This window comes from Myxine glutinosa, chromosome 1, assembly GCF_964187855.1.
Source record: "Myxine glutinosa chromosome 1, kmMyxGlut1.1, whole genome shotgun sequence".
Taxonomy (NCBI): domain Eukaryota; kingdom Metazoa; phylum Chordata; class Myxini; order Myxiniformes; family Myxinidae; genus Myxine; species Myxine glutinosa.
Genome location: NC_136261.1, coordinates 99,854,275 through 99,916,632, shown reverse-complemented (window position 1 = coordinate 99,916,632; position 62,358 = coordinate 99,854,275). Strand labels below are relative to the sequence as shown.

Sequence of the window (62,358 nt, the reverse complement as noted above, 5' to 3'; positions counted from 1 at the left end):
CTGCAGGAGAAAAAAAAAGCCAACAACACTCCACCTGCAGGAGAAAAAAATGCCGACAACACTCCCCCTGCAGGAGAAAAAAAAGCCAACAACACTCCCTCCCCCTGTAGGAGAAAAAAAAGCCTACAAGACTGCAGGGTTGTATGGTGTCCAAGAGGAGGAAAAAAAGCCTACAAGAGTGCAGGGTGGTATGGTGTCCAAGAGGAGGAAAAACAAGCCTACAAGAGTGCAGGGTGGTATGGTGTCCAAGAGGAGGAAAAAAAGCCTACAAGACTGCAGGGTGGTATGGTGTCCAGGAGGAGGAAAAAAGCCGACAAGACTGCAGGGTGGTATGGTGTCCAGGAGGAAGAAAAAAAGCCCACAAGACTGCAGGGTGGTATGGTGTCCAGGAGGGGGAAAAAAGCCTTCAAGACTGCAGGGTGGTATGGTGTCCAGGAGGAGGAAAAAAGCCCACAAGACTGCAGGGTGGTTTGGTGTCCAGGAGGAGGAAAAAAAGCGTACAAGACTGCAGGGTGGTATGGTGTCCAGGAGGAGGAAAAAAAGCCCACAAGACTGCAGGGTGGTATGGTGTCCAGGAGGAGGACAAAAAGCCAACAAGAGTGCAGGGTGCTATCGTCTCCAGGAGGAGGAAAAATAGCTGACAAGAGAGCAGGGTGGTATGGTGCCCAGGAGGAGGAAAAAAAGCCTTCAAGACTGCATGGTGGCATGGGGTCCAGGAGATGGAAAAAAAAGCCTACAAGACTGCAGGGTGGTATGGTGTGCAGGAGGAGGAAAAAAAGCCTACAAGACTGCAGGGTGGTATGGTGTCCAGGAGGAGGAAAAAAACGCCCACAAGACTGCTGGGGGGTATGGTGTCCAGGAGGAGGAAAGAAAGCCCACAAGACTGTAGGGTGGCATGGAGTCCAGGAGGAGGAAAAAAAGCCGACAAGACTGCAGGGTGGAGAGGTGTCCAGTAGGAGGGAAAAAAGCCCACAAGACTGCAGGGTGGTATGGTGTCCAGTCGGAGGAAAAAAAGCCTACAAGACTGCAGAGTGGCATGGTGTCCAGGAGGAGGAAAAAAAGCCTCCAAGACTGCAGGGTGGTATGGTGTCCAGGAGGAGGAAAAAAAGCCTACAAGACTGCAGAGTGGCATGGTGTCCAGGAGGAGGAAAAAAAGCCTCCAAGACTGCAGGGTGGCATGGTGTCCAGGAGGAGGAAAAAAAGCCTACAAGACTGCAGGGTGGTATGGTGTCCAGGAGTAGGAAAAAAAAGCCCACAAGACTGCAGGGTGGTATGGTGTCCAGGAGGAGGAAAAAAAGCCAACAAGCCTGCAGGGTGGTATGGTGTCCAGTCGGAGGAAAAAAAGCCGACAAGACTGCAGGGTGGCATGGTGTCGAGGAGGAGGAAAAAAAGCCTCCAAGACAGCAGGGTGGCATGGTGTCCAGGAGGAGGGAAAAAAGCCCACAAGACTGCAGGATGGTATGGTGTCCAGACGGAGGAAAAAAAGCCTACAAGACTGCAGAGTGGCATGGTGTCCAGGAGGAGGAAAAAAAGCCTCCAAGACTGCAGGGTGGCATGGTGTCCAGGAGGAGGAAAAAAAGCCTCCAAGACTGCAGGGTGGCATGGTGTCCAGGAGGAGGAAAAAAAGCCTACAAGACTGCAGGGTGGTATGGTGTCCAGGAGTAGGAAAAAAAAGCCCACAAGACTGCAGGGTGGTATGGTTTCCAGGAGGAGGAAAAAAAGCCAACAAGCCTGCAGGGTGGTATGGTGTCCAGTCGGAGGAAAAAAAGCCGACAAGACAGCAGGGTGGCATGGTGTCGAGGAGGAGGAAAAAAAGCTTCCAAGACAGCAGGGTGGCATGGTGTCCAGGAGGAGGGAAAAAAGCCCACAAGACTGCAGGATGGTATGGTGTCCAGTCGGAGGAAAAAAAGCCTACAAGACTGCAGAGTGGCATGGTGTCCAGGAGGAGGAAAAAAAGCCTCCAAGACTGCAGGGTGGCATGGTGTCCAGGAGGAGGACAAAAAGCCAACAAGAGTGCAGGGTGGTATCGTCTCCAGGAGGAGGAAAAATAGCTGACAAGAGTGCAGGGTGGTATGGTGCCCAGGAGGAGGAAAAAAAGCCCACAAGACTGCAGGGTGGCATGGTGTCCAGGAGGAGGAAAAAAAGCCTATAAGACTGCAGGGTGGCATGGTGTCCAGGAGATGGAAAAAAGCCTACAAGACTGCAGGGTGGTATGGTGTCCAGGAGTAGGAAAAAAAAGCCCACAAGACTGCAGGGTGGTATGGTGTCCAGGAGGAGGAAAAAAAGCCGACCCAGGCTCCCCCTGCAGGAGAAAAAAAAGCCTACAACACCCGGGGTTCCCAGGCGGTCTCCCATCCAGGTACTAACCGGGATCCAGGTACTAACCGGGCCCGAACCTGCTTAGCTTCCGAGATCGGACGAGATCGGGCGTATTCAGGGTGGTATGGTCGTAGGCAATAACTGATTCTCTTTGGAAATACTTGAAGGACTGAAAATGTTTCCCAAGTGAGAGTTTCGTATTTTCTGCCACCAACGGTGGATGGAGGTTATGTTTTTTACCCCTGTCTGTTTGTCTGTCTGTCCGTTTGTGAACAGGATATCTCAAAAGGTTGTAGACGGATTCGGACTAAATTCGGCAGAGATGTGGCGTGTGTGACAAAGACGAAATGATTCGATTTTGGTGAAGATCTGGAATCGGATCCGGCTCCGACAATTCTTTAAAATGATTCTTCACCATTGGGAGACAGGGCCAAAAACGATACATCCAGCAGGATATCTCAAAACGTTATGGACGGATTTGGACGAAGCTTGGTGGAGAGGTTGTGTGTGTGACAAGGAAGAATCGATTCAATTTTGGTGAAGATCTGGATCCGGACCCATCTCGTAGAATTTTAAAGTGATTCTTCACCATCGGGCCAAACAATATAGCCTCTGGCAGGATATCTCAAAAAGTTATGGTAGTTAAGGGGAACTCTGGAATACAAAACGTGACCAGCGCACCTGGTGGAGGTATGCTCTCTTCTGAGTGCCGTTCGAGTTTACTTTTAATTTCCATTTGAAACTTTTCTTTCCATCACGATCTTCTTTTTCAATGGAGAACCCTCACATTCTTTCCAATTCCTTATCGGTAATGGTAGTGGTGGCAGTAGTACGAGTGGTTTTTATTCGGCTTGTGGGAGTGGTAGTAGTCAGCTAGTAGTCGTAGTCGTAGTCGCAGTGGCGGTACTGATAAAAGTGGGCTCGTTGTAATCGTAGTAGGCCAATAGGGGTGGTGGAAGTACTCGTGGTCGTTGGGAGTAGTTGAAGGCTCGTAGTAGTGGTAGTTGTAGTTGAAGGCGAGGAGTAGTGCGGCAAAAACGAACATACCAGCGAGCGTGTCAGACAGCACAAATCGCAGACAATCAAAACAACCCTCCCCCTGCAGGAGAAAAAAAAGCCAACATCACTCTCCCTGCAGGAGAAAAAATAAACTTACAACACTCCCCCTGCAGGAGAAAAAAAACCCTACAACACTCCCTCCCCCTGCAGGAGAAAAAAAGCCTCCAAGACTCCCCCTGCAGGAGAAAAAAATCTTACAACAGTCCCCCTGCAGGAGAAAAAAAAACCCTGCAACACTCCCTCCCCCTGCAGGAGAAAAAAAGCCTGCAAGACTCCCCCTGCAGGAGAAAAAAAAAGCCAACAGCACTCCCCCTGGAGGAGGAAAAAAAGCCAACAACACTCTGCCTGCAGGAGAAAAAAAGCCTACAACCCTCCCCCTGCAGGAGAAAAAAATAGCCAACAACACCCTGCCTGCAGGAGAAAAAAAGCCTACAACACTCCCCCTGCAGGAGAAAAAAAAAGCCAACAGGACTCCCCCTGCAGGAGAAAAAAAAGTCGACAACACTCCACCTGCAGGAGAAAAAAATGCCGACAACACTCCCCCTGCAGGAGAAAAAAAAGCCAACAACACTCCCTCCCCCTGTAGGAGAAAAAAAAGCCTACAAGACTGCAGGGTGGTATGGTGTCCAAGAGGAGGAAAAAAAGCCTACAAGAGTGCAGGGTGGTATGGTGTCCAAGAGGAGGAAAAACAAGCCTACAAGAGTGCAGGGTGGTATGGTGTCCAAGAGGAGGAAAAAAAGCCTACAAGACTGCAGGGTGGTATGGTGTCCAGGAGGAGGAAAAAAGCCGACAAGACTGCAGGGTGGTATGGTGTCCAGGAGGAAGAAAAAAAGCCCACAAGACTGCAGGGTGGTATGGTGTCCAGGAGGGGGAAAAAAGCCTTCAAGACTGCAGGGTGGTATGGTGTCCAGGAGGAGGAAAAAAGCCCACAAGACTGCAGGGTGGTTTGGTGTCCAGGAGGAGGAAAAAAAGCGTACAAGACTGCAGGGTGGTATGGTGTCCAGGAGGAGGAAAAAAAGCCCACAAGACTGCAGGGTGGTATGGTGTCCAGGAGGAGGACAAAAAGCCAACAAGAGTGCAGGGTGCTATCGTCTCCAGGAGGAGGAAAAATAGCTGACAAGAGAGCAGGGTGGTATGGTGCCCAGGAGGAGGAAAAAAAGCCTTCAAGACTGCATGGTGGCATGGGGTCCAGGAGATGGAAAAAAAAGCCTACAAGACTGCAGGGTGGTATGGTGTGCAGGAGGAGGAAAAAAAGCCTACAAGACTGCAGGGTGGTATGGTGTCCAGGAGGAGGAAAAAAAGCTGACAAGACTGCAGGGTGGAGAGGTGTCCAGTAGGAGGGAAAAAAGCCCACAAGACTGCAGGGTGGTATGGTGTCCAGTCGGAGGAAAAAAAGCCTACAAGACTGCAGAGTGGCATGGTGTCCAGGAGGAGGAAAAAAAGCCTTCAAGACTGCAGGGTGGTATGGTGTCCAGGAGGAGGAAAAAAGCCCACAAGACTGCAGGGTGGTTTGGTGTCCAGGAGGAGGAAAAAAAGCGTACAAGACTGCAGGGTGGTATGGTGTCCAGGAGGAGGAAAAAAAGCCCACAAGACTGCAGGGTGGTATGGTGTCCAGGAGGAGGACAAAAAGCCAACAAGAGTGCAGGGTGCTATCGTCTCCAGGAGGAGGAAAAATAGCTGACAAGAGAGCAGGGTGGTATGGTGCCCAGGAGGAGGAAAAAAAGCCTTCAAGACTGCATGGTGGCATGGGGTCCAGGAGATGGAAAAAAAAGCCTACAAGACTGCAGGGTGGTATGGTGTGCAGGAGGAGGAAAAAAAGCCTACAAGACTGCAGGGTGGTATGGTGTCCAGGAGGAGGAAAAAAACGCCCACAAGACTGCTGGGGGGTATGGTGTCCAGGAGGAGGAAAGAAAGCCCACAAGACTGTAGGGTGGCATGGAGTCCAGGAGGAGGAAAAAAAGCTGACAAGACTGCAGGGTGGAGAGGTGTCCAGTAGGAGGGAAAAAAGCCCACAAGACTGCAGGGTGGTATGGTGTCCAGTCGGAGGAAAAAAAGCCTACAAGACTGCAGAGTGGCATGGTGTCCAGGAGGAGGAAAAAAAGCCTCCAAGACTGCAGGGTGGTATGGTGTCCAGGAGGAGGAAAAAAAGCCTACAAGACTGCAGAGTGGCATGGTGTCCAGGAGGAGGAAAAAAAGCCTCCAAGACTGCAGGGTGGCATGGTGTCCAGGAGGAGGAAAAAAAGCCTACAAGACTGCAGGGTGGTATGGTGTCCAGGAGTAGGAAAAAAAAGCCCACAAGACTGCAGGGTGGTATGGTGTCCAGGAGGAGGAAAAAAAGCCAACAAGCCTGCAGGGTGGTATGGTGTCCAGTCGGAGGAAAAAAAGCCGACAAGACTGCAGGGTGGCATGGTGTCGAGGAGGAGGAAAAAAAGCCTCCAAGACAGCAGGGTGGCATGGTGTCCAGGAGGAGGGAAAAAAGCCCACAAGACTGCAGGATGGTATGGTGTCCAGTCGGAGGAAAAAAAGCCTACAAGACTGCAGAGTGGCATGGTGTCCAGGAGGAGGAAAAAAAGCCTCCAAGACTGCAGGGTGGCATGGTGTCCAGGAGGAGGAAAAAAAGCCTCCAAGACTGCAGGGTGGCATGGTGTCCAGGAGGAGGAAAAAAAGCCTACAAGACTGCAGGGTGGTATGGTGTCCAGGAGTAGGAAAAAAAAGCCCACAAGACTGCAGGGTGGTATGGTTTCCAGGAGGAGGAAAAAAAGCCAACAAGCCTGCAGGGTGGTATGGTGTCCAGTCGGAGGAAAAAAAGCCGACAAGACTGCAGGGTGGCATGGTGTCGAGGAGGAGGAAAAAAAGCTTCCAAGACAGCAGGGTGGCATGGTGTCCAGGAGGAGGGAAAAAAGCCCACAAGACTGCAGGATGGTATGGTGTCCAGTCGGAGGAAAAAAAGCCTACAAGACTGCAGAGTGGCATGGTGTCCAGGAGGAGGAAAAAAAGCCTCCAAGACTGCAGGGTGGCATGGTGTCCAGGAGGAGGACAAAAAGCCAACAAGAGTGCAGGGTGGTATCGTCTCCAGGAGGAGGAAAAATAGCTGACAAGAGTGCAGGGTGGTATGGTGCCCAGGAGGAGGAAAAAAAGCCCACAAGACTGCAGGGTGGCATGGTGTCCAGGAGGAGGAAAAAAAGCCTATAAGACTGCAGGGTGGCATGGTGTCCAGGAGATGGAAAAAAGCCTACAAGACTGCAGGGTGGTATGGTGTCCAGGAGTAGGAAAAAAAAGCCCACAAGACTGCAGGGTGGTATGGTGTCCAGGAGGAGGAAAAAAAGCCCACAAGCCTGCAGGGTGGTATGGTGTCCAGTCGGAGGAAAAAAAGCCGACAAGACTGCAGGGTGGCATGGTGTCGAGGAGGAGGAAAAAAAGCCTCCAAGACAGCAGGGTGGCATGGTGTCCAGGAGGAGGGAAAAAAGCCCACAAGACTGCAGGATGGTATGGTGTCCAGTCGGAGGAAAAAAAGCCTACAAGACTGCAGAGTGGCATGGTGTCCAGGAGGAGGAAAAAAAGCCTCCAAGACTGCAGGGTGGCGTGGTGTCCAGGAGGAGGAAAAAAAGCCTACAAGACTGCAGGGTGGTATGGTGTCCAGGAGGAGGAAAAAAAAGCCAACAAGGCTGCAGGGTGGTATGGTGTCAAGGAGGAGGAAAAAAAGCCTCCAAGACAGCAGGGTGGCATTGTGTCCAGGAGGAGGAAAAAAAAGCCTACAAGACAGCAGGGTGGCATGGTGTCCAGGAGGGGGAAAAAAGCCTACAAGACTGCAGGGTGGCATGGTGTCGAGGAGGAGGAAAAAAAGCCTCCAAGACTGCAGGGTGGTATGGTGTCCAGGAGGAGGAAAAAAAGCCCACAAGACTGCAGGGTGGTATGGTGTCCAGGAGGAGGGAAAAAAGCGCACAAGACTGCAGGGTGGTATGGTGTCCAGTCGGAGGAAGAAAAGCCTACAAGACTGCAGAGTGGCATGGTGTCCAGGAGGAGGAAAAAAAGCCTCCAAGACTGCAGGGTGGCATGGTGTCCAGGAGGAGGAAAAATAGCTGACAAGAGTGAAGGGTGGAATGGTGCCCAGGAGGAGGAAAAAAAGCCCACAAGACTGCAGGGTGGTATGGTGTCAAGGAGGAAAAAACGCCTCCAAGACTGCAGGGTGGCATGGTGTCCAGGAGGAGGAAAAAAAGTCGATAAGACTGCAGGGTGGCATGGGGTCCAGGAGATGGAAAAAAAGCCTACAAGACTGCAGGGTGGTATGGTGTCCAGGAGGAGGAAAAAAAGCCTACAAGACTGCAGGGTGGCATGGTGTCCAGGAGGAGGAAAAAAAGCCTCCAAGACTGCAGGGTGGTATGGTGTCCAGGAGGAGGAAAAAAAAGCCAACAAGGCTGCAGGGTGGTATGGTGTCAAGGAGGAGGAAAAAAAGCCTCCTAGACAGCAGGGTGGCATGGTGTCGAGGAGGAGGAAAAAAAGCCTACAAGACTGCAGGGTGGTATGGTGTCCAGGAGGAGGAAAAAAAAGCCAACAAGGCTGCAGGGTGGTATGGTGTCAAGGAGGAGGAAAAAAAGCCTACAAGACTGCAGGGTGGCATGGTGTCGAGGAGGAGGAAAAAAAGCCTCCAAGACTGCAGGGTGGCATGGTGTCGAGGAGGAGGAAAAAAAGCCTCCAAGACTGCAGGGTGGCATGGTGTCGAGGAGGAGGAAAAAAAGCCTCCAAGACTGCAGGGTGGTATGGTGTCCAGGAGAGGAAAAAAAGCCCACAAGACTGCAGTGTGGTATGGTGTCCAGGAGGAGGGAAAAAAAGCCTACAAGCCTGCAGGGTGGTATGGTGTCCAATCGGAGGAAAAAAAGCCGACCCAGGCTCCCCCTGCAGGAGAAAAAAAAGCCTACAACACCCGGGGTTCCCAGGCGGTCTCCCATCCAGGTACTAACCGGGCCCGAACCTGCTTAGCTTCCGAGATCGGACGAGATCGGGCGTATTCAGGGTGGTATGGTCGTAGGCAATAACTGATTCTCTTTGGAAATACTTGAAGGACTGAAAATGTTTCCCAAGTGAGAGTTTCGTATTTTCTGCCACCAACGGTGGATGGAGGTTATGTTTTTTACCCCTGTCTGTTTGTCTGTCTGTCCGTTTGTGAACAGGATATCTCAAAAGGTTGTAGACGGATTCGGACTAAATTCGGCAGAGATGTGGCGTGTGTGACAAAGACGAAATGATTCGATTTTGGTGAAGATCTGGAATCGGATCCGGCTCCGACAATTCTTTAAAATGATTCTTCACCATTGGGAGACAGGGCCAAAAACGATACATCCAGCAGGATATCTCAAAACGTTATGGACGGATTTGGACGAAGCTTGGTGGAGAGGTTGTGTGTGTGACAAGGAAGAATCGATTCAATTTTGGTGAAGATCTGGATCCGGACCCATCTCGTAGAATTTTAAAGTGATTCTTCACCATCGGGCCAAACAATATAGCCTCTGGCAGGATATCTCAAAAAGTTATGGTAGTTAAGGGGAACTCTGGAATACAAAACGTGACCAGCGCACCTGGTGGAGGTATGCTCTCTTCTGAGTGCCGTTCGAGTTTACTTTTAATTTCCATTTGAAACTTTTCTTTCCATCACGATCTTCTTTTTCAATGGAGAACCCTCACATTCTTTCCAATTCCTTATCGGTAATGGTAGTGGTGGCAGTAGTACGAGTGGTTTTTATTCGGCTTGTGGGAGTGGTAGTAGTCAGCTAGTAGTCGTAGTCGTAGTCGCAGTGGCGGTACTGATAAAAGTGGGCTCGTTGTAATCGTAGTAGGCCAATAGGGGTGGTGGAAGTACTCGTGGTCGTTGGGAGTAGTTGAAGGCTCGTAGTAGTGGTAGTTGTAGTTGAAGGCGAGGAGTAGTGCGGCAAAAACGAACATACCAGCGAGCGTGTCAGACAGCACAAATCGCAGACAATCAAAACAACCCTCCCCCTGCAGGAGAAAAAAAAGCCAACATCACTCTCCCTGCAGGAGAAAAAAAAACTTACAACACTCCCCCTGCAGGAGAAAAAAAACCCTACAACACTCCCTCCCCCTGCAGGAGAAAAAAAGCCTCCAAGACTCCCCCTGCAGGAGAAAAAAATCTTACAACAGTCCCCCTGCAGGAGAAAAAAAAACCCTGCAACACTCCCTCCCCCTGCAGGAGAAAAAAAGCCTGCAAGACTCCCCCTGCAGGAGAAAAAAAAAGCCAACAGCACTCCCCCTGGAGGAGGAAAAAAAGCCAACAACACTCTGCCTGCAGGAGAAAAAAAGCCTACAACACTCCCCCTGCAGGAGAAAAAAATAGCCAACAACACCCTGCCTGCAGGAGAAAAAAAGCCTACAACACTCCCCCTGCAGGAGAAAAAAAAAGCCAACAGGACTCCCCCTGCAGGAGAAAAAAAAGTCGACAACACTCCCCCTGCAGGAGAAAAAAAAAGCCAACAACACTCCACCTGCAGGAGAAAAAAATGCCGACAACACTCCCCCTGCAGGAGAAAAAAAAGCCAACAACACTCCCTCCCCCTGTAGGAGAAAAAAAAGCCTACAAGACTGCAGGGTGGTATGGTGTCCAAGAGGAGGAAAAAAAGCCTACAAGAGTGCAGGGTGGTATGGTGTCCAAGAGGAGGAAAAACAAGCCTACAAGAGTGCAGGGTGGTATGGTGTCCAAGAGGAGGAAAAAAAGCCTACAAGACTGCAGGGTGGTATGGTGTCCAGGAGGAGGAAAAAAGCCGACAAGACTGCAGGGTGGTATGGTGTCCAGGAGGAAGAAAAAAAGCCCACAAGACTGCAGGGTGGTATGGTGTCCAGGAGGGGGAAAAAAGCCTTCAAGACTGCAGGGTGGTATGGTGTCCAGGAGGAGGAAAAAAGCCCACAAGACTGCAGGGTGGTTTGGTGTCCAGGAGGAGGAAAAAAAGCGTACAAGACTGCAGGGTGGTATGGTGTCCAGGAGGAGGAAAAAAAGCCCACAAGACTGCAGGGTGGTATGGTGTCCAGGAGGAGGACAAAAAGCCAACAAGAGTGCAGGGTGCTATCGTCTCCAGGAGGAGGAAAAATAGCTGACAAGAGAGCAGGGTGGTATGGTGCCCAGGAGGAGGAAAAAAAGCCTTCAAGACTGCATGGTGGCATGGGGTCCAGGAGATGGAAAAAAAAGCCTACAAGACTGCAGGGTGGTATGGTGTGCAGGAGGAGGAAAAAAAGCCTACAAGACTGCAGGGTGGTATGGTGTCCAGGAGGAGGAAAAAAACGCCCACAAGACTGCTGGGGGGTATGGTGTCCAGGAGGAGGAAAGAAAGCCCACAAGACTGTAGGGTGGCATGGAGTCCAGGAGGAGGAAAAAAAGCCGACAAGACTGCAGGGTGGAGAGGTGTCCAGTAGGAGGGAAAAAAGCCCACAAGACTGCAGGGTGGTATGGTGTCCAGTCGGAGGAAAAAAAGCCTACAAGACTGCAGAGTGGCATGGTGTCCAGGAGGAGGAAAAAAAGCCTCCAAGACTGCAGGGTGGTATGGTGTCCAGGAGGAGGAAAAAAAGCCTACAAGACTGCAGAGTGGCATGGTGTCCAGGAGGAGGAAAAAAAGCCTCCAAGACTGCAGGGTGGCATGGTGTCCAGGAGGAGGAAAAAAAGCCTACAAGACTGCAGGGTGGTATGGTGTCCAGGAGTAGGAAAAAAAAGCCCACAAGACTGCAGGGTGGTATGGTGTCCAGGAGGAGGAAAAAAAGCCAACAAGCCTGCAGGGTGGTATGGTGTCCAGTCGGAGGAAAAAAAGCCGACAAGACTGCAGGGTGGCATGGTGTCGAGGAGGAGGAAAAAAAGCCTCCAAGACAGCAGGGTGGCATGGTGTCCAGGAGGAGGGAAAAAAGCCCACAAGACTGCAGGATGGTATGGTGTCCAGTCGGAGGAAAAAAAGCCTACAAGACTGCAGAGTGGCATGGTGTCCAGGAGGAGGAAAAAAAGCCTCCAAGACTGCAGGGTGGCATGGTGTCCAGGAGGAGGAAAAAAAGCCTCCAAGACTGCAGGGTGGCATGGTGTCCAGGAGGAGGAAAAAAAGCCTACAAGACTGCAGGGTGGTATGGTGTCCAGGAGTAGGAAAAAAAAGCCCACAAGACTGCAGGGTGGTATGGTTTCCAGGAGGAGGAAAAAAAGCCAACAAGCCTGCAGGGTGGTATGGTGTCCAGTCGGAGGAAAAAAAGCCGACAAGACTGCAGGGTGGCATGGTGTCGAGGAGGAGGAAAAAAAGCTTCCAAGACAGCAGGGTGGCATGGTGTCCAGGAGGAGGGAAAAAAGCCCACAAGACTGCAGGATGGTATGGTGTCCAGTCGGAGGAAAAAAAGCCTACAAGACTGCAGAGTGGCATGGTGTCCAGGAGGAGGAAAAAAAGCCTCCAAGACTGCAGGGTGGCATGGTGTCCAGGAGGAGGACAAAAAGCCAACAAGAGTGCAGGGTGGTATCGTCTCCAGGAGGAGGAAAAATAGCTGACAAGAGTGCAGGGTGGTATGGTGCCCAGGAGGAGGAAAAAAAGCCCACAAGACTGCAGGGTGGCATGGTGTCCAGGAGGAGGAAAAAAAGCCTATAAGACTGCAGGGTGGCATGGTGTCCAGGAGATGGAAAAAAGCCTACAAGACTGCAGGGTGGTATGGTGTCCAGGAGTAGGAAAAAAAAGCCCACAAGACTGCAGGGTGGTATGGTGTCCAGGAGGAGGAAAAAAAGCCCACAAGCCTGCAGGGTGGTATGGTGTCCAAGAGGAGGAAAAAAAGCCTACAAGACTGCAGGGTGGTATGGTGTCCAGGAGGAGGAAAAAAGCCGACAAGACTGCAGGGTGGTATGGTGTCCAGGAGGAAGAAAAAAAGCCCACAAGACTGCAGGGTGGTATGGTGTCCAGGAGGGGGAAAAAAGCCTTCAAGACTGCAGGGTGGTATGGTGTCCAGGAGGAGGAAAAAAGCCCACAAGACTGCAGGGTGGTTTGGTGTCCAGGAGGAGGAAAAAAGGCGTACAAGACTGCAGGGTGGTATGGTGTCCAGGAGGAGGAAAAAAAGCCCACAAGACTGCAGGGTGGTATGGTGTCCAGGAGGAGGACAAAAAGCCAACAAGAGTGCAGGGTGCTATCGTCTCCAGGAGGAGGAAAAATAGCTGACAAGAGAGCAGGGTGGTATGGTGCCCAGGAGGAGGAAAAAAAGCCTTCAAGACTGCATGGTGGCATGGGGTCCAGGAGATGGAAAAAAAAGCCGACAAGACTGCAGGGTGGTATGGTGTGCAGGAGGAGGAAAAAAAGCCTACAAGACTGCAGGGTGGTATGGTGTCCAGGAGGAGGAAAAAAACGCCCACAAGACTGCTGGGGGGTATGGTGTCCAGGAGGAGGAAAGAAAGCCCACAAGACTGTAGGGTGGCATGGAGTCCAGGAGGAGGAAAAAAAGCCGACAAGACTGCAGGGTGGAGAGGTGTCCAGTAGGAGGGAAAAAAGCCCACAAGACTGCAGGGTGGTATGGTGTCCAGTCGGAGGAAAAAAAGCCTACAAGACTGCAGAGTGGCATGGTGTCCAGGAGGAGGAAAAAAAGCCTCCAAGACTGCAGGGTGGTATGGTGTCCAGGAGGAGGAAAAAAAGCCTACAAGACTGCAGAGTGGCATGGTGTCCAGGAGGAGGAAAAAAAGCCTCCAAGACTGCAGGGTGGCATGGTGTCCAGGAGGAGGAAAAAAAGCCTACAAGACTGCAGGGTGGTATGGTGTCCAGGAGTAGGAAAAAAAAGCCCACAAGACTGCAGGGTGGTATGGTGTCCAGGAGGAGGAAAAAAAGCCAACAAGCCTGCAGGGTGGTATGGTGTCCAGTCGGAGGAAAAAAAGCCGACAAGACTGCAGGGTGGCATGGTGTCGAGGAGGAGGAAAAAAAGCCTCCAAGACAGCAGGGTGGCATGGTGTCCAGGAGGAGGGAAAAAAGCCCACAAGACTGCAGGATGGTATGGTGTCCAGTCGGAGGAAAAAAAGCCTACAAGACTGCAGAGTGGCATGGTGTCCAGGAGGAGGAAAAAAAGCCTCCAAGACTGCAGGGTGGCATGGTGTCCAGGAGGAGGAAAAAAAGCCTACAAGACTGCAGGGTGGTATGGTGTCCAGGAGTAGGAAAAAAAAGCCCACAAGACTGCAGGGTGGTATGGTTTCCAGGAGGAGGAAAAAAAGCCAACAAGCCTGCAGGGTGGTATGGTGTCCAGTCGGAGGAAAAAAAGCCGACAAGACTGCAGGGTGGCATGGTGTCGAGGAGGAGGAAAAAAAGCTTCCAAGACAGCAGGGTGGCATGGTGTCCAGGAGGAGGGAAAAAAGCCCACAAGACTGCAGGATGGTATGGTGTCCAGTCGGAGGAAAAAAAGCCTACAAGACTGCAGAGTGGCATGGTGTCCAGGAGGAGGAAAAAAAGCCTCCAAGACTGCAGGGTGGCATGGTGTCCAGGAGCAGGACAAAAAGCCAACAAGAGTGCAGGGTGGTATCGTCTCCAGGAGGAGGAAAAATAGCTGACAAGAGTGCAGGGTGGTATGGTGCCCAGGAGGAGGAAAAAAAGCCCACAAGACTGCAGGGTGGCATGGTGTCCAGGAGGAGGAAAAAAAGCCTATAAGACTGCAGGGTGGCATGGTGTCCAGGAGATGGAAAAAAGCCTACAAGACTGCAGGGTGGTATGGTGTCCAGGAGTAGGAAAAAAAAGCCCACAAGACTGCAGGGTGGTATGGTGTCCAGGAGGAGGAAAAAAAGCCCACAAGCCTGCAGGGTGGTATGGTGTCCAGTCGGAGGAAAAAAAGCCGACAAGACTGCAGGGTGGCATGGTGTCGAGGAGGAGGAAAAAAAGCCTCCAAGACAGCAGGGTGGCATGGTGTCCAGGAGGAGGGAAAAAAGCCCACAAGACTGCAGGATGGTATGGTGTCCAGTCGGAGGAAAAAAAGCCTACAAGACTGCAGAGTGGCATGGTGTCCAGGAGGAGGAAAAAAAGCCTCCAAGACTGCAGGGTGGCGTGGTGTCCAGGAGGAGGAAAAAAAGCCTACAAGACTGCAGGGTGGTATGGTGTCCAGGAGGAGGAAAAAAAAGCCAACAAGGCTGCAGGGTGGTATGGTGTCAAGGAGGAGGAAAAAAAGCCTCCAAGACAGCAGGGTGGCATTGTGTCCAGGAGGAGGAAAAAAAAGCCTACAAGACAGCAGGGTGGCATGGTGTCCAGGAGGGGGAAAAAAAGCCTACAAGACTGCAGGGTGGCATGGTGTCGAGGAGGAGGAAAAAAAGCCTCCAAGACTGCAGGGTGGTATGGTGTCCAGGAGGAGGAAAAAAAGCCCACAAGACTGCAGGGTGGTATGGTGTCCAGGAGGAGGGAAAAAAGCGCACAAGACTGCAGGGTGGTATGGTGTCCAGTCGGAGGAAGAAAAGCCTACAAGACTGCAGAGTGGCATGGTGTCCAGGAGGAGGAAAAAAAGCCTCCAAGACTGCAGGGTGGCATGGTGTCCAGGAGGAGGAAAAATAGCTGACAAGAGTGCAGGGTGGAATGGTGCCCAGGAGGAGGAAAAAAAGCCCACAAGACTGCAGGGTGGTATGGTGTCAAGGAGGAAAAAACGCCTCCAAGACTGCAGGGTGGCATGGTGTCCAGGAGGAGGAAAAAAAGTCTATAAGACTGCAGGGTGGCATGGGGTCCAGGAGATGGAAAAAAAGCCTACAAGACTGCAGGGTGGTATGGTGTCCAGGAGGAGGAAAAAAAGCCTACAAGACTGCAGGGTGGCATGGTGTCCAGGAGGAAGAAAAAAAGCCTCCAAGACTGCAGGGTGGTATGGTGTCCAGGAGGAGGAAAAAAAAGCCAACAAGGCTGCAGGGTGGTATGGTGTCAAGGAGGAGGAAAAAAAGCCTCCTAGACAGCAGGGTGGCATGGTGTCCAGGAGGAGGAAAAAAAGCCTACAAGGCTGCAGGGTGGTATGGTGTCCAGGAGGAGGAAAAAAAAGCCAACAAGGCTGCAGGGTGGTATGGTGTCAAGGAGGAGGAAAAAAAGCCTACAAGACTGCAGGGTGGCATGGTGTCGAGGAGGAGGAAAAAAAGCCTCCAAGACTGCAGGGTGGCATGGTGTCGAGGAGGAGGAAAAAAAGCCTCCAAGACTGCAGGGTGGCATGGTGTCGAGGAGGAGGAAAAAAAGCCTCCAAGACTGCAGGGTGGTATGGTGTCCAGGAGAGGAAAAAAAGCCCACAAGACTGCAGTGTGGTATGGTGTCCAGGAGGAGGGAAAAAAGCCTACAAGCCTGCAGGGTGGTATGGTGTCCAATCGGAGGAAAAAAAGCCGACCCAGACTCCACCTGCAGGAGAAAAAAAAGCCTACAACACCCGGGGTTCCCAGGCGGTCTCCCATCCAGGTACTAACCGGGCCCGAACCTGCTTAGCTTCCGAGATCGGACGAGATCGGGCGTATTCAGGGTGGTATGGTCGTAGGCGATAACTGATTCTCTTTGGAAATACTTGAAGGACCGAAAATGTTTCCCAAGTGAGAGTTTCGTATTTTCTGCCACCAACGGTGGATGGAGGTTATGTTTTTTACCCCTGTCTGTTTGTCTGTCTGTCCGTTTGTGAACAGGATATCTCAAAAGGTTGTAGACGGATTCGGACTAAATTCGGCAGAGATGTGGCGAGTGTGACAAAGACGAAATGATTCGATTTTGGTGAAGATCTGGAATCGGATCCGGCTCCGACAATTCTTTAAAATGATTCTTCACCATTGGGAGACAGGGCCAAAAACGATACATCCAGCAGGATATCTCAAAACGTTATGGACGGATTTGGACGAAGCTTGGTGGAGAGGTTGTGTGTGTGACAAGGAAGAATCGATTCAATTTTGGTGAAGATCTGGATCCGGACCCATCTCGTAGAATTTTAAAGTGATTCTTCACCATCGGGCCAAACAATATAGCCTCTGGCAGGATATCTCAAAAAGTTATGGTAGTTAAGGGGAACTCTGGAATACAAAACGTGACCAGCGCACCTGGTGGAGGTATGCTCTCTTCTGAGTGCCGTTCGAGTTTACTTTTAATTTCCATTTGAAACTTTTCTTTCCATCACGATCTTCTTTTTCAATGGAGAACCCTCGCATTCTTTCCAATTCCTTATCGGTAATGGTAGTGGTGGCAGTAGTACGAGTGGTTTTTATTCGGCTTGTGGGAGTGGTAGTAGTCAGCTAGTAGTCGTAGTCGTAGTCGCAGTGGCGGTACTGATAAAAGTGGGCTCGTTGTAATCGTAGTAGGCCAATAGGGGTGGTGGAAGTACTCGTGGTCGTTGGGAGTAGTTGAAGGCTCGTAGTAGTGGTAGTTGTAGTTGAAGGCGAGGAGTAGTGCGGCAAAAACGAACATACCAGCGAGCGTGTCAGACAGCACAAATCGCAGACAATCAAAACAACCCTCCCCCTGCAGGAGAAAAAAAAGCCAACATCACTCTCCCTGCAGGAGAAAAAAAAACTTACAACACTCCCCCTGCAGGAGAAAAAAAACCCTACAACACTCCCTCCCCCTGCAGGAGAAAAAAAGCCTCCAAGACTCCCCCTGCAGGAGAAAAAAATCTTACAACAGTCCCCCTGCAGGAGAAAAAAAAACCCTGCAACACTCCCTCCCCCTGCAGGAGAAAAAAAGCCTGCAAGACTCCCCCTGCAGGAGAAAAAAAAAGCCAACAGCACTCCCCCTGGAGGAGGAAAAAAAGCCAACAACACTCTGCTTGCAGGAGAAAAAAAGCCTACAACACTCCCCCTGCAGGAGAAAAAAATAGCCAACAACACCCTGCCTGCAGGAGAAAAAAAGCCTACAACACTCCCCCTGCAGGAGAAAAAAAAAGCCAACAGGACTCCCCCTGCAGGAGAAAAAAAAGTCGACAACACTCCCCCTGCAGGAGAAAAAAAAAGCCAACAACACTCCACCTGCAGGAGAATAAAATGCCGACAACACTCCCCCTGCAGGAGAAAAAAAAGCCAACAACACTCCCTCCCCCTGTAGGAGAAAAAAAAGCCCACAAGACTGCAGGGTGGTATGGTGTCCAGGAGGAGGGAAAAAAGCGCACAAGACTGCAGGGTGGTATGGTGTCCAGTCGGAGGAAGAAAAGCCTACAAGACTGCAGAGTGGCATGGTGTCCAGGAGGGGGAAAAAAAGCCTCCAAGACTGCAGGGTGGCATGGTGTCCAGGAGGAGGAAAAATAGCTGACAAGAGTGCAGGGTGGAATGGTGCCCAGGAGGAGGAAAAAAAGCCCACAAGACTGCAGGGTGGTATGGTGTCAAGGAGGAAAAAACGCCTCCAAGACTGCAGGGTGGCATGGTGTCCAGGAGGAGGAAAAAAAGTCTATAAGACTGCAGGGTGGCATGGGGTCCAGGAGATGGAAAAAAAGCCTACAAGACTGCAGGGTGGTATGGTGTCCAGGAGGAGGAAAAAAAGCCTACAAGACTGCAGGGTGGCATGGTGTCCAGGAGGAAGAAAAAAAGCCTCCAAGACTGCAGGGTGGTATGGTGTCCAGGAGGAGGAAAAAAAAGCCAACAAGGCTGCAGGGTGGTATGGTGTCAAGGAGGAGGAAAAAAAGCCTCCTAGACAGCAGGGTGGCATGGTGTCCAGGAGGAGGAAAAAAAGCCTACAAGACTGCAGGGTGGTATGGTGTCCAGGAGGAGGAAAAAAAAGCCAACAAGGCTGCAGGGTGGTATGGTGTCAAGGAGGAGGAAAAAAAGCCTACAAGACTGCAGGGTGGCATGGTGTCGAGGAGGAGGAAAAAAAGCCTCCAAGACTGCAGGGTGGCATGGTGTCGAGGAGGAGGAAAAAAAGCCTCCAAGACTGCAGGGTGGCATGGTGTCGAGGAGGAGGAAAAAAAGCCTCCAAGACTGCAGGGTGGTATGGTGTCCAGGAGGAGGGAAAAAAGCCTACAAGCCTGCAGGGTGGTATGGTGTCCAGGAGGAGGGAAAAAAGCCTACAAGCCTGCAGGGTGGTATGGTGTCCAATCGGAGGAAAAAAAGCCGACCCAGACTCCCCCTGCAGGAGAAAAAAAAGCCTACAACACCCGGGGTTCCCAGGCGGTCTCCCATCCAGGTACTAACCGGGCCCGAACCTGCTTAGCTTCCGAGATCGGACGAGATCGGGCGTATTCAGGGTGGTATGGTCGTAGGCGATAACTGATTCTCTTTGGAAATACTTGAAGGACCGAAAATGTTTCCCAAGTGAGAGTTTCGTATTTTCTGCCACCAACGGTGGATGGAGGTTATGTTTTTTACCCCTGTCTGTTTGTCTGTCTGTCCGTTTGTGAACAGGATATCTCAAAAGGTTGTAGACGGATTCGGACTAAATTCGGCAGAGATGTGGCGTGTGTGACAAAGACGAAATGATTCGATTTTGGTGAAGATCTGGAATCGGATCCGGCTCCGACAATTCTTTAAAATGATTCTTCACCATTGGGAGACAGGGCCAAAAACGATACATCCAGCAGGATATCTCAAAACGTTATGGACGGATTTGGACGAAGCTTGGTGGAGAGGTTGTGTGTGTGACAAGGAAGAATCGATTCAATTTTGGTGAAGATCTGGATCCGGACCCATCTCGTAGAATTTTAAAGTGATTCTTCACCATCGGGCCAAACAATATAGCCTCTGGCAGGATATCTCAAAAAGTTATGGTAGTTAAGGGGAACTCTGGAATACAAAACGTGACCAGCGCACCTGGTGGAGGTATGCTCTCTTCTGAGTGCCGTTCGAGTTTACTTTTAATTTCCATTTGAAACTTTTCTTTCCATCACGATCTTCTTTTTCAATGGAGAACCCTCGCATTCTTTCCAATTCCTTATCGGTAATGGTAGTGGTGGCAGTAGTACGAGTGGTTTTTATTCGGCTTGTGGGAGTGGTAGTAGTCAGCTAGTAGTCGTAGTCGTAGTCGCAGTGGCGGTACTGATAAAAGTGGGCTCGTTGTAATCGTAGTAGGCCAATAGGGGTGGTGGAAGTACTCGTGGTCGTTGGGAGTAGTTGAAGGCTCGTAGTAGTGGTAGTTGTAGTTGAAGGCGAGGAGTAGTGCGGCAAAAACGAACATACCAGCGAGCGTGTCAGACAGCACAAATCGCAGACAATCAAAACAACCCTCCCCCTGCAGGAGAAAAAAAAGCCAACATCACTCTCCCTGCAGGAGAAAAAAAAACTTACAACACTCCCCCTGCAGGAGAAAAAAAACCCTACAACACTCCCTCCCCCTGCAGGAGAAAAAAAGCCTCCAAGACTCCCCCTGCAGGAGAAAAAAATCTTACAACAGTCCCCCTGCAGGAGAAAAAAAAACCCTGCAACACTCCCTCCCCCTGCAGGAGAAAAAAAGCCTGCAAGACTCCCCCTGCAGGAGAAAAAAAAAGCCAACAGCACTCCCCCTGGAGGAGGAAAAAAAGCCAACAACACTCTGCTTGCAGGAGAAAAAAAGCCTACAACACTCCCCCTGCAGGAGAAAAAAATAGCCAACAACACCCTGCCTGCAGGAGAAAAAAAGCCTACAACACTCCCCCTGCAGGAGAAAAAAAAAGCCAACAGGACTCCCCCTGCAGGAGAAAAAAAAGTCGACAACACTCCCCCTGCAGGAGAAAAAAAAAGCCAACAACACTCCACCTGCAGGAGAATAAAATGCCGACAACACTCCCCCTGCAGGAGAAAAAAAAGCCAACAACACTCCCTCCCCCTGTAGGAGAAAAAAAAGCCTACAAGACTGCAGGGTGGTATGGTGTCCAAGAGGAGGAAAAAAAGCCTACAAGAGTGCAGGGTGGTATGGTGTCCAAGAGGAGGAAAAAGAAGCCTACAAGAGTGCAGGGTGGTATGGTGTCCAAGAGGAGGAAAAAAAGCCTACAAGACTGCAGGGTGGTATGGTGTCCAGGAGGAGGAAAAAAGCCGACAAGACTGCAGGGTGGTATGGTGTCCAGGAGGAAGAAAAAAAGCCCACAAGACTGCAGGGTGGTATGGTGTCCAGGAGGGGGAAAAAAGCCTTCAAGACTGCAGGGTGGTATGGTGTCCAGGAGGAGGAAAAAAGCCCACAAGACTGCAGGGTGGTTTGGTGTCCAGGAGGAGGAAAAAAAGCGTACAAGACTGCAGGGTGGTATGGTGTCCAGGAGGAGGAAAAAAAGCCCACAAGACTGCAGGGTGGTATGGTGTCCAGGAGGAGGACAAAAAGCCAACAAGAGTGCAGGGTGCTATCGTCTCCAGGAGGAGGAAAAATAGCTGACAAGAGAGCAGGGTGGTATGGTGCCCAGGAGGAGGAAAAAAAGCCTTCAAGACTGCATGGTGGCATGGGGTCCAGGAGATGGAAAAAAAAGCCTACAAGACTGCAGGGTGGTATGGTGTGCAGGAGGAGGAAAAAAAGCCTACAAGACTGCAGGGTGGTATGGTGTCCAGGAGGAGGAAAAAAACGCCCACAAGACTGCTGGGGGGTATGGTGTCCAGGAGGAGGAAAGAAAGCCCACAAGACTGTAGGGTGGCATGGAGTCCAGGAGGAGGAAAAAAAGCCGACAAGACTGCAGGGTGGAGAGGTGTCCAGTAGGAGGGAAAAAAGCCCACAAGACTGCAGGGTGGTATGGTGTCCAGTCGGAGGAAAAAAAGCCTACAAGACTGCAGAGTGGCATGGTGTCCAGGAGGAGGAAAAAAAGCCTCCAAGACTGCAGGGTGGTATGGTGTCCAGGAGGAGGAAAAAAAGCCTACAAGACTGCAGAGTGGCATGGTGTCCAGGAGGAGGGAAAAAAGCCTCCAAGACTGCAGGGTGGCATGGTGTCCAGGAGGAGGAAAAAAAGCCTACAAGACTGCAGGGTGGTATGGTGTCCAGGAGTAGGAAAAAAAAGCCCACAAGACTGCAGGGTGGTATGGTGTCCAGGAGGAGGAAAAAAAGCCAACAAGCCTGCAGGGTGGTATGGTGTCCAGTCGGAGGAAAAAAAGCCGACAAGACTGCAGGGTGGCATGGTGTCGAGGAGGAGGAAAAAAAGCCTCCAAGACAGCAGGGTGGCATGGTGTCCAGGAGGAGGGAAAAAAGCCCACAAGACTGCAGGATGGTATGGTGTCCAGTCGGAGGAAAAAAAGCCTACAAGACTGCAGAGTGGCATGGTGTCCAGGAGGAGGAAAAAAAGCCTCCAAGACTGCAGGGTGGCATGGTGTCCAGGAGGAGGAAAAAAAGCCTCCAAGACTGCAGGGTGGCATGGTGTCCAGGAGGAGGAAAAAAAGCCTACAAGACTGCAGGGTGGTATGGTGTCCAGGAGTAGGAAAAAAAAGCCCACAAGACTGCAGGGTGGTATGGTTTCCAGGAGGAGGAAAAAAAGCCAACAAGCCTGCAGGGTGGTATGGTGTCCAGTCGGAGGAAAAAAAGCCGACAAGACTGCAGGGTGGCATGGTGTCGAGGAGGAGGAAAAAAAGCTTCCAAGACAGCAGGGTGGCATGGTGTCCAGGAGGAGGGAAAAAAGCCCACAAGACTGCAGGATGGTATGGTGTCCAGTCGGAGGAAAAAAAGCCTACAAGACTGCAGAGTGGCATGGTGTCCAGGAGGAGGAAAAAAAGCCTCCAAGACTGCAGGATGGCATGGTGTCCAGGAGGAGGACAAAAAGCCAACAAGAGTGCAGGGTGGTATCGTCTCCAGGAGGAGGAAAAATAGCTGACAAGAGTGCAGGGTGGTATGGTGCCCAGGAGGAGGAAAAAAAGCCCACAAGACTGCAGGGTGGCATGGTGTCCAGGAGGAGGAAAAAAAGCCTATAAGACTGCAGGGTGGCATGGTGTCCAGGAGATGGAAAAAAGCCTACAAGACTGCAGGGTGGTATGGTGTCCAGGAGTAGGAAAAAAAAGCCCACAAGACTGCAGGGTGGTATGGTGTCCAGGAGGAGGAAAAAAAGCCGACCCAGACTCCCCCTGCAGGAGAAAAAAAAGCGGGGTTCCCCGGGGTTCCCAGGCGGTCTCCCATCCAGGTACTAACCGGGCCCGAACCTGCTTAGCTTCCGAGATCGGACGAGATCGGGCGTATTCAGGGTGGTATGGTCGTAGGCAATAACTGATTCTCTTTGGAAATACTTGAAGGACCGAAAATGTTTCCCAAGTGAGAGTTTCGTATTTTCTGCCACCAACGGTGGATGGAGGTTATGTTTTTTACCCCTGTCTGTTTGTCTGTCTGTCCGTTTGTGAACAGGATATCTCAAAAGGTTGTAGACGGATTCGGACTAAATTCGGCAGAGATGTGGCGTGTGTGACAAAGACGAAATGATTCGATTTTGGTGAAGATCTGGAATCGGATCCGGCTCCGACAATTCTTTAAAATGATTCTTCACCATTGGGAGACAGGGCCAAAAACGATACATCCAGCAGGATATCTCAAAACGTTATGGACGGATTTGGACGAAGCTTGGTGGAGAGGTTGTGTGTGTGACAAGGAAGAATCGATTCAATTTTGGTGAAGATCTGGATCCGGACCCATCTCGTAGAATTTTAAAGTGATTCTTCACCATCGGGCCAAACAATATAGCCTCTGGCAGGATATCTCAAAAAGTTATGGTAGTTAAGGGGAACTCTGGAATACAAAACGTGACCAGCGCACCTGGTGGAGGTATGCTCTCTTCTGAGTGCCGTTCGAGTTTACTTTTAATTTCCATTTGAAACTTTTCTTTCCATCACGATCTTCTTTTTCAATGGAGAACCCTCGCATTCTTTCCAATTCCTTATCGGTAATGGTAGTGGTGGCAGTAGTACGAGTGGTTTTTATTCGGCTTGTGGGAGTGGTAGTAGTCAGCTAGTAGTCGTAGTCGTAGTCGCAGTGGCGGTACTGATAAAAGTGGGCTCGTTGTAATCGTAGTAGGCCAATAGGGGTGGTGGAAGTACTCGTGGTCGTTAGGAGTAGTTGAAGGCTCGTAGTAGTGGTAGTTGTAGTTGAAGGCGAGGAGTAGTGCGGCAAAAACGAACATACCAGCGAGCGTGTCAGACAGCACAAATCGCAGACAATCAAAACAACCCTCCCCCTGCAGGAGAAAAAAAAGCCAACATCACTCTCCCTGCAGGAGAAAAAAAAACTTACAACACTCCCCCTGCAGGAGAAAAAAAACCCTACAACACTCCCTCCCCCTGCAGGAGAAAAAAAGCCTCCAAGACTCCCCCTGCAGGAGAAAAAAATCTTACAACAGTCCCCCTGCAGGAGAAAAAAAAACCCTGCAACACTCCCTCCCCCTGCAGGAGAAAAAAAGCCTGCAAGACTCCCCCTGCAGGAGAAAAAAAAAGCCAACAGCACTCCCCCTGGAGGAGGAAAAAAAGCCAACAACACTCTGCCTGCAGGAGAAAAAAAGCCTACAACACTCCCCCTGCAGGAGAAAAAAATAGCCAACAACACCCTGCCTGCAGGAGAAAAAAAGCCTACAACACTCCCCCTGCAGGAGAAAAAAAAAGCCAACAGCACTCCCCCTGCAGGAGAAAAAAAAGTCGACAACACTCCCCCTGCAGGAGAAAAAAAAAGCCAACAACACTCCACCTGCAGGAGAAAAAAATGCCGACAACACTCCCCCTGCAGGAGAAAAAAAAGCCAACAACACTCCCTCCCCCTGTAGGAGAAAAAAAAGCCTACAAGACTGCAGGGTGGTATGGTGTCCAAGAGGAGGAAAAAAAGCCTACAAGAGTGCAGGGTGGTATGGTGTCCAAGAGGAGGAAAAACAAGCCTACAAGAGTGCAGGGTGGTATGGTGTCCAAGAGGAGGAAAAAAAGCCTACAAGACTGCAGGGTGGTATGGTGTCCAGGAGGAGGAAAAAAGCCGACAAGACTGCAGGGTGGTATGGTGTCCAGGAGGAAGAAAAAAAGCCCACAAGACTGCAGGGTGGTATGGTGTCCAGGAGGGGGAAAAAAGCCTTCAAGACTGCAGGGTGGTATGGTGTCCAGGAGGAGGAAAAAAGCCCACAAGACTGCAGGGTGGTTTGGTGTCCAGGAGGAGGAAAAAAAGCGTACAAGACTGCAGGGTGGTATGGTGTCCAGGAGGAGGAAAAAAAGCCCACAAGACTGCAGGGTGGTATGGTGTCCAGGAGGAGGACAAAAAGCCAACAAGAGTGCAGGGTGCTATCGTCTCCAGGAGGAGGAAAAATAGCTGACAAGAGAGCAGGGTGGTATGGTGCCCAGGAGGAGGAAAAAAAGCCTTCAAGACTGCATGGTGGCATGGGGTCCAGGAGATGGAAAAAAAAGCCTACAAGACTGCAGGGTGGTATGGTGTGCAGGAGGAGGAAAAAAAGCCTACAAGACTGCAGGGTGGTATGGTGTCCAGGAGGAGGAAAAAAACGCCCACAAGACTGCTGGGGGGTATGGTGTCCAGGAGGAGGAAAGAAAGCCCACAAGACTGTAGGGTGGCATGGAGTCCAGGAGGAGGAAAAAAAGCCGACAAGACTGCAGGGTGGAGAGGTGTCCAGTAGGAGGGAAAAAAGCCCACAAGACTGCAGGGTGGTATGGTGTCCAGTCGGAGGAAAAAAAGCCTACAAGACTGCAGAGTGGCATGGTGTCCAGGAGGAGGAAAAAAAGCCTCCAAGACTGCAGGGTGGTATGGTGTCCAGGAGGAGGAAAAAAAGCCTACAAGACTGCAGAGTGGCATGGTGTCCAGGAGGAGGAAAAAAAGCCTCCAAGACTGCAGGGTGGCATGGTGTCCAGGAGGAGGAAAAAAAGCCTACAAGACTGCAGGGTGGTATGGTGTCCAGGAGTAGGAAAAAAAAGCCCACAAGACTGCAGGGTGGTATGGTGTCCAGGAGGAGGAAAAAAAGCCAACAAGCCTGCAGGGTGGTATGGTGTCCAGTCGGAGGAAAAAAAGCCGACAAGACTGCAGGGTGGCATGGTGTCGAGGAGGAGGAAAAAAAGCCTCCAAGACAGCAGGGTGGCATGGTGTCCAGGAGGAGGGAAAAAAGCCCACAAGACTGCAGGATGGTATGGTGTCCAGTCGGAGGAAAAAAAGCCTACAAGACTGCAGAGTGGCATGGTGTCCAGGAGGAGGAAAAAAAGCCTCCAAGACTGCAGGGTGGCATGGTGTCCAGGAGGAGGAAAAAAAGCCTCCAAGACTGCAGGGTGGCATGGTGTCCAGGAGGAGGAAAAAAAGCCTACAAGACTGCAGGGTGGTATGGTGTCCAGGAGTAGGAAAAAAAAGCCCACAAGACTGCAGGGTGGTATGGTTTCCAGGAGGAGGAAAAAAAGCCAACAAGCCTGCAGGGTGGTATGGTGTCCAGTCGGAGGAAAAAAAGCCGACAAGACTGCAGGGTGGCATGGTGTCGAGGAGGAGGAAAAAAAGCTTCCAAGACAGCAGGGTGGCATGGTGTCCAGGAGGAGGGAAAAAAGCCCACAAGACTGCAGGATGGTATGGTGTCCAGTCGGAGGAAAAAAAGCCTACAAGACTGCAGAGTGGCATGGTGTCCAGGAGGAGGAAAAAAAGCCTCCAAGACTGCAGGGTGGCATGGTGTCCAGGAGGAGGACAAAAAGCCAACAAGAGTGCAGGGTGGTATCGTCTCCAGGAGGAGGAAAAATAGCTGACAAGACTGCAGGGTGGTATGGTGTCCAGGAGGAGGAAAAAAAGCCGACCCAGACTCCCCCTGCAGGAGAAAAAAAAGCCTACAACACCCGGGGTTCCCAGGCGGTCTCCCATCCAGGTACTAACCGGGCCCGAACCTGCTTAGATTCCGAGATCGGACGAGATCGGGCGTATTCAGGGTGGTATGGTCGTAGGCAATAACTGATTCTCTTTGGAAATACTTGAAGGACCGAAAATGTTTCCCAAGTGAGAGTTTCGTATTTTCTGCCACCAACGGTGGATGGAGGTTATGTTTTTTACCCCTGTCTGTTTGTCTGTCTGTCCGTTTGTGAACAGGATATCTCAAAAGGTTGTAGACGGATTCGGACTAAATTCGGCAGAGATGTGGCGTGTGTGACAAAGACGAAATGATTCGATTTTGGTGAAGATCTGGAATCGGATCCGGCTCCGACAATTCTTTAAAATGATTCTTCACCATTGGGAGACAGGGCCAAAAACGATACATCCAGCAGGATATCTCAAAACGTTATGGACGGATTTGGACGAAGCTTGGTGGAGAGGTTGTGTGTGTGACAAGGAAGAATCGATTCAATTTTGGTGAAGATCTGGATCCGGACCCATCTCGTAGAATTTTAAAGTGATTCTTCACCATCGGGCCAAACAATATAGCCTCTGGCAGGATATCTCAAAAAGTTATGGTAGTTAAGGGGAACTCTGGAATACAAAACGTGACCAGCGCACCTGGTGGAGGTATGCTCTCTTCTGAGTGCCGTTCGAGTTTACTTTTAATTTCCATTTGAAACTTTTCTTTCCATCACGATCTTCTTTTTCAATGGAGAACCCTCGCATTCTTTCCAATTCCTTATCGGTAATGGTAGTGGTGGCAGTAGTACGAGTGGTTTTTATTCGGCTTGTGGGAGTGGTAGTAGTCAGCTAGTAGTCGTAGTCGTAGTCGCAGTGGCGGTACTGATAAAAGTGGGCTCGTTGTAATCGTAGTAGGCCAATAGGGGTGGTGGAAGTACTCGTGGTCGTTAGGAGTAGTTGAAGGCTCGTAGTAGTGGTAGTTGTAGTTGAAGGCGAGGAGTAGTGCGGCAAAAACGAACATACCAGCGAGCGTGTCAGACAGCACAAATCGCAGACAATCAAAACAACCCTCCCCCTGCAGGAGAAAAAAAAGCCAACATCACTCTCCCTGCAGGAGAAAAAAAAACTTACAACACTCCCCCTGCAGGAGAAAAAAAACCCTACAACACTCCCTCCCCCTGCAGGAGAAAAAAAGCCTCCAAGACTCCCCCTGCAGGAGAAAAAAATCTTACAACAGTCCCCCTGCAGGAGAAAAAAAACCCTGCAACACTCCCTCCCCCTGCAGGAGAAAAAAAGCCTGCAAGACTCCCCCTGCAGGAGAAAAAAAAAGCCAACAGCACTCCCCCTGGAGGAGGAAAAAAAGCCAACAACACTCTGCCTGCAGGAGAAAAAAAGCCTACAACACTCCCCCTGCAGGAGAAAAAAATAGCCAACAACACCCTGCCTGCAGGAGAAAAAAAGCCTACAACACTCCCCCTGCAGGAGAAAAAAAAAGCCAACAGCACTCCCCCTGCAGGAGAAAAAAAAGTCGACAACACTACCCCTGCAGGAGAAAAAAAAAGCCAACAACACTCCACCTGCAGGAGAAAAAAATGCCGACAATACTCCCCCTGCAGGAGAAAAAAAAGCCAACAACACTCCCTCCCCCTGTAGGAGAAAAAAAAGCCTACAAGACTGCAGGGTGGTATGGTGTCCAAGAGGAGGAAAAAAAGCCTACAAGAGTGCAGGGTGGTATGGTGTCCAAGAGGAGGAAAAACAAGCCTACAAGAGTGCAGGGTGGTATGGTGTCCAAGAGGAGGAAAAAAAGCCTACAAGACTGCAGGGTGGTATGGTGTCCAGGAGGAGGAAAAAAGCCGACAAGACTGCAGGGTGGTATGGTGTCCAGGAGGAAGAAAAAAAGCCCACAAGACTGCAGGGTGGTATGGTGTCCAGGAGGGGGAAAAAAGCCTTCAAGACTGCAGGGTGGTATGGTGTCCAGGAGGAGGAAAAAAGCCCACAAGACTGCAGGGTGGTTTGGTGTCCAGGAGGAGGAAAAAAAGCGTACAAGACTGCAGGGTGGTATGGTGTCCAGGAGGAGGAAAAAAAGCCCACAAGACTGCAGGGTGGTATGGTGTCCAGGAGGAGGACAAAAAGCCAACAAGAGTGCAGGGTGCTATCGTCTCCAGGAGGAGGAAAAATAGCTGACAAGAGAGCAGGGTGGTATGGTGCCCAGGAGGAGGAAAAAAAGCCTTCAAGACTGCATGGTGGCATGGGGTCCAGGAGATGGAAAAAAAAGCCTACAAGACTGCAGGGTGGTATGGTGTGCAGGAGGAGGAAAAAAAGCCTACAAGACTGCAGGGTGGTATGGTGTCCAGGAGGAGGAAAAAAACGCCCACAAGACTGCTGGGGGGTATGGTGTCCAGGAGGAGGAAAGAAAGCCCACAAGACTGTAGGGTGGCATGGAGTCCAGGAGGAGGAAAAAAAGCCGACAAGACTGCAGGGTGGAGAGGTGTCCAGTAGGAGGGAAAAAAGCCCACAAGACTGCAGGGTGGTATGGTGTCCAGTCGGAGGAAAAAAAGCCTACAAGACTGCAGAGTGGCATGGTGTCCAGGAGGAGGAAAAAAAGCCTCCAAGACTGCAGGGTGGTATGGTGTCCAGGAGGAGGAAAAAAAGCCTACAAGACTGCAGAGTGGCATGGTGTCCAGGAGGAGGAAAAAAAGCCTCCAAGACTGCAGGGTGGCATGGTGTCCATGAGGAGGAAAAAAAGCCTACAAGACTGCAGGGTGGTATGGTGTCCAGGAGTAGGAAAAAAAAAGCCCACAAGACTGCAGGGTGGTATGGTGTCCAGGAGGAGGAAAAAAAGCCAACAAGCCTGCAGGGTGGTATGGTGTCCAGTCGGAGGAAAAAAAGCCGACAAGACTGCAGGGTGGCATGGTGTCGAGGAGGAGGAAAAAAAGCCTCCAAGACAGCAGGGTGGCATGGTGTCCAGGAGGAGGGAAAAAAGCCCACAAGACTGCAGGATGGTATGGTGTCCAGTCGGAGGAAAAAAAGCCTACAAGACTGCAGAGTGGCATGGTGTCCAGGAGGAGGAAAAAAAGCCTCCAAGACTGCAGGGTGGCATGGTGTCCAGGAGGAGGAAAAAAAGCCTCCAAGACTGCAGGGTGGCATGGTGTCCAGGAGGAGGAAAAAAAGCCTACAAGACTGCAGGGTGGTATGGTGTCCAGGAGTAGGAAAAAAAAGCCCACAAGACTGCAGGGTGGTATGGTGTCCAGGAGGAGGAAAAAAAGCCAACAAGCCTGCAGGGTGGTATGGTGTCCAGTCGGAGGAAAAAAAGCCGACAAGACTGCAGGGTGGCATGGTGTCGAGGAGGAGGAAAAAAAGCTTCCAAGACAGCAGGGTGGCATGGTGTCCAGGAGGAGGGAAAAAAGCCCACAAGACTGCAGGATGGTATGGTGTCCAGTCGGAGGAAAAAAAGCCTACAAGACTGCAGAGTGGCATGGTGTCCAGGAGGAGGAAAAAAGCCTCCAAGACTGCAGGGTGGCATGGTGTCCAGGAGGAGGACAAAAAGCCAACAAGAGTGCAGGGTGGTATCGTCTCCAGGAGGAGGAAAAATAGCTGACAAGAGTGCAGGGTGGTATGGTGCCCAGGAGGAGGAAAAAAAGCCCACAAGACTGCAGGGTGGCATGGTGTCCAGGAGGAGGAAAAAAAGCCTATAAGACTGCAGGGTGGCATGGTGTCCAGGAGATGGAAAAAAGCCTACAAGACTGCAGGGTGGTATGGTGTCCAGGAGTAGGAAAAAAAAGCCCACAAGACTGCAGGGTGGTATGGTGTCCAGTCGGAGGAAAAAAAGCCCACAAGCCTGCAGGGTGGTATGGTGTCCAGTCGGAGGAAAAAAAGCCGACAAGACTGCAGGGTGGCATGGTGTCGAGGAGGAGGAAAAAAAGCCTCCAAGACAGCAGGGTGGCATGGTGTCCAGGAGGAGGGAAAAAAGCCCACAAGACTGCAGGATGGTATGGTGTCCAGTCGGAGGAAAAAAAGCCTACAAGACTGCAGAGTGGCATGGTGTCCAGGAGGAGGAAAAAAAGCCTCCAAGACTGCAGGGTGGCGTGGTGTCCAGGAGGAGGAAAAAAAGCCTACAAGACTGCAGGGTGGTATGGTGTCCAGGAGGAGGAAAAAAAAGCCAACAAGGCTGCAGGGTGGTATGGTGTCAAGGAGGAGGAAAAAAAGCCTCCAAGACAGCAGGGTGGCATTGTGTCCAGGAGGAGGAAAAAAAAGCCTACAAGACAGCAGGGTGGCATGGTGTCCAGGAGGGGGAAAAAAAGCCTACAAGACTGCAGGGTGGCATGGTGTCGAGGAGGAGGAAAAAAAGCCTCCAAGACTGCAGGGTGGTATGGTGTCCAGGAGGAGGAAAAAAAGCCCACAAGACTGCAGGGTGGTATGGTGTCCAGGAGGAGGGAAAAAAGCGCACAAGACTGCAGGGTGGTATGGTGTCCAGTCGGAGGAAGAAAAGCCTACAAGACTGCAGAGTGGCATGGTGTCCAGGAGGAGGAAAAAAAGCCTCCAAGACTGCAGGGTGGCATGGTGTCCAGGAGGAGGAAAAATAGCTGACAAGAGTGCAGGGTGGAATGGTGCCCAGGAGGAGGAAAAAAAGCCCACAAGACTGCAGGGTGGTATGGTGTCAAGGAGGAAAAAACGCCTCCAAGACTGCAGGGTGGCATGGTGTCCAGGAGGAGGAAAAAAAGTCTATAAGACTGCAGGGTGGCATGGGGTCCAGGAGATGGAAAAAAAGCCTACAAGACTGCAGGGTGGTATGGTGTCCAGGAGGAGGAAAAAAAGCCTACAAGACTGCAGGGTGGCATGGTGTCCAGGAGGAGGAAAAAAAGCCTCCAAGACTGCAGGGTGGTATGGTGTCCAGGAGGAGGAAAAAAAAGCCAACAAGGCTGCAGGGTGGTATGGTGTCAAGGAGGAGGAAAAAAAGCCTCCAAGACAGCAGGGTGGCATGGTGTCCAGGAGGAGGAAAAAAAGCCTACAAGACTGCAGGGTGGTATGGTGTCCAGGAGGAGGAAAAAAAAGCCAACAAGGCTGCAGGGTGGTATGGTGTCAAGGAGGAGGAAAAAAAGCCTACAAGACTGCAGGGTGGCATGGTGTCGAGGAGGAGGAAAAAAAGCCTCCAAGACTGCAGGGTGGCATGGTGTCGAGGAGGAGGAAAAAAAGCCTCCATGACTGCAGGGTGGTATGGTGTCCAGGAGAGGAAAAAAAGCCCACAAGACTGCAGTGTGGTATGGTGTCCAGGAGGAGGAAAAAAAGCCCACAAGACTGCAGGGTGGCATGGTGTCCAGGAGGAGGAAAAAAAGCCTACAAGACTGCAGGATGGCATGGTGTCCAGGAGGAGGGAAAAAAGCCTACAAGCCTGCAGGGTGGTATGGTGTCCAGTCGGAGGAAAAAAAGCCGACAAGACTGCAGGGTGGCATGGTGTCGAGGAGGAGGAAAAAAAGCTTCCAAGACAGCAGGGTGGCATGGTGTCCAGGAGGAGGGAAAAAAGCCCACAAGACTGCAGGATGGTATGGTGTCCAGTCGGAGGAAAAAAAGCCTACAAGACTGCAGAGTGGCATGGTGTCCAGGAGGAGGAAAAAAAGCCTCCAAGACTGCAGGGTGGCATGGTGTCCAGGAGGAGGACAAAAAGCCAACAAGAGTGCAGGGTGGTATCGTCTCCAGGAGGAGGAAAAATAGCTGACAAGAGTGCAGGGTGGTATGGTGCCCAGGAGGAGGAAAAAAAGCCCACAAGACTGCAGGGTGGCATGGTGTCCAGGAGGAGGAAAAAGAGCCTATAAGACTGCAGGGTGGCATGGTGTCCAGGAGATGGAAAAAAAGCCTACAAGACTGCAGGGTGGTATGGTGTCCAGGAGTAGGAAAAAAAAGCCCACAAGACTGCAGGGTGGTATGGTGTCCAGGAGGAGGAAAAAAAGCCCACAAGCCTGCAGGGTGGTATGGTGTCCAGTCGGAGGAAAAAAAGCCGACAAGACTGCAGGGTGGCATGGTGTCGAGGAGGAGGAAAAAAAGCCTCCAAGACAGCAGGGTGGCATGGTGTCCAGGAGGAGGGAAAAAAGCCCACAAGACTGCAGGATGGTATGGTGTCCAGTCGGAGGAAAAAAAGCCTACAAGACTGCAGAGTGGCATGGTGTCCAGGAGGAGGAAAAAAAGCCTCCAAGACTGCAGGGTGGCGTGGTGTCCAGGAGGAGGAAAAAAAGCCTACAAGACTGCAGGGTGGTATGGTGTCCAGGAGGAGGAAAAAAAAGCCAACAAGGCTGCAGGGTGGTATGGTGTCAAGGAGGAGGAAAAAAAGCCTCCAAGACAGCAGGGTGGCATTGTGTCCAGGAGGAGGAAAAAAAAGCCTACAAGACAGCAGGGTGGCATGGTGTCCAGGAGGGGGAAAAAAAGCCTACAAGACTGCAGGGTGGCATGGTGTCGAGGAGGAGGAAAAAAAGCCTCCAAGACTGCAGGGTGGTATGGTGTCCAGGAGGAGGAAAAAAAGCCCACAAGACTGCAGGGTGGTATGGTGTCCAGGAGGAGGGAAAAAAGCGCACAAGACTGCAGGGTGGTATGGTGTCCAGTCGGAGGAAGAAAAGCCTACAAGACTGCAGAGTGGCATGGTGTCCAGGAGGAGGAAAAAAAGCCTCCAAGACTGCAGGGTGGCATGGTGTCCAGGAGGAGGAAAAATAGCTGACAAGAGTGCAGGGTGGAATGGTGCCCAGGAGGAGGAAAAAAAGCCCACAAGACTGCAGGGTGGTATGGTGTCAAGGAGGAAAAAACGCCTCCAAGACTGCAGGGTGGCATGGTGTCCAGGAGGAGGAAAAAAAGTCTATAAGACTGCAGGGTGGCATGGTGTCCAGGAGATGGAAAAAAAGCCTACAAGACTGCAGGGTGGTATGGTGTCCAGGAGGAGGAAAAAAAGCCTACAAGACTGCAGGGTGGCATGGTGTCCAGGAGGAGGAAAAAAAGCCTCCAAGACTGCAGGGTGGTATGGTGTCCAGGAGGAGGAAAAAAAAGCCAACAAGGCTGCAGGGTGGTATGGTGTCAAGGAGGAGGAAAAAAAGCCTCCAAGACAGCAGGGTGGCATGGTGTCCAGGAGGAGGAAAAAAAGCCTACAAGACTGCAGGGTGGGATGGTGTCCAGGAGGAGGAAAAAAAAGCCAACAAGGCTGCAGGGTGGTATGGTGTCAAGGAGGAGGAAAAAAAGCCTACAAGACTGCAGGGTGGCATGGTGTCGAGGAGGAGGAAAAAAAGCCTCCAAGACTGCAGGGTGGCATGGTGTCGAGGAGGAGGAAAAAAAGCCTCCAAGACTGCAGGGTGGTATGGTGTCCAGGAGAGGAAAAAAAGCCCACAAGACTGCAGTGTGGTATGGTGTCCAGGAGGAGGAAAAAAAGCCCACAAGACTGCAGGGTGGCATGGTGTCCAGGAGGAGGAAAAAAAGCCTACAAGACTGCAGGATGGCATGGTGTCCAGGAGGAGGGAAAAAAGCCTACAATCCTGCAGGGTGGTATGGTGTCCAGTCGGAGGAAAAAAAGCCGACCCAGACTCCCCCTGCAGGAGAAAAAAAAAGCCTACAACACCCGGGGTTCCCAGGCGGTCTCCCATCCAGGTACTAACCGGGCCCGAACCTGCTTAGCTTCCGAGAATCGGACGAGAGCGGGCGTATTCAGGGTGGTATGGTCGTAGGCAATAAGTGATTCTCTTTGGAAATACTTGAAGGACCGAAAATGTTTCCCAAGTGAGAGTTTCGTATTTTCTGTCACCAACGGTGGATGGAGGTTATGTTTTTTACCCCTGTCTGTTTGTCTGTCTGTCCGTTTGTGAACAGGATATCTCAAAAGGTTGTAGACGGATTCGGACTAAATTCGGCAGAGATGTGGCGTGTGTGACAAAGACGAAATGATTCGATTTTGGTGAAGATCTGGAATCGGATCCGGCTCCGACAATTCTTTAAAATGATTCTTCACCATTGGGAGACAGGGCCAAAAACGATACATCCAGCAGGATATCTCAAAACGTTATGGACGGATTTGGACGAAGCTTGGTGGAGAGGTTGTGTGTGTGACAAGGAAGAATCGATTCAATTTTGGTGAAGATCTGGATCCGGACCCATCTCGTAGAATTTTAAAGTGATTCTTCACCATCGGGCCAAACAATATAGCCTCTGGCAGGATATCTCAAAAAGTTATGGTAGTTAAGGGGAACTCTGGAATACAAAACGTGACCAGCGCACCTGGTGGAGGTATGCTCTCTTCTGAGTGCCGTTCGAGTTTACTTTTAATTTCCATTTGAAACTTTTCTTTCCATCACGATCTTCTTTTTCAATGGAGAACCCTCACATTCTTTCCAATTCCTTATCGGTAATGGTAGTGGTGGCAGTTGTACGAGTGGTTTTTATTCGGCTTGTGGGAGTGGTAGTAGTCAGCTAGTAGTCGTAGTCGTAGTCGCAGTGGCGGTACTGATAAAAGTGGGCTCGTTGTAATCGTAGTAGGCCAATAGGGGTGGTGGAAGTACTCGTGGTCGTTAGGAGTAGTTGAAGGCTCGTAGTAGTGGTAGTTGTAGTTGAAGGGGAGGAGTAGTGCGGCAAAAACGAACATACCAGCGATCGTGTCAGACAGCACAAATCACAGACAATCAAAACAACCCTCCCCCTGCAGGAGAAAAAAAAGCCAACATCACTCTCCCTGCAGGAGAAAAAAAAACTTACAACACTCCCCCTGCAGGAGAAAAAAAACCCTACAACACTCCCTCCCCCTGCAGGAGAAAAAAAGCCTCCAAGACTCCCCCTGCAGGAGAAAAAAATCTTACAACTCTCCCCCTGCAGGAGAAAAAAAAACCCTGCAACACTCCCTCCCCCTGCAGGAGAAAAAAAGCCTGCAAGACTCCCCCTGCAGGAGAAAAAAAAAGCCAACAGCACTCCCCCTGGAGGAGGAAAAAAAGCCAACAACACTCTGCCTGCAGGAGAAAAAAAGCCTACAACACTCCCCCTGCAGGAGAAAAAAATAGCCAACAACACCCTGCCTGCAGGAGAAAAAAAGCCTACAACACTCCCCCTGCAGGAGAAAAAAAAAGCCAACAGCACTCCCCCTGCAGGAGAAAAAAAAGTCGACAACACTCCCCCTGCAGGAGAAAAAAAAAGCCAACAACACTCCACCAGCAGGAGAAAAAAATGCCGACAACACTCCCCCTGCAGGAGAAAAAAAAGCCAACAACACTCCCTCCCCCTGTAGGAGAAAAAAAAGCCTACAAGACTGCAGGGTGGTATGGTGTCCAGGAGGAGGAAAAAAAGCCCACAAGACTGCAGGGTGGCATGGTGTCAAGGAGGAGGAAAAAAAGCCGACAAGACTGCAGAGTGGCATGGTGTCCAGGAGGAGGAAAAAAAGCCTACAAGACTGCAGGGTGGCATGGTGTCCAGGAGGAGGAAAAAAAGTCTATAAGACTGCAGGGTGGCATGGGGTCCAGGAGATGGAAAAAAAGCCTACAAGACTGCAGGGTGGCATGGTGTCCAGGAGGAGGAAAAAAAGCCCACAAGACTGCAGGGTGGTATGGTGTCCAGGAGGAGGAAAAAAAGCCGACAAGTCTGCAGGGTGGTGTGGTGTCCAGGAGGAGGGAAAAAAGTCCACAAGACTGCAGGGTGGTATGGTGTCCAGGAGGAGGAAAAAAAGCCCACAAGACTGCAGGGTGGCATGGTGTCAAGGAGGAGGAAAAAAAGCCGACAAGACTGCAGAGTGGCATGGTGTCCAGGAGGAGGAAAAAAAGCCTACAAGACTGCAGGGTGGCATGGTGTCCAGGAGGAGGAAAAAAAGTCTATAAGACTGCAGGGTGGCATGGGGTCCAGGAGATGGAAAAAAAAGCCTACAAGACTGCAGGGTGGCATGGGGTCCAGGAGATGGAAAAAAAGCCTACAAGACTGCAGGGTGGCATGGTGTCCAGGAGGAGGAAAAAAAGCCTCCAAGACTGCAGGGTGGTATGGTGTCCAGGAGGAGGAAAAAAAAGCCAACAAGGCTGCAGGGTGGTATGGTGTCAAGGAGGAGGAAAAAAAGCCTCCAAGACAGCAGGGTGGCATGGTGTCCAGGAGGAGGAAAAAAAGCCTACAAGACTGCAGGGTGGTATGGTGTCCAGGAGGAGGAAAAAAAAGCCAACAAGGCTGCAGGGTGGTATGGTGTCAAGGAGGAGGAAAAAAAGCCTACAAGCCTGCAGGGTGGTATGGTGTCCAATCGGAGGAAAAAAAGCCTCCAAGACTGCAGGGTGGCATGGTGTCGAGGAGGAGGATAAAAAGCCTCCAAGACTGCAGGGTGGTATGGTGTCCAGGAGAGGAAAAAAAGCCCACAAGACTGCAGGGTGGTATGGTGTCCAGGAGGAGGAAAAAAAGCCCACAAGACTGCAGGGTGGCATGGTGTCCAGGAGGAGGAAAAAAGCCTACAAGACTGCAGGATGGCATGGTGTCCAGGAGGAGGGAAAAAAGCCTACAAGCCTGCAGGGTGGTATGGTGTCCAATCGGAGGAAAAAAAGCCGACCCAGGCTCCCCCTGCAGGAGAAAAAAAAGCCTACAACACCCGGGGTTCCCAGGCGGTCTCCCATCCAGGTACTAACCGGGCCCGAACCTGCTTAGCTTCCGAGATCGGACGAGATCGGGCGTATTCAGGGTGGTATGGTCGTAGGCAATAACTGATTCTCTTTGGAAATACTTGAAGGACCGAAAATGTTTCCCAAGTGAGAGTTTCGTATTTTCTGCCACCAACGGTGGATGGAGGTTATGTTTTTTACCCCTGTCTGTTTGTCTGTCTGTCCGTTTGTGAACAGGATATCTCAAAAGGTTGTAGACGGATTCGGACTAAATTCGGCAGAGATGTGGCGTGTGTGACAAAGACGAAATGATTCGATTTTGGTGAAGATCTGGAATCGGATCCGGCTCCGACAATTCTTTAAAATGATTCTTCACCATTGGGAGACAGGGCCAAAAACGATACATCCAGCAGGATATCTCAAAACGTTATGGACGGATTTGGACGAAGCTTGGTGGAGAGGTTGTGTGTGTGACAAGGAAGAATCGATTCAATTTTGGTGAAGATCTGGATCCGGACCCATCTCGTAGAATTTTAAAGTGATTCTTCACCATCGGGCCAAACAATATAGCCTCTGGCAGGATATCTCAAAAAGTTATGGTAGTTAAGGGGAACTCTGGAATACAAAACGTGACCAGCGCACCTGGTGGAGGTATGCTCTCTTCTGAGTGCCGTTCGAGTTTACTTTTAATTTCCATTTGAAACTTTTCTTTCCATCACGATCTTCTTTTTCAATGGAGAACCCTCGCATTCTTTCCAATTCCTTATCGGTAATGGTAGTGGTGGCAGTAGTACGAGTGGTTTTTATTCGGCTTGTGGGAGTGGTAGTAGTCAGCTAGTAGTCGTAGTCGTAGTCGCAGTGGCGGTACTGATAAAAGTGGGCTCGTTGTAATCGTAGTAGGCCAATAGGGGTGGTGGAAGTACTCGTGGTCGTTAGGAGTAGTTGAAGGCTCGTAGTAGTGGTAGTTGTAGTTGAAGGCGAGGAGTAGTGCGGCAAAAACGAACATACCAGCGAGCGTGTCAGACAGCACAAATCGCAGACAATCAAAACAACCCTCCCCCTGCAGGAGAAAAAAAAGCCAACATCACTCTCCCTGCAGGAGAAAAAAAAACTTACAACACTCCCCCTGCAGGAGAAAAAAAACCCTACAACACTCCCTCCCCCTGCAGGAGAAAAAAAGCCTCCAAGACTCCCCCTGCAGGAGAAAAAAATCTTACAACAGTCCCCCTGCAGGAGAAAAAAAAACCCTGCAACACTCCCTCCCCCTGCAGGAGAAAAAAAGCCTGCAAGACTCCCCCTGCAGGAGAAAAAAAAAGCCAACAGCACTCCCCCTGGAGGAGGAAAAAAAGCCAACAACACTCTGCCTGCAGGAGAAAAAAAGCCTACAACACTCCCCCTGCAGGAGAAAAAAATAGCCAACAACACCCTGCCTGCAGGAGAAAAAAAGCCTACAACACTCCCCCTGCAGGAGAAAAAAAAAGCCAACAGGACTCCCCCTGCAGGAGAAAAAAAAGTCGACAACACTCCCCCTGCAGGAGAAAAAAAAAGCCAACAACACTCCACCTGCAGGAGAAAAAAATGCCGACAACACTCCCCCTGCAGGAGAAAAAAAAGCCAACAACACTCCCTCCCCCTGTAGGAGAAAAAAAAGCCTACAAGACTGCAGGGTGGTATGGTGTCCAAGAGGAGGAAAAAAAGCCTACAAGAGTGCAGGGTGGTATGGTGTCCAAGAGGAGGAAAAACAAGCCTACAAGAGTGCAGGGTGGTATGGTGTCCAAGAGGAGGAAAAAAAGCCTACAAGACTGCAGGGTGGTATGGTGTCCAGGAGGAGGAAAAAAGCCGACAAGACTGCAGGGTGGTATGGTGTCCAGGAGGAAGAAAAAAAGCCCACAAGACTGCAGGGTGGTATGGTGTCCAGGAGGGGGAAAAAAGCCTTCAAGACTGCAGGGTGGTATGGTGTCCAGGAGGAGGAAAAAAGCCCACAAGACTGCAGGGTGGTTTGGTGTCCAGGAGGAGGAAAAAAAGCGTACAAGACTGCAGGGTGGTATGGTGTCCAGGAGGAGGAAAAAAAGCCCACAAGACTGCAGGGTGGTATGGTGTCCAGGAGGAGGACAAAAAGCCAACAAGAGTGCAGGGTGCTATCGTCTCCAGGAGGAGGAAAAATAGCTGACAAGAGAGCAGGGTGGTATGGTGCCCAGGAGGAGGAAAAAAAGCCTTCAAGACTGCATGGTGGCATGGGGTCCAGGAGATGGAAAAAAAAGCCTACAAGACTGCAGGGTGGTATGGTGTGCAGGAGGAGGAAAAAAAGCCTACAAGACTGCAGGGTGGTATGGTGTCCAGGAGGAGGAAAAAAACGCCCACAAGACTGCTGGGGGGTATGGTGTCCAGGAGGAGGAAAGAAAGCCCACAAGACTGTAGGGTGGCATGGAGTCCAGGAGGAGGAAAAAAAGCCGAGAAGACTGCAGGGTGGAGAGGTGTCCAGTAGGAGGGAAAAAAGCCCACAAGACTGCAGGGTGGAATGGTGTCCAGTCGGAGGAAAAAAAGCCTACAAGACTGCAGAGTGGCATGGTGTCCAGGAGGAGGAAAAAAAGCCTCCAAGACTGCAGGGTGGTATGGTGTCCAGGAGGAGGAAAAAAAGCCTACAAGACTGCAGAGTGGCATGGTGTCCAGGAGGAGGAAAAAAAGCCTCCAAGACTGCAGGGTGGCATGGTGTCCAGGAGGAGGAAAAAAAGCCTACAAGACTGCAGGGTGGTATGGTGTCCAGGAGTAGGAAAAAAAAGCCCACAAGACTGCAGGGTGGTATGGTGTCCAGGAGGAGGAAAAAAAGCCAACAAGCCTGCAGGGTGGTATGGTGTCCAGTCGGAGGAAAAAAAGCCGACAAGACTGCAGGGTGGCATGGTGTCGAGGAGGAGGAAAAAAAGCCTCCAAGACAGCAGGGTGGCATGGTGTCCAGGAGGAGGACAAAAAGCCAACAAGAGTGCAGGGTGGTATCGTCTCCAGGAGGAGGAAAAATAGCTGACAAGAGTGCAGGGTGGTATGGTGCCCAGGAGGAGGAAAAAAAGCCCACAAGACTGCAGGGTGGCATGGTGTCCAGGAGGAGGAAAAAAAGCCTATAAGACTGCAGGGTGGCATGGTGTCCAGGAGATGGAAAAAAGCCTACAAGACTGCAGGGTGGTATGGTGTCCAGGAGTAGGAAAAAAAAGCCCACAAGACTGCAGGGTGGTATGGTGTCCAGGAGGAGGAAAAAAAGCCCACAAGCCTGCAGGGTGGTATGGTGTCCAGTCGGAGGAAAAAAAGCCGACAAGACTGCAGGGTGGCATGGTGTCGAGGAGGAGGAAAAAAAGCCTCCAAGACAGCAGGGTGGCATGGTGTCCAGGAGGAGGGAAAAAAGCCCACAAGACTGCAGGATGGTATGGTGTCCAGTCGGAGGAAAAAAAGCCTACAAGACTGCAGAGTGGCATGGTGTCCAGGAGGAGGAAAAAAAGCCTCCAAGACTGCAGGGTGGCGTGGTGTCCAGGAGGAGGAAAAAAAGCCGACAAGACTGCAGGGTGGTATGGTGTCCAGGAGGAGGAAAAAAAAGCCAACAAGGCTGCAGGGTGGTATGGTGTCAAGGAGGAGGAAAAAAAGCCTCCAAGACAGCAGGGTGGCATTGTGTCCAGGAGGAGGGAAAAAAAGCCTACAAGACAGCAGGGTGGCATGGTGTCCAGGAGGGGGAAAAAAAGCCTACAAGACTGCAGGGTGGCATGGTGTCGAGGAGGAGGAAAAAAAGCCTCCAAGACTGCAGGGTGGTATGGTGTCCAGGAGGAGGAAAAAAAGCCCACAAGACTGCAGGGTGGTATGGTGTCCAGGAGGAGGGAAAAAAGCGCACAAGACTGCAGGGTGGTATGGTGTCCAGTCGGAGGAAGAAAAGCCTACAAGACTGCAGAGTGGCATGGTGTCCAGGAGGAGGAAAAAAAGCCTCCAAGACTGCAGGGTGGCATGGTGTCCAGGAGGAGGAAAAATAGCTGACAAGAGTGCAGGGTGGAATGGTGCCCAGGAGGAGGAAAAAAAGCCCACAAGACTGCAGGGTGGTATGGTGTCAAGGAGGAAAAAACGCCTCCAAGACTGCAGGGTGGCATGGTGTCCAGGAGGAGGAAAAAAAGTCTATAAGACTGCAGGGTGGCATGGTGTCCAGGAGGAGGAAAAAAAGCCTCCAAGACTGCAGGGTGGTATGGTGTCCAGGAGGAGGAAAAAAAAGCCAACAAGGCTGCAGGGTGGTATGGTGTCAAGGAGGAGGAAAAAAAGCCTCCTAGACAGCAGGGTGGCATGGTGTCCAGGAGGAGGAAAAAAAGTCTATAAGACTGCAGGGTGGCATGGTGTCCAGGAGGAGGAAAAAAAGCCTCCAAGACTGCAGGGTGGCATGGTGTCCAGGAGATGGAAAAAAAGCCTACAAGACTGCAGGGTGGCATGGTGTCCAGGAGGAGGAAAAAAAGCCTCCAAGACTGCAGGGTGGTATGGTGTCCAGGAGGAGGAAAAAAAAGCCAACAAGGCTGCAGGGTGGTATGGTGTCAAGGAGGAGGAAAAAAAGCCTCCTAGACAGCAGGGTGGCATGGTGTCCAGGAGGAGGAAAAAAAGCCTACAAGACTGCAGGGTGGTATGGTGTCCAGGAGGAGGAAAAAAAAGCCAACAAGGCTGCAGGGTGGTATGGTGTCGAGGAGGAGGAAAAAAAGCCCACAAGACTGCAGTGTGGTATGGTGTCCAGGAGAGGAAAAAAAGCCCACAAGACTGCAGTGTGGTATGGTGTCCAGGAGGAGGAAAAAAAGCCCACAAGACTGCAGGGTGGCATGGTGTCCAGGAGGAGGAAAAAAAGCCTACAAGACTGCAGGATGGCATGGTGTCCAGGAGGAGGGAAAAAAGCCTACAAGCCTGCAGGGTGGTATGGTGTGCAGTCGGAGGAAAAAAAGCCGACCCAGACTCCCCCTGCAGGAGAAAAAAAAGCCTACAACACCCGGGGTTCCCAGGCGGTCTCCCATCCAGGTACTAACCGGGCCCGAACCTGCTTAGCTTTCGAGATCGGACGAGATCGGGCGTATTCAGGGTGGTATGGTCGTAGGCAATAACTGATTCTCTTTGGAAATACTTGAAGGACCGAAAATGTTTCCCAAGTGAGAGTTTCGTATTTTCTGTCACCAACGGTGGATGGAGGTTATGTTTTTTACCCCTGTCTGTTTGTCTGTCTGTCCGTTTGTGAACAGGATATCTCAAAAGGTTGTAGACGGATTCGGACTAAATTCGGCAGAGATGTGGCGTGTGTGACAAAGACGAAATGATTCGATTTTGGTGAAGATCTGGAATCGGATCCGGCTCCGACAATTCTTTAAAATGATTCTTCACCATTGGGAGACAGGGCCAAAAACGATACATCCAGCAGGATATCTCAAAACGTTATGGACGGATTTGGACGAAGCTTGGTGGAGAGGTTGTGTGTGTGACAAGGAAGAATCGATTCAATTTTGGTGAAGATCTGGATCCGGACCCATCTCGTAGAATTTTAAAGTGATTCTTCACCATCGGGCCAAACAATATAGCCTCTGGCAGGATATCTCAAAAAGTTATGGTAGTTAAGGGGAACTCTGGAATACAAAACGTGACCAGCGCACCTGGTGGAGGTATGCTCTCTTCTGAGTGCCGTTCGAGTTTACTTTTAATTTCCATTTGAAACTTTTCTTTCCATCACGATCTTCTTTTTCAATGGAGAACCCTCACATTCTTTCCAATTCCTTATCGGTAATGGTAGTGGTGGCAGTTGTACGAGTGGTTTTTATTCGGCTTGTGGGAGTGGTAGTAGTCAGCTAGTAGTCGTAGTCGTAGTCGCAGTGGCGGTACTGATAAAAGTGGGCTCGTTGTAATCGTAGTAGGCCAATAGGGGTGGTGGAAGTACTCGTGGTCGTTAGGAGTAGTTGAAGGCTCGTAGTAGTGGTAGTTGTAGTTGAAGGGGAGGAGTAGTGCGGCAAAAACGAACATACCAGCGATCGTGTCAGACAGCACAAATCACAGACAATCAAAACAACCCTCCCCCTGCAGGAGAAAAAAAAGCCAACATCACTCTCCCTGCAGGAGAAAAAAAAACTTACAACACTCCCCCTGCAGGAGAAAAAAAACCCTACAACACTCCCTCCCCCTGCAGGAGAAAAAAAGCCTCCAAGACTCCCCCTGCAGGAGAAAAAAATCTTACAACTCTCCCCCTGCAGGAGAAAAAAAAACCCTGCAACACTCCCTCCCCCTGCAGGAGAAAAAAAGCCTGCAAGACTCCCCCTGCAGGAGAAAAAAAAAGCCAACAGCACTCCCCCTGGAGGAGGAAAAAAAGCCAACAACACTCTGCCTGCAGGAGAAAAAAAGCCTACAACACTCCCCCTGCAGGAGAAAAAAATAGCCAACAACACCCTGCCTGCAGGAGAAAAAAAGCCTACAACACTCCCCCTGCAGGAGAAAAAAAAAGCCAACAGCACTCCCCCTGCAGGAGAAAAAAAAGTCGACAACACTCCCCCTGCAGGAGAAAAAAAAAAGCCAACAACACTCCACCAGCAGGAGAAAAAAATGCCGACAACACTCCCCCTGCAGGAGAAAAAAAAGCCAACAACACTCCCTCCCCCTGTAGGAGAAAAAAAAGCCTACAAGACTGCAGGGTGGTATGGTGTCCAGGAGGAGGAAAAAAAGCCCACAAGACTGCAGGGTGGCATGGTGTCAAGGAGGAGGAAAAAAAGCCGACAAGACTGCAGAGTGGCATGGTGTCCAGGAGGAGGAAAAAAAGCCTACAAGACTGCAGGGTGGCATGGTGTCCAGGAGGAGGAAAAAAAGTCTATAAGACTGCAGGGTGGCATGGGGTCCAGGAGATGGAAAAAAAGCCTACAAGACTGCAGGGTGGCATGGTGTCCAGGAGGAGGAAAAAAAGCCCACAAGACTGCAGGGTGGTATGGTGTCCAGGAGGAGGAAAAAAAGCCGACAAGTCTGCAGGGTGGTGTGGTGTCCAGGAGGAGGGAAAAAAGTCCACAAGACTGCAGGGTGGTATGGTGTCCAGGAGGAGGAAAAAAAGCCCACAAGACTGCAGGGTGGCATGGTGTCAAGGAGGAGGAAAAAAAGCCGACAAGACTGCAGAGTGGCATGGTGTCCAGGAGGAGGAAAAAAAGCCTACAAGACTGCAGGGTGGCATGGTGTCCAGGAGGAGGAAAAAAAGTCTATAAGACTGCAGGGTGGCATGGGGTCCAGGAGATGGAAAAAAAAGCCTACAAGACTGCAGGGTGGCATGGGGTCCAGGAGATGGAAAAAAAGCCTACAAGACTGCAGGGTGGCATGGTGTCCAGGAGGAGGAAAAAAAGCCTCCAAGACTGCAGGGTGGTATGGTGTCCAGGAGGAGGAAAAAAAAGCCAACAAGGCTGCAGGGTGGTATGGTGTCAAGGAGGAGGAAAAAAAGCCTCCAAGACAGCAGGGTGGCATGGTGTCCAGGAGGAGGAAAAAAAGCCTACAAGACTGCAGGGTGGTATGGTGTCCAGGAGGAGGAAAAAAAAGCCAACAAGGCTGCAGGGTGGTATGGTGTCAAGGAGGAGGAAAAAAAGCCTACAAGCCTGCAGGGTGGTATGGTGTCCAATCGGAGGAAAAAAAGCCTCCAAGACTGCAGGGTGGCATGGTGTCGAGGAGGAGGATAAAAAGCCTCCAAGACTGCAGGGTGGTATGGTGTCCAGGAGAGGAAAAAAAGCCCACAAGACTGCAGGGTGGTATGGTGTCCAGGAGGAGGAAAAAAAGCCCACAAGACTGCAGGGTGGCATGGTGTCCAGGAGGAGGAAAAAAGCCTACAAGACTGCAGGATGGCATGGTGTCCAGGAGGAGGGAAAAAAGCCTACAAGCCTGCAGGGTGGTATGGTGTCCAATCGGAGGAAAAAAAGCCGACCCAGGCTCCCCCTGCAGGAGAAAAAAAAGCCTACAACACCCGGGGTTCCCAGGCGGTCTCCCATCCAGGTACTAACCGGGCCCGAACCTGCTTAGCTTCCGAGATCGGACGAGATCGGGCGTATTCAGGGTGGTATGGTCGTAGGCAATAACTGATTCTCTTTGGAAATACTTGAAGGACCGAAAATGTTTCCCAAGTGAGAGTTTCGTATTTTCTGCCACCAACGGTGGATGGAGGTTATGTTTTTTACCCCTGTCTGTTTGTCTGTCTGTCCGTTTGTGAACAGGATATCTCAAAAGGTTGTAGACGGATTCGGACTAAATTCGGCAGAGATGTGGCGTGTGTGACAAAGACGAAATGATTCGATTTTGGTGAAGATCTGGAATCGGATCCGGCTCCGACAATTCTTTAAAATGATTCTTCACCATTGGGAGACAGGGCCAAAAACGATACATCCAGCAGGATATCTCAAAACGTTATGGACGGATTTGGACGAAGCTTGGTGGAGAGGTTGTGTGTGTGACAAGGAAGAATCGATTCAATTTTGGTGAAGATCTGGATCCGGACCCATCTCGTAGAATTTTAAAGTGATTCTTCACCATCGGGCCAAACAATATAGCCTCTGGCAGGATATCTCAAAAAGTTATGGTAGTTAAGGGGAACTCTGGAATACAAAACGTGACCAGCGCACCTGGTGGAGGTATGCTCTCTTCTGAGTGCCGTTCGAGTTTACTTTTAATTTCCATTTGAAACTTTTCTTTCCATCACGATCTTCTTTTTCAATGGAGAACCCTCGCATTCTTTCCAATTCCTTATCGGTAATGGTAGTGGTGGCAGTAGTACGAGTGGTTTTTATTCGGCTTGTGGGAGTGGTAGTAGTCAGCTAGTAGTCGTAGTCGTAGTCGCAGTGGCGGTACTGATAAAAGTGGGCTCGTTGTAATCGTAGTAGGCCAATAGGGGTGGTGGAAGTACTCGTGGTCGTTAGGAGTAGTTGAAGGCTCGTAGTAGTGGTAGTTGTAGTTGAAGGCGAGGAGTAGTGCGGCAAAAACGAACATACCAGCGAGCGTGTCAGACAGCACAAATCGCAGACAATCAAAACAACCCTCCCCCTGCAGGAGAAAAAAAAGCCAACATCACTCTCCCTGCAGGAGAAAAAAAAACTTACAACACTCCCCCTGCAGGAGAAAAAAAACCCTACAACACTCCCTCCCCCTGCAGGAGAAAAAAAGCCTCCAAGACTCCCCCTGCAGGAGAAAAAAATCTTACAACAGTCCCCCTGCAGGAGAAAAAAAAACCCTGCAACACTCCCTCCCCCTGCAGGAGAAAAAAAGCCTGCAAGACTCCCCCTGCAGGAGAAAAAAAAAGCCAACAGCACTCCCCCTGGAGGAGGAAAAAAAGCCAACAACACTCTGCCTGCAGGAGAAAAAAAGCCTACAACACTCCCCCTGCAGGAGAAAAAAATAGCCAACAACACCCTGCCTGCAGGAGAAAAAAAGCCTACAACACTCCCCCTGCAGGAGAAAAAAAAAGCCAACAGGACTCCCCCTGCAGGAGAAAAAAAAGTCGACAACACTCCCCCTGCAGGAGAAAAAAAAAGCCAACAACACTCCACCTGCAGGAGAAAAAAATGCCGACAACACTCCCCCTGCAGGAGAAAAAAAAGCCAACAACACTCCCTCCCCCTGTAGGAGAAAAAAAAGCCTACAAGACTGCAGGGTGGTATGGTGTCCAAGAGGAGGAAAAAAAGCCTACAAGAGTGCAGGGTGGTATGGTGTCCAAGAGGAGGAAAAACAAGCCTACAAGAGTGCAGGGTGGTATGGTGTCCAAGAGGAGGAAAAAAAGCCTACAAGACTGCAGGGTGGTATGGTGTCCAGGAGGAGGAAAAAAGCCGACAAGACTGCAGGGTGGTATGGTGTCCAGGAGGAAGAAAAAAAGCCCACAAGACTGCAGGGTGGTATGGTGTCCAGGAGGGGGAAAAAAGCCTTCAAGACTGCAGGGTGGTATGGTGTCCAGGAGGAGGAAAAAAGCCCACAAGACTGCAGGGTGGTTTGGTGTCCAGGAGGAGGAAAAAAAGCGTACAAGACTGCAGGGTGGTATGGTGTCCAGGAGGAGGAAAAAAAGCCCACAAGACTGCAGGGTGGTATGGTGTCCAGGAGGAGGACAAAAAGCCAACAAGAGTGCAGGGTGCTATCGTCTCCAGGAGGAGGAAAAATAGCTGACAAGAGAGCAGGGTGGTATGGTGCCCAGGAGGAGGAAAAAAAGCCTTCAAGACTGCATGGTGGCATGGGGTCCAGGAGATGGAAAAAAAAGCCTACAAGACTGCAGGGTGGTATGGTGTGCAGGAGGAGGAAAAAAAGCCTACAAGACTGCAGGGTGGTATGGTGTCCAGGAGGAGGAAAAAAACGCCCACAAGACTGCTGGGGGGTATGGTGTCCAGGAGGAGGAAAGAAAGCCCACAAGACTGTAGGGTGGCATGGAGTCCAGGAGGAGGAAAAAAAGCCGAGAAGACTGCAGGGTGGAGAGGTGTCCAGTAGGAGGGAAAAAAGCCCACAAGACTGCAGGGTGGAATGGTGTCCAGTCGGAGGAAAAAAAGCCTACAAGACTGCAGAGTGGCATGGTGTCCAGGAGGAGGAAAAAAAGCCTCCAAGACTGCAGGGTGGTATGGTGTCCAGGAGGAGGAAAAAAAGCCTACAAGACTGCAGAGTGGCATGGTGTCCAGGAGGAGGAAAAAAAGCCTCCAAGACTGCAGGGTGGCATGGTGTCCAGGAGGAGGAAAAAAAGCCTACAAGACTGCAGGGTGGTATGGTGTCCAGGAGTAGGAAAAAAAAGCCCACAAGACTGCAGGGTGGTATGGTGTCCAGGAGGAGGAAAAAAAGCCAACAAGCCTGCAGGGTGGTATGGTGTCCAGTCGGAGGAAAAAAAGCCGACAAGACTGCAGGGTGGCATGGTGTCGAGGAGGAGGAAAAAAAGCCTCCAAGACAGCAGGGTGGTATGGTGTCCAGTCGGAGGAAAAAAAGCCTACAAGACTGCAGAGTGGCATGGTGTCCAGGAGGAGGAAAAAAAGCCTCCAAGACTGCAGGGTGGCATGGTGTCCAGGAGGAGGAAAAAAAGCCTCCAAGACTGCAGGGTGGCATGGTGTCCAGGAGGAGGAAAAAAAGCCTACAAGACTGCAGGGTGGTATGGTGTCCAGGAGTAGGAAAAAAAAGCCCACAAGACTGCAGGGTGGTATGGTTTCCAGGAGGAGGAAAAAAAGCCAACAAGCCTGCAGGGTGGTATGGTGTCCAGTCGGAGGAAAAAAAGCCGACAAGACTGCAGGGTGGCATGGTGTCGAGGAGGAGGAAAAAAAGCTTCCAAGACAGCAGGGTGGCATGGTGTCCAGTAGGAGGGAAAAAAGCCCACAAGACTGCAGGGTGGTATGGTGTCCAGTCGGAGGAAAAAAAGCCTACAAGACTGCAGAGTGGCATGGTGTCCAGGAGGAGGAAAAAAAGCCTCCAAGACTGCAGGGTGGTATGGTGTCCAGGAGGAGGAAAAAAAGCCTACAAGACTGCAGAGTGGCATGGTGTCCAGGAGGAGGAAAAAAAGCCTCCAAGACTGCAGGGTGGCATGGTGTCCAGGAGGAGGAAAAAAAGCCTACAAGACTGCAGGGTGGTATGGTGTCCAGGAGTAGGAAAAAAAAGCCCACAAGACTGCAGGGTGGTATGGTGTCCAGGAGGAGGAAAAAAAGCCAACAAGCCTGCAGGGTGGTATGGTGTCCAGTCGGAGGAAAAAAAGCCGACAAGACTGCAGGGTGGCATGGTGTCGAGGAGGAGGAAAAAAAGCCTCCAAGACAGCAGGGTGGCATGGTGTCCAGGAGGAGGGAAAAAAGCCCACAAGACTGCAGGATGGTATGGTGTCCAGTCGGAGGAAAAAAAGCCTACAAGACTGCAGAGTGGCATGGTGTCCAGGAGGAGGAAAAAAAGCCTCCAAGACTGCAGGGTGGCATGGTGTCCAGGAGGAGGAAAAAAAGCCTCCAAGACTGCAGGGTGGCATGGTGTCCAGGAGGAGGACAAAAAGCCAACAAGAGTGCAGGGTGGTATCGTCTCCAGGAGGAGGAAAAATAGCTGACAAGAGTGCAGGGTGGTATGGTGCCCAGGAGGAGGAAAAAAAGCCCACAAGACTGCAGGGTGGCATGGTGTCCAGGAGGAGGAAAAAAAGCCTATAAGACTGCAGGGTGGCATGGTGTCCAGGAGATGGAAAAAAGCCTACAAGACTGCAGGGTGGTATGGTGTCCAGGAGTAGGAAAAAAAAGCCCACAAGACTGCAGGGTGGTATGGTGTCCAGGAGGAGGAAAAAAAGCCCACAAGCCTGCAGGGTGGTATGGTGTCCAGTCGGAGGAAAAAAAGCCGACAAGACTGCAGGGTGGCATGGTGTCGAGGAGGAGGAAAAAAAGCCTCCAAGACAGCAGGGTGGCATGGTGTCCAGGAGGAGGGAAAAAAGCCCACAAGACTGCAGGATGGTATGGTGTCCAGTCGGAGGAAAAAAAGCCCACAAGACTGCAGAGTGGCATGGTGTCCAGGAGGAGGAAAAAAAGCCTCCAAGACTGCAGGGTGGCATGGTGTCCAGGAGGAGGAAAAAAAGCCTACAAGACTGCAGGGTGGTATGGTGTCCAGGAGGAGGAAAAAAAAGCCAACAAGGCTGCAGGGTGGTATGGTGTCAAGGAGGAGGAAAAAAAGCCTCCAAGACAGCAGGGTGGCATTGTGTCCAGGAGGAGGAAAAAAAAGCCTACAAGACAGCAGGGTGGCATGGTGTCCAGGAGGGGGAAAAAAAGCCTACAAGACTGCAGGGTGGCATGGTGTCGAGGAGGAGGAAAAAAAGCCTCCAAGACTGCAGGGTGGTATGGTGTCCAGGAGGAGGAAAAAAAGCCCACAAGACTGCAGGGTGGTATGGTGTCCAGGAGGAGGGAAAAAAGCGCACAAGACTGCAGGGTGGTATGGTGTCCAGTCGGAGGAAGAAAAGCCTACAAGACTGCAGAGTGGCATGGTGTCCAGGAGGAGGAAAAAAAGCCTCCAAGACTGCAGGGTGGCATGGTGTCCAGGAGGAGGAAAAATAGCTGACAAGAGTGCAGGGTGGAATGGTGCCCAGGAGGAGGAAAAAAAGCCCACAAGACTGCAGGGTGGTATGGTGTCAAGGAGGAAAAAACGCCTCCAAGACTGCAGGGTGGCATGGTGTCCAGGAGGAGGAAAAAAAGTCTATAAGACTGCAGGGTGGCATGGGGTCCAGGAGATGGAAAAAAAGCCTACAAGACTGCAGGGTGGTATGGTGTCCAGGAGGAGGAAAAAAAGCCTACAAGACTGCAGGGTGGCATGGTGTCCAGGAGGAGGAAAAAAAGCCTCCAAGACTGCAGGGTGGTATGGTGTCCAGGAGGAGGAAAAAAAAGCCAACAAGGCTGCAGGGTGGTATGGTGTCAAGGAGGAGGAAAAAAAGCCTCCAAGACAGCAGGGTGGCATGGTGTCCAGGAGGAGGAAAAAAAGCCTACAAGACTGCAGGGTGGTATGGTGTCCAGGAGGAGGAAAAAAAAGCCAACAAGGCTGCAGGGTGGTATGGTGTCAAGGAGGAGGAAAAAAAGCCTACAAGACTGCAGGGTGGCATGGTGTCGAGGAGGAGGAAAAAAAGCCTCCAAGACTGCAGGGTGGCATGGTGTCGAGGAGGAGGAAAAAAAGCCTCCAAGACTGCAGGGTGGTATGGTGTCCAGGAGAGGAAAAAAAGCCCACAAGACTGCAGTGTGGTATGGTGTCCAGGAGGAGGAAAAAAAGCCCACAAGACTGCAGGGTGGCATGGTGTCCAGGAGGAGGAAAAAAAGCCGACAAGACTGCAGGATGGCATGGTGTCCAGGAGGAGGGAAAAAAGCCTACAAGCCTGCAGGGTGGTATGGTGTCCAGTCGGAGGAAAAAAAGCCGACCCAGACCCCCCCTGCAGGAGAAAAAAAAGCCTACAACACCCGGGGTGGTATGGTGTCCAGGAGAGGAAAAAAAGCCCACAAGACTGCAGTGTGGTATGGTGTCCAGGAGGAGGAAAAAAAGCCCACAAGACTGCAGGGTGGCATGGTGTCCAGGAGGAGGAAAAAAAGCCGACAAGACTGCAGGATGGCATGGTGTCCAGGAGGAGGGAAAAAAGCCTACAAGCCTGCAGGGTGGTATGGTGTCCAGTCGGAGGAAAAAAAGCCGACCCAGACCCCCCCTGCAGGAGAAAAAAAAGCCTACAACACCCGGGGTTCCCAGGCGGTCTCCCATCCAGGTACTAACCGGGCCCGAACCTGCTTAGCTTCCGAGATCGGACGAGATCAGTCGTATTCAGGGTGGTATGGTCGTAAGCAGCAACTTATTCTCTTTGGAAATACTTGAAGGACCGAAAATGTTTCCCAAGTGAGAGTTTCGTATTTTCTGTCACCAACGGTGGATGGAGGTTATGTTTTTTACCCCTGTCTGTTTGTCTGTCTGTCCGTTTGTGAACAGGATATCTCAAAAGGTTGTAGACGGATTCGGACTAAATTCGGCAGAGATGTGGCGTGTGTGACAAAGACGAAATGATTCGATTTTGGTGAAGGAATGGAATCGGATCCGGCTCCGACAATTCTTTAAAATGATTCTTCACCATTGGGAGACAGGGCCAAAAACGATACATCCAGCAGGATATCTCAAAACGTTATGGACGGATTTGGACGAAGCTTGGTGGAGAGGTTGTGTGTGTGACAAGGAAGAATCGATTCAATTTTGGTGAAGATCTGGATCCGGACCCATCTCGTAGAATTTTAAAGTGATTCTTCACCATCGGGCCAAACAATATAGCCTCTGGCAGGATATCTCAAAAAGTTATGGTAGTTAAGGGGAACTCTGGAATACAAAACGTGACCAGCGCACCTGGTGGAGGTATGCTCTCTTCTGAGTGCCGTTCGAGTTTACTTTTAATTTCCATTTGAAACTTTTCTTTCCATCACGATCTTCTTTTTCAATGGAGAACCCTCGCATTCTTTCCAATTCCTTATCGGTAATGGTAGTGGTGGCAGTTGTACGAGTGGTTTTTATTCGGCTTGTGGGAGTGGTAGTAGTCAGCTAGTAGTCGTAGTCGTAGTCGCAGTGGCGGTACTGATAAAAGTGGGCTCGTTGTAATCGTAGTAGGCCAATAGGGGTGGTGGAAGTACTCGTGGTCGTTAGGAGTAGTTGAAGGCTCGTAGTAGTGGTAGTTGTAGTTGAAGGCGAGGAGTAGTGCGGCAAAAACGAACATACCAGCGAGCGTGTCAGACAGCACAAATCACAGACAATCAAAACAACCCTCCCCCTGCAGGAGAAAAAAAAGCCAACATCACTCTCCCTGCAGGAGAAAAAAAAACTTACAACACTCCCCCTGCAGGAGAAAAAAAACCCTACAACACTCCCTCCCCCTGCAGGAGAAAAAAAGCCTCCAAGACTCCCCCTGCAGGAGAAAAAAATCTTACAACTCTCCCCCTGCAGGAGAAAAAAAAACCCTGCAACACTCCCTCCCCCTGCAGGAGAAAAAAAGCCTGCAAGACTCCCCCTGCAGGAGAAAAAAAAAGCCAACAGCACTCCCCCTGGAGGAGGAAAAAAAGCCAACAACACTCTGCCTGCAGGAGAAAAAAAGCCTACAACACTCCCCCTGCAGGAGAAAAAAATAGCCAACAACACCCTGCCTGCAGGAGAAAAAAAGCCTACAACACTCCCCCTGCAGGAGAAAAAAAAAGCCAACAGCACTCCCCCTGCAGGAGAAAAAAAAGTCGACAACACTCCCCCTGCAGGAGAAAAAAAAAGCCAACAACACTCCACCAGCAGGAGAAAAAAATGCCGACAACACTCCCCCTGCAGGAGAAAAAAAAGCCAACAAAACTCCCTCCCCCTGTAGGAGAAAAAAAAGCCTACAAGACTGCAGGGTGGTATGGTGTCCAAGAGGAGGAAAAAAAGCCTACAAGAGTGCAGGGTGGTATGGTGTCCAAGAGGAGGAAAAACAAGCCTACAAGAGTGCAGGGTGGTATGGTGTCCAAGAGGAGGAAAAAAAGCCTACAAGACTGCAGGGTGGTATGGTGTCCAGGAGGAGGAAAAAAGCCAACAAGACTGCAGGGTGGTATGGTGTCCAGGAGGAAGAAAAAAAGCCCACAAGACTGCAGGGTGGTATGGTGTCCAGGAGGGGGAAAAAAGCCTTCAAGACTGCAGGGTGGTATGGTGTCCAGGAGGAGGAAAAAAGCCCACAAGACTGCAGGGTGGTTTGGTGTCCAGGAGGAGGAAAAAAAGCGTACAAGACTGCAGGGTGGTATGGTGTCCAGGAGGAGGAAAAAAAGCCCACAAGACTGCAGGGTGGTATGGTGTCCAGGAGGAGGACAAAAAGCCAACAAGAGTGCAGGGTGCTATCGTCTCCAGGAGGAGGAAAAATAGCTGACAAGAGAGCAGGGTGGTATGGTGCCCAGGAGGAGGAAAAAAAGCCTCCAAGACTGCAGGGTGGCATGGTGTCTAGGAGGAGGAAAAAAAGCCTTCAAGACTGCATGGTGGCATGGTGTCCAGGAGGAGGAAAAAAAGCCTACAAGACTGCAGGGTGGTATGGTGTCCAGGAGTAGGAAAAAAAAGCCCACAAGACTGCAGGGTGGTATGGTGTCCAGGAGGAGGAAAAAAAGCCAACAAGCCTGCAGGGTGGTATGGTGTCCAGTCGGAGGAAAAAAAGCCGACAAGACTGCAGGGTGGCATGGTGTCGAGGAGGAGAAAAAAAGCTTCCAAGACAGCAGGGTGGCATGGTGTCCAGGAGGAGGGAAAAAAGCCCACAAGACTGCAGGATGGTATGGTGTCCAGTCGGAGGAAAAAAAGCCTACAAGACTGCAGAGTGGCATGGTGTCCAGGAGGAGGAAAAAAAGCCTCCAAGACTGCAGGGTGGCATGGTGTCCAGGAGGAGGACAAAAAGCCAACAAGAGTGCAGGGTGGTATCGTCTCCAGGAGGAGGAAAAATAGCTGACAAGAGTGCAGGGTGGTATGGTGCCCAGGAGGAGGAAAAAAAGCCCACAAGACTGCAGGGTGGCATGGTGTCCAGGAGGAGGAAAAAAAGCCTATAAGACTGCAGGGTGGCATGGTGTCCAGGAGATGGAAAAAAGCCTACAAGACTGCAGGGTGGTATGGTGTCCAGGAGTAGGAAAAAAAAGCCCACAAGACTGCAGGGTGGTATGGTGTCCAGGAGGAGGAAAAAAAGCCCACAAGCCTGCAGGGTGGTATGGTGTCCAGTCGGAGGAAAAAAAGCCGACAAGACTGCAGGGTGGCATGGTGTCGAGGAGGAGGAAAAAAAGCCTCCAAGACAGCAGGGTGGCATGGTGTCCAGGAGGAGGGAAAAAAGCCCACAAGACTGCAGGATGGTATGGTGTCCAGTCGGAGGAAAAAAAGCCTACAAGACTGCAGAGTGGCATGGTGTCCAGGAGGAGGAAAAAAAGCCTCCAAGACTGCAGGGTGGCATGGTGTCCAGGAGGAGGAAAAAAAGCCTACAAGACTGCAGGGTGGTATGGTGTCCAGGAGGAGGAAAAAAAAGCCAACAAGGCTGCAGGGTGGTATGGTGTCAAGGAGGAGGAAAAAAAGCCTCCAAGACAGCAGGATGGCATGGTGTCCAGGAGGAGGGAAAAAAGCCTACAAGCCTGCAGGGTGGTATGGTGTCCAGTCGGAGGAAAAAAAGCCGACCCAGACTCCCCCTGCAGGAGAAAAAAAAGCCTACAACACCCGGGGTTCCCAGGCGGTCTCCCATCCAGGTACTGATGAGAGTAGGGTGGTATGGTGTCTGCAGGAGAAAAAAAGCCTACAACACTCCCCCTGCAGGAGAAAAAAATAGCCAACAACACCCTGCCTGCAGGAGAAAAAAAGCCTACAACACTCCCCCTGCAGGAGAAAAAAAAAGCCAACAGCACTCCCCCTGCAGGAGAAAAAAAAGTCGACAACACTCCCCCTGCAGGAGAAAAAAAAAGCCAACAGCACTCCCCCTGCAGGAGAAAAAAATGCCGACAACCCTCCCCCTGCAGGAGAAAAAAAAGCCAACAACACTCCCTCCCCCTGTAGGAGAAAAAAAGCCTACAAGACAGCAGGGTGGCATGGTGTCCAGGAGGGGGAAAAAAAGCCTACAAGACTGCAGGGTGGCATGGTGTCGAGGAGGAGGAAAAAAAGCCTCCAAGACTGCAGGGTGGTATGGTGTCCAGGAGGAGGAAAAAAAGCCCACAAGACTGCAGGGTGGTATGGTGTCCAGGAGGAGGGAAAAAAGCGCACAAGACTGCAGGGTGGTATGGTGTCCAGTCGGAGGAAGAAAAGCCTACAAGACTGCAGAGTGGCATGGTGTCCAGGAGGAGGAAAAAAAGCCTCCAAGACTGCAGGGTGGCATGGTGTCCAGGAGGAGGAAAAATAGCTGACAAGAGTGCAGGGTGGAATGGTTCCCAGGAGGAGGAAAAAAAGCCCACAAGACTGCAGGGTGGTATGGTGTCAAGGAGGAAAAAACGCCTCCAAGACTGCAGGGTGGCATGGTGTCCAGGAGGAGGAAAAAAAGTCTATAAGACTGCAGGGTGGCATGAGGTCCAGGAGATGGGAAAAAAGCCTACAAGACTGCAGGGTGGTATGGTGTCCAGGAGGAGGAAAAAAAGCCTACAAGACTGCAGGGTGGCATGGTGTCCAGGAGGAGGAAAAAAAGCCTCCAAGACTGCAGGGTGGTATGGTGTCCAGGAGGAGGAAAAAAAAGCCAACAAGGCTGCAGGGTGGTATGGTGTCAAGGAGGAGGAAAAAAAGCCTCCAAGACAGCAGGGTGGCATGGTGTCCAGGAGGAGGAAAAAAAGCCTACAAGACTGCAGGGTGGTATGGTGTCCAGGAGGAGGAAAAAAAAGCCAACAAGGCTGCAGGGTGGCATGGTGTCCAGGAGGAGGGAAAAAAGCCCACAAGACTGCAGGATGGTATGGTGTCCAGTCGGAGGAAAAAAAGCCTACAAGACTGCAGAGTGGCATGGTGTCCAGGAGGAGGAAAAAAAGCCTCCAAGACTGCAGGGTGGCATGGTGTCCAGGAGGAGGAAAAAAAGCCTACAAGACTGCAGGGTGGTATGGTGTCCAGGAGGAGGAAAAAAAAGCCAACAAGGCTGCAGGGTGGTATGGTGTCAAGGAGGAGGAAAAAAAGCCTCCAAGACAGCAGGGTGGCATTGTGTCCAGGAGGAGGAAAAAAAAGCCTACAAGACAGCAGGGTGGCATGGTGTCCAGGAGGGGGAAAAAAAGCCTACAAGACTGCAGGGTGGCATGGTGTCGAGGAGGAGGAAAAAAAGCCTCCAAGACTGCAGGGTGGTATGGTGTCCAGGAGGAGGAAAAAAAGCCCACAAGACTGCAGGGTGGTATGGTGTCCAGGAGGAGGGAAAAAAGCGCACAAGACTGCAGGGTGGTATGGTGTCCAGTCGGAGGAATAAAAGCCTACAAGACTGCAGAGTGGCATGGTGTCCAGGAGGAGGAAAAATAGCTGACAAGAGTGCAGGGTGGAATGGTGCCCAGGAGGAGGAAAAAAAGCCCACAAGACTGCAGGGTGGTATGGTGTCAAGGAGGAAAAAACGCCTCCAAGACTGCAGGGTGGCATGGTGTCCAGGAGGAGGAAAAAAAGTCTATAAGACTGCAGGGTGGCATGGGGTCCAGGAGATGGAAAAAAAGCCTACAAGACTCCAGGGTGGCATGGTGTCCAGGAGGAGGAAAAAAGCCTCCAAGACTGCAGGGTGGTATGGTGTCCAGGAGGAGGAAAAAAAAGCCAACAAGGCTGCAGGGTGGTATGGTGTCAAGGAGGAGGAAAAAAAGCCTCCAAGACAGCAGGGTGGCATGGTGTCCAGGAGGAGGAAAAAAAGCCTACAAGACTGCAGGGTGGTATGGTGTCCAGGAGGAGGAAAAAAAAGCCAACAAGGCTGCAGGGTGGTATGGTGTCAAGGAGGAGGAAAAAAAGCCTACAAGACTGCAGGGTGGCATGGTGTCGAGGAGGAGGAAAAAAAGCCTCCAAGACTGCAGGGTGGCATGGTGTGGAGGAGGAGGAAAAAAAGCCTCCAAGACTGCAGGGTGGTATGGTGTCCAGGAGAGGAAAAAAAGCCCACAAGACTGCAGTGTGGTATGGTGTCCAGGAGGAGGAAAAAAAGCCCACAAGACTGCAGGGTGGCATGGTGTCCAGGAGGAGGAAAAAAAGCCTACAAGACTGCAGGATGGCATGGTGTCCAGGAGGAGGGAAAAAAGCCTACAAGCCTGCAGGGTGGTATGGTGTCCAGTCGGAGGAAAAAAAGCCTACAAGACTGCAGAGTGGCATGGTGTCCAGGAGGAGGAAAAAAAGCCTCCAAGACTGCAGGGTGGCATGGTGTCCAGGAGGAGGACAAAAAGCCAACAAGAGTGCAGGGTGGTATCGTCTCCAGGAGGAGGAAAAATAGCTGACAAGAGTGCAGGGTGGTATGGTGCCCAGGAGGAGGAAAAAAAGCCCACAAGACTGCAGGGTGGCATGGTGTCCAGGAGGAGGAAAAAAAGCCTATAAGACTGCAGGGTGGCATGGTGTCCAGGAGATGGAAAAAAGCCTACAAGACTGCAGGGTGGTATGGTGTCCAGGAGTAGGAAAAAAAAGCCCACAAGACTGCAGGGTGGTATGGTGTCCAGGAGGAGGAAAAAAAGCCCACAAGCCTGCAGGGTGGTATGGTGTCCAGTCGGAGGAAAAAAAGCCGACAAGACTGCAGGGTGGCATGGTGTCGAGGAGGAGGAAAAAAAGCCTCCAAGACAGCAGGGTGGCATGGTGTCCAGGAGGAGGGAAAAAAGCCCACAAGACTGCAGGATGGTATGGTGTCCAGTCGGAGGAAAAAAAGCCTACAAGACTGCAGAGTGGCATGGTGTCCAGGAGGAGGAAAAAAAGCCTCCAAGACTGCAGGGTGGCATGGTGTCCAGGAGGAGGAAAAAAAGCCTACAAGACTGCAGGGTGGTATGGTGTCCAGGAGGAGGAAAAAAAAGCCAACAAGGCTGCAGGGTGGTATGGTGTCAAGGAGGAGGAAAAAAAGCCTCCAAGACAGCAGGGTGGCATTGTGTCCAGGAGGAGGAAAAAAAAGCCTACAAGACAGCAGGGTGGCATGGTGTCCAGGAGGGGGAAAAAAAGCCTACAAGACTGCAGGGTGGCATGGTGTCGAGGAGGAGGAAAAAAAGCCTCCAAGACTGCAGGGTGGTATGGTGTCCAGGAGGAGGAAAAAAAGCCCACAAGACTGCAGGGTGGTATGGTGTCCAGGAGGAGGGAAAAAAGCGCACAAGACTGCAGGGTGGTATGGTGTCCAGTCGGAGGAAGAAAAGCCTACAAGACTGCAGAGTGGCATGGTGTCCAGGAGGAGGAAAAAAAGCCTCCAAGACTGCAGGGTGGCATGGTGTCCAGGAGGAGGAAAAATAGCTGACAAGAGTGCAGGGTGGAATGGTTCCCAGGAGGAGGAAAAAAAGCCCACAAGACTGCAGGGTGGTATGGTGTCAAGGAGGAAAAAACGCCTCCAAGACTGCAGGGTGGCATGGTGTCCAGGAGGAGGAAAAAAAGTCTATAAGACTGCAGGGTGGCATGGGGTCCAGGAGATGGAAAAAAAGCCTACAAGACTGCAGGGTGGTATGGTGTCCAGGAGGAGGAAAAAAAGCCTACAAGACTGCAGGGTGGCATGGTGTCCAGGAGGAGGAAAAAAAGCCTCCAAGACTGCAGGGTGGTATGGTGTCCAGGAGGAGGAAAAAAAAGCCAACAAGGCTGCAGGGTGGTATGGTGTCAAGGAGGAGGAAAAAAAGCCTCCAAGACAGCAGGGTGGCATGGTGTCCAGGAGGAGGAAAAAAAGCCTACAAGACTGCAGGGTGGTATGGTGTCCAGGAGGAGGAAAAAAAAGCCAACAAGGCTGCAGGGTGGTATGGTGTCAAGGAGGAGGAAAAAAAGCCTACAAGACTGCAGGGTGGCATGGTGTCGAGGAGGAGGAAAAAAAGCCTCCAAGACTGCAGGGTGGCATGGTGTCGAGGAGGAGGAAAAAAAGCCTCCAAGACTGCAGGGTGGTATGGTGTCGAGGAGGAGGAAAAAAAGCCCACAAGACTGCAGTGTGGTATGGTGTCCAGGAGAGGAAAAAAAGCCCACAAGACTGCAGTGTGGTATGGTGTCCAGGAGGAGGAAAAAAAGCCCACAAGACTGCAGGGTGGCATGGTGTCCAGGAGGAGGAAAAAAAGCCGACAAGACTGCAGGATGGCATGGTGTCCAGGAGGAGGGAAAAAAGCCTACAAGCCTGCAGGGTGGTATGGTGTCCAGTCGGAGGAAAAAAAGCCGACCCAGACCCCCCCTGCAGGAGAAAAAAAAGCGTACAACACCCGGGGTGGTATGGTGTCCAGGAGAGGAAAAAAAGCCCACAAGACTGCAGTGTGGTATGGTGTCCAGGAGGAGGAAAAAAAGCCCACAAGACTGCAGGGTGGCATGGTGTCCAGGAGGAGGAAAAAAAGCCGACAAGACTGCAGGATGGCATGGTGTCCAGGAGGAGGGAAAAAAGCCTACAAGCCTGCAGGGTGGTATGGTGTCCAGTCGGAGGAAAAAAAGCCGACCCAGACCCCCCCTGCAGGAGAAAAAAAAGCCTACAACACCCGGGGTTCCCAGGCGGTCTCCCATCCAGGTACTAACCTGGCCCGAACCTGCTTAGCTTCCGAGATCGGACGAGATCAGGCGTATTCAGGGTGGTATGGTCGTAAGCAGCAACTTATTCTCTTTGGAAATACTTGAAGGACCGAAAATGTTTCCCAAGTGAGAGTTTCGTATTTTCTGTCACCAACGGTGGATGGAGGTTATGTTTTTTACCCCTGTCTGTTTGTCTGTCTGTCCGTTTGTGAACATGATATCTCAAAAGGTTGTAGACGGATTCGGACTAAATTCGGCAGAGATGTGGCGTGTGTGACAAAGACGAAATGATTCGATTTTGGTGAAGATCTGGAATCGGATCCGGCTCCGACAATTCTTTAAAATGATTCTTCACCATTGGGAGACAGGGCCAAAAACGATACATCCAGCAGGATATCTCAAAACGTTATGGACGGATTTGGACGAAGCTTGGTGGAGAGGTTGTGTGTGTGACAAGGAAGAATCGATTCAATTTTGGTGAAGATCTGGATCCGGACCCATCTCGTAGAATTTTAAAGTGATTCTTCACCATCGGGCCAAACAATATAGCCTCTGGCAGGATATCTCAAAAAGTTATGGTAGTTAAGGGGAACTCTGGAATACAAAACGTGACCAGCGCACCTGGTGGAGGTATATGCTCTCTTCTGAGTGCCGTTCGAGTTTACTTTTAATTTCCATTTGAAACTTTTCTTTCCATCACGATCTTCTTTTTCAATGGAGAACCCTCGCATTCTTTCCAATTCCTTATCGGTAATGGTAGTGGTGGCAGTTGTACGAGTGGTTTTTATTCGGCTTGTGGGAGTGGTAGTAGTCAGCTAGTAGTCGTAGTCGTAGTCGCAGTGGCGGTACTGATAAAAGTGGGCTCGTTGTAATCGTAGTAGGCCAATAGGGGTGGTGGAAGTACTCGTGGTCGTTAGGAGTAGTTGAAGGCTCGTAGTAGTGGTAGTTGTAGTTGAAGGCGAGGAGTAGTGCGGCAAAAACGAACATACCAGCGAGCGTGTCAGACAGCACAAATCACAGACAATCAAAACAACCCTCCCCCTGCAGGAGAAAAAAAAGCCAACATCACTCTCCCTGCAGGAGAAAAAAAAACTTACAACACTCCCCCTGCAGGAGAAAAAAAACCCTACAACACTCCCTCCCCCTGCAGGAGAAAAAAAGCCTCCAAGACTCCCCCTGCAGGAGAAAAAAATCTTACAACTCTCCCCCTGCAGGAGAAAAAAAAACCCTGCAACACTCCCTCCCCCTGCAGGAGAAAAAAAGCCTGCAAGACTCCCCCTGCAGGAGAAAAAAAAAGCCAACAGCACTCCCCCTGGAGGAGGAAAAAAAGCCAACAACACTCTGCCTGCAGGAGAAAAAAAGCCTACAACACTCCCCCTGCAGGAGAAAAAAATAGCCAACAACACCCTGCCTGCAGGAGAAAAAAAGCCTACAACACTCCCCCTGCAGGAGAAAAAAAAAGCCAACAGCCCTCCCCCTGCAGGAGAAAAAAAAGTCGACAACACTCCCCCTGCAGGAGAAAAAAAAAGCCAACAACACTCCACCAGCAGGAGAAAAAAATGCCGACAACACTCCCCCTGCAGGAGAAAAAAAAGCCAACAAAACTCCCTCCCCCTGTAGGAGAAAAAAAAGCCTACAAGACTGCAGGGTGGTATGGTGTCCAAGAGGAGGAAAAAAAGCCTACAAGAGTGCAGGGTGGTATGGTGTCCAAGAGGAGGAAAAACAAGCCTACAAGAGTGCAGGGTGGTATGGTGTCCAAGAGGAGGAAAAAAAGCCTACAAGACTGCAGGGTGGTATGGTGTCCAGGAGGAGGAAAAAAGCCGACAAGACTGCAGGGTGGTATGGTGTCCAGGAGGAAGAAAAAAAGCCCACAAGACTGCAGGGTGGTATGGTGTCCAGGAGGGGGAAAAAAGCCTTCAAGACTGCAGGGTGGTATGGTGTCCAGGAGGAGGAAAAAAGCCCACAAGACTGCAGGGTGGTTTGGTGTCCAGGAGGAGGAAAAAAAGCGTACAAGACTGCAGGGTGGTATGGTGTCCAGGAGGAGGAAAAAAAGCCCACAAGACTGCAGGGTGGTATGGTGTCCAGGAGGAGGACAAAAAGCCAACAAGAGTGCAGGGTGCTATCGTCTCCAGGAGGAGGAAAAATAGCTGACAAGAGAGCAGGGTGGTATGGTGCCCAGGAGGAGGAAAAAAAGCCTCCAAGACTGCAGGGTGGCATGGTGTCTAGGAGGAGGAAAAAAAGCCTTCAAGACTGCATGGTGGCATGGTGTCCAGGAGGAGGAAAAAAAGCCTAAAAGACTGCAGGGTGGTATGGTGTCCAGGAGTAGGAAAAAAAAGCCCACAAGACTGCAGGGTGGTATGGTGTCCAGGAGGAGGAAAAAAAGCCAACAAGCCTGCAGGGTGGTATGGTGTCCAGTCGGAGGAAAAAAAGCCGACAAGACTGCAGGGTGGCATGGTGTCGAGGAGGAGGAAAAAAAGCTTCCAAGACAGCAGGGTGGCATGGTGTCCAGGAGGAGGGAAAAAAGCCCACAAGACTGCAGGATGGTATGGTGTCCAGTCGGAGGAAAAAAAGCCTACAAGACTGCAGAGTGGCATGGTGTCCAGGAGGAGGAAAAAAAGCCTCCAAGACTGCAGGGTGGCATGGTGTCCAGGAGGAGGACAAAAAGCCAACAAGAGTGCAGGGTGGTATCGTCTCCAGGAGGAGGAAAAATAGCTGACAAGAGTGCAGGGTGGTATGGTGCCCAGGAGGAGGAAAAAAAGCCCACAAGACTGCAGGGTGGCATGGTGTCCAGGAGGAGGAAAAAAAGCCTATAAGACTGCAGGGTGGCATGGTGTCCAGGAGATGGAAAAAAGCCTACAAGACTGCAGGGTGGTATGGTGTCCAGGAGTAGGAAAAAAAAGCCCACAAGACTGCAGGGTGGTATGGTGTCCAGGAGGAGGAAAAAAAGCCCACAAGCCTGCAGGGTGGTATGGTGTCCAGTCGGAGGAAAAAAAGCCGACAAGACTGCAGGGTGGCATGGTGTCGAGGAGGAGGAAAAAAAGCCTCCAAGACAGCAGGGTGGCATGGTGTCCAGGAGGAGGGAAAAAAGCCCACAAGACTGCAGGATGGTATGGTGTCCAGTCGGAGGAAAAAAAGCCGACAAGACTGCAGAGTGGCATGGTGTCCAGGAGGAGGAAAAAAAGCCTCCAAGACTGCAGGGTGGCATGGTGTCCAGGAGGAGGAAAAAAAGCCTACAA

The 62,358-nt window shown here is 51.0% G+C and overlaps 9 non-coding genes and 3 pseudogenes across 9 annotated transcripts; all 12 read right to left on the bottom strand.

Moving 5' to 3' along the window:
• Positions 1-2,318: 2,318 nt before the first annotated feature.
• LOC144890247 (5S ribosomal RNA) lies at positions 2,319-2,455 on the bottom strand (annotated as a pseudogene).
• A 5,832-nt stretch (positions 2,456-8,287) lies between these two features.
• Positions 8,288-8,406, bottom strand: LOC144890048 (5S ribosomal RNA). Its single transcript, XR_013622243.1, has one exon. It is a non-coding gene; the product is annotated as a 5S ribosomal RNA (ribosomal RNA).
• Positions 8,407-15,729: 7,323 nt separating this feature from the next.
• LOC137419781 (5S ribosomal RNA) lies at positions 15,730-15,848 on the bottom strand. The gene has a single exon (XR_010983073.2). It is a non-coding gene; the product is annotated as a 5S ribosomal RNA (ribosomal RNA).
• Positions 15,849-18,420: 2,572 nt separating this feature from the next.
• Positions 18,421-18,539, bottom strand: LOC137419791 (5S ribosomal RNA). Its single transcript, XR_010983083.1, has one exon. It is a non-coding gene; the product is annotated as a 5S ribosomal RNA (ribosomal RNA).
• Positions 18,540-22,293: 3,754 nt separating this feature from the next.
• Positions 22,294-22,407, bottom strand: LOC137419946 (5S ribosomal RNA; annotated as a pseudogene).
• Positions 22,408-25,969: 3,562 nt separating this feature from the next.
• On the bottom strand, positions 25,970-26,088 carry LOC137419933 (5S ribosomal RNA). The gene has a single exon (XR_010983110.2). It is a non-coding gene; the product is annotated as a 5S ribosomal RNA (ribosomal RNA).
• Positions 26,089-33,552: 7,464 nt separating this feature from the next.
• LOC144890090 (5S ribosomal RNA) lies at positions 33,553-33,672 on the bottom strand (annotated as a pseudogene).
• Positions 33,673-36,528: 2,856 nt separating this feature from the next.
• Positions 36,529-36,647, bottom strand: LOC137419987 (5S ribosomal RNA). The gene has a single exon (XR_013622214.1). It is a non-coding gene; the product is annotated as a 5S ribosomal RNA (ribosomal RNA).
• Positions 36,648-41,525: 4,878 nt separating this feature from the next.
• Positions 41,526-41,644, bottom strand: LOC144890269 (5S ribosomal RNA). Its single transcript, XR_013622301.1, has one exon. It is a non-coding gene; the product is annotated as a 5S ribosomal RNA (ribosomal RNA).
• A 2,857-nt stretch (positions 41,645-44,501) lies between these two features.
• Positions 44,502-44,620, bottom strand: LOC137419939 (5S ribosomal RNA). Its single transcript, XR_010983111.1, has one exon. It is a non-coding gene; the product is annotated as a 5S ribosomal RNA (ribosomal RNA).
• A 6,086-nt stretch (positions 44,621-50,706) lies between these two features.
• On the bottom strand, positions 50,707-50,825 carry LOC144890028 (5S ribosomal RNA). Its single transcript, XR_013622223.1, has one exon. It is a non-coding gene; the product is annotated as a 5S ribosomal RNA (ribosomal RNA).
• Positions 50,826-59,079: 8,254 nt separating this feature from the next.
• LOC144890258 (5S ribosomal RNA) lies at positions 59,080-59,198 on the bottom strand. The gene has a single exon (XR_013622300.1). It is a non-coding gene; the product is annotated as a 5S ribosomal RNA (ribosomal RNA).
• Between the last annotated feature and the right edge of the window lie 3,160 nt (positions 59,199-62,358).